This window comes from Cetorhinus maximus, chromosome 4 (genome assembly GCF_964194155.1).
Source record: "Cetorhinus maximus chromosome 4, sCetMax3.hap1.1, whole genome shotgun sequence".
Lineage (NCBI taxonomy): Eukaryota > Metazoa > Chordata > Chondrichthyes > Lamniformes > Cetorhinidae > Cetorhinus > Cetorhinus maximus.
The window spans coordinates 137,452,061-137,524,149 of record NC_135882.1 but is presented as its reverse complement, the minus strand read 5'-3'; the positions used below and the strand labels follow the sequence as shown (position 1 = coordinate 137,524,149).

Here is a 72,089-nt window from a genome sequence, read left to right as displayed (position 1 = left end):
TCACTTGGAGGGTGGTGATGGCACAGTGGTATTGTCACTAGTAATCTAGAGACCCAGGGTAATGCTCTGGGGACCTGGATTCAAACCCTGCCATGGCAGATGGTGGAATTTGAATTTAATAAAAATCTGGAATAATAAGTCTAATAATGACTCATGAAACCATTGCTGGTTGTTGTAAAAACCCATCTGGTTCACTAATGTCCTTTGGGGAAGGAAATCTGCTGTCCTTACCTGGTCAGGCCTACATGTGATTTCAGACCCACAGCAATGTGGTTGACTCTTAAATGCCCTCTGAACAAGGGCAATTAGGGATGGGCACTAAATGCTGGCCTAGCCAGCGATGCCCACATCCCATGAATGAATTTTTAAAAAGTGATAGAAGTGATTTTAAAACAGTCTGATTACATGAATTTGACATTCAGACCAGGGTCTTACCTCAAAATGACAAAGGCCCATTGAGGATAGAAATGGTAAAACATAAGTGTTAGCTTGTGCGGGTAGAAACAGGACAATGTCAAAGTTCCCTAGACAAATGTGGTTAGCCTTTGCTGATATCTTAATGAGGAGATGACTGTTGGTGCCAGAGTATAGTTTCTTACTTTAGGTACCCAGACTCTGCACTGGACACATCACGAGGCATTACTGCCAGAAGGAGTGCCAATAATGAGGCTGAACCCCATTCCCCTAAGATTCCTTTGTGGAGAGGAGATCAAGGATCTGCCCAGTACACCTCCTGCTGAAAGGAGGCATAGACCCCAGAATTTCAGACAACAGTTGATCAGTTTCCTTGCAGAAGCAACTCCATAGTTCCTTTAAGAGCCACAGGGCTCGGTCCTTGTGCATCCACCCAAGTAGGCAGAAAGGACTTAAGTTTAACTTTTCTTCTTTCATCAGATGTGAGCAGCGTTGGCAAGGCCAGCATTTGTTGCCCATCCCTAATTGCCCTTGAACTGAGTGGCTTGCTAAGACCATTTTCAGAGGGCAGTTAAGAGTCAAGCACAGTACTGTGGGTCTGGAGTCACATGTAGGCCAGCCAATTTCCTTCCCTAATGGGTATTAGTGAACCAGGTAATTTCATGGTCACCATTACTGAGACTAGCTTTATATCCCAGACTTGTTGAATTTAAATTCCTCCAGCTGCTGTGGTGGGATTTGAACCCATGTCCCCAGAACATTAGGCTGGGCCTCTGGATTACTAGTCTAATGACATTACAACCACACCACCATCTACACCCAAAACAGCTCATCTAAACAACAGTACTTCCAATAATGCAGCACTCCCTCACTACTATACTTAACTGGCTGTCAGGTTCATGTGCTCAAGTCCAAGTCATGACCTTCTGACCCTGAGCCGAGTACACAACCACTGAGCTAGTTTAACTCAAAGCAACGTCTGTCATAGAAGTCACAAGCGGGTGCATTTCACAAAGGCCCCAAAGACCTACGTGGGCAGAGGGGCAGGATTCGCAGTGGGGTGCTGGTGGTGAGGTGGTGGCATCAATGTTTGGGGCATCACACCTGAGCCTGATCTTGCCCTCCTTGAAAGCACACATGCACATTTTAATCAATTGCCGCTCCCTAGCTCGGGGCACCAGTTGCCGTGCCAGCAGCCTTGCTGAATTTGCAGTTAAAGAGCATCAAATGTAAAAATTGACACACCCTGTTAAGTCACTGGCAAAAGCTCCTTTCTTTGATCTCTGTGTCACGCCTGCAGACTCTGTGTATCACTAGCAGCCAGTGGATTTAACTGGATTAATTGCCTGTAACCAGTAGTACTTTAAAAGAAAATGCGGCTTTTACCTTGTAAAATGTGTTTACTCTGGAGTTGTTTCAGATAAAGTTATTGTCAACCCACCTGGATTCTCCTGAAGTGCCCAAGATTTGATTAATCTCCCAGATAAAGCTGTGAACAACCCTGGTGAAAAGTTGCAGGAATAAAATGAAATCTAAGACGGGGCAAAATCAATGCCAACAACAGCACAAAAGCAAAATATTATAGATGCTGGTAGTCTGAAATAACAACAGAAAATGCTGGAAATACTCTGTAGATCAGACAGCATCAGTGGAGAGAGAAACAGAAGTCGAGGGTGGAATTTTACAGCCCCGTCATAGTGAGGGTGGGGCCAGATAATCCTGTGAGCCATTCACAACTCCATTGACTTCAGCAGGACCAGAAGATCCTGCTGGCGGGCGGGGCCAAAAAATTCCACCCTATGTTTCAAGTTGATGACCATTCATCAGAACGGGATAAAGTTAGAGATGCAATGGGTTTTATGCAAGTACCAAGGTGGGGAATGGGGTGAGGGGGGTGGGGGGGGTGCAGGGCAGGGCGGCGGCAGTGGGGATGCAATGGATTGAGTGGGGGTAGGGCGGTGGTGAATAAAGAGAAAGGGAAGGTCTGTGATATAAGGCAGGAGAGATTAAATGATAATTGGGATGATGATGCAAGGTAAAAGGAAGCACCCTCCATGTCAGTTCTTCCAATATGCCTGCCTTTTTCCTCAACCAAAGATTCTGCTTCACTCTGATTGACCAGATCCTATATCCATTCTATTTCTTTCACTTCTCTTCACACCCTACCCCCTACCTTCCAGAGCCACAACAGGGTTCCCTTTGCCCTCACTTTTCACCCCACCAGCCTCGGATCAACTTCTGCCATTTCCGCCATGTCTGGTGTGGTGCCACCACCAAACACATCTCCAAATCTCCCCTTTCAGCATTCCTCCGCGACACTGTGGTCCATTTTTCAATCACCCACCCAATGTTACCTTCATGTCGCAACACAGGTAATGCAGCATCTGTCTTTTTACCTCTTCCTCACCTGCTAGGGTTCCAAACGCTCCTTCCATGATTTATTTGTAACAAAAACAGAAATACCTGGAAAAACTCAGCCGGTCTGGCAGCATCGGCGGAGAAGAACAAAGTTGACGTTGAAGGGTCATGAGGACTCGAAACGTCAACTTTGTTCTTCTCCGCCGATGCTGCCAGACCTGCTGAGTTTTTCCAGGTATTTCTGTTTTTGTTTTGGATTTCCAGCATCCGCAGTTTTTTGTTTTTATTTTTTTGTTTTTATCTCTATGATTTATTTGTACTTCTTTAGATTTGTTATACTGTATTAGCTCCTCACAATGTGGTCTCCTACTTTGGCTTTGCGCAACACTTGCTTTTAGTGAGCAAGCATGATCCCAAGCTTCCGGTTGCTTGTTGTTTTAATTCTCTGCCCCGTTCCCACTCTGACATCTCTGTTCTTGGCCTTAATGTTCCAATGAAGCTCCTTATCTTTAGTTAAGCATTTTACATTCTTCTAGACTCAACATTGAGTTCAATAATTTCAGATCATAAGCTCTGCTCCCATTTTTCGGATAGTAATGATTCTGCTTTTCCCACGTACACATTCTGTCAACCCATCTTTTGTTTCTTTACTTGTCCCTTTTATCATTGCACCGTCCTCCCTTCTGTCATTTAATCTCTCCTGCTTTCCACCCTATCACAACCTTCCCTTTTGTTCTTTTCTCACATCCCCCCCTTTTCCTGTACTTGCTTAAATATGTTACATCTCTAACTATTCCCAGTTCTGGATAGTCACAGACCTGAGATGTTAGCCCTGCTTCTCTCTCTACAGATACTACCTGATCTGCTGAGTATTCCCATTATTTTGCCTTCCTAATTACTTACTGTACCTGCATGTTAACTTTATGTGATTCATGTATGCAGAAACCCAGACCTGTCTGTACTGCAGCATTCTGCAGTTTCTCTCCATTTAAATAGTACTCCATAGGACCATGGAACCATAGAAAAGTTACAGCACAGAAGGAGGCCATTCAGCCCATCTTGTCCATGCCAGCCTGAGGACACCCAGGTGCCCTTTCTAATCCCACCTTCCTACACCCAGCCCATAGCCCTGCAGCTTACAACACTTTAGGTGCAGATCCAAGTACTTTTTAAAAGAGTTTAAAGTTTCTGCCTCTACCACCAACTTGGGCAGTGAATTCCCAACACTCTACCCTCTGGGTAAAAAAGTTCTTCCTCATGTCCCCCCTACACCTTCTGCCACTTATCTTGAATCTATGTCCCCTGGTTCTAGAATTCTCCATCAAGGGAAACAATTTTATTCTGTCCACTCTATCTATTCCCCTCATACTTTTGTACACCTCAGTCAAGTCACCTCTCAACCTCCTTTGTTCCAAGGAAAATAACCCCAACCTATCCAATCTCTCCTCATAGCTACACTTTTCTAACCCTGGCAACATCCTTGTAAACCTCCTCTGCATTCTCTCCAGAGCTATTACGTCCTTCCTGTAATGTGGCGACCAGAACTGCACACAATACTCCAGTTGTGGGCTCACCAGTGTGTTATACAATTCCAACATTATATCCTTACTTTTATATTCTATACCTCTGCCAATGAAGGAGAGCATTCCATATGCCTTCTTTACAGCCTTGTCTACTTGAACTGCTGCCTTCAGGGACCTGTGTACTTGTACGCCAAGATCTCTTACTTCATCTACCCCTTTTAGTATATTCCCATTTATTGTGTAATCCTTGTAACTGTTTGACCTCCCTAAATGTATGACCTCACACTTCTCTATGTTAAAATCCATCTGCCACTTTACCGCCCACTCCACCAACCCATCTATATTGTTTTGGAGATTATGGCTATCCTCTACACTATCCACTACTCGGCCAATCTTTGTGTCATCTGCAAATTTCCCAATTGTGACCCCAACGTTCATGTCCAAATCGTTAATATATAACACAAACAGCAAGGGTCCCAACACCAAGCCCTGTGGAACACCACTTAAGACAACTTTCCATTCACAAGGGCATCCATCGACCATTACCCATTGTTTCCTGTTACAAAGCCAACCTTTTATCCAGTTCGCCACATTACCCTGAATCCCATGGGCTTTTACTTTCCTGACCAATCTGCCATGTGGGACCTTGTCAAATGCTCTGCTTTTCTATCCTCCCCAACAGAATGGACAACATCACATTTTCCTACATTATATACCATCAGCCATTTCTTTCCTCCTCACTTAATCTTTCAATATCCCTTTGTAGATTCTTTGTATCCTCGTCACAACTTGCTTTCCTACCTATCTTTGTATTGTCAGCAAACTTGGCTACAATCCCATCATCAAAACCATTCATAAAGATTGTAGTGGCATCCCACTTGTTACAGTTTGCCAACCCAAAAATGACCCATTTATCCCGATTCTCTGTTCTCTGTTTCCTGTTAGTTAGCCAATACTCTACCATGCTAATATCTTACCCCCAACACTATGAGCTCTCATCCAATGTAGTAACCTTTTATATGGCACCTTATCAAATGCTTTTTGGAAATCCAAATTTATTACACCTACTCATTCCCCCTTTAAAAACTTGCTTGTCACATCCTCAAAGAACTATAATAAGTTTGTCAAACACAATTTCCCTTTCATAAAAGCATGCTTGATTGTATTATGATTTTCTAAATGTCCTGCTACTACTTCCTTAATAATGGATTCCAGCATTTTCCCGCTGACAGATGCTAGGCTAACTGCCCTGTAGTTTTCCACTTTCTGTCTCCCTCCTGTCTTGAGTAGAGGTGTCACACCTGTGATTGTTCCAATTGGCTGGGACATTGCCAGAATCTAGGGAATTTTGGAAGATTACAACCAATGCATCTACTATCTCTGCAGCCACTTCTTTTAAAATCCTAGGATGCAGGCCGTCTGGTGCAAGGGGCTTGTCAGCCTTTAATCCCATTAGTATTCCGAGTACTTTTTTTTAGTGGTAGTGATTAAGTTCTTCCCTCACCTTTTCCGCCTTGATTTTCTACTATACTTGGGATGCTTTTTCTGTCTTCTACCATGAAGACAGATACAAAACACTTACTCAAAGCCTCTGCTATTTCCTTGTTTCCCATTATTAATTCCCCAATCTCATCCTCTAAGGGGCCAGCATTATTTTAGCTACTCTCTTCCTTTCTATATACTTGCAGGAGCTCCTATTGTATTTCACTTTTGCTCCTGCTTTACCATTGATGTAATCCCTACATCGGTCCAACCCTGCACTTGAAGTTGTGTTAAGAGAGGCCAGAATTGGATAGCACCCAGTAATAGGTGCAGAATGATTGGTGCACTGAAATTGCATGCCTGAGTACCATCCTTACTCATCACCAGTGAGCTGAAGCTGCCATTGAACCCCAATACTGCTTAGCAGTCCAGACCCCTCAAATGTCATCCAGTTCAAACTCAAAGGCCCAAGAATTGGGGAGGAAGACAAACAGGACTGGCATGATCTTGTGCTAGTATAGCAACCTGCAGTATTGTTTATTCCTACTGTTCCTGGCTCCACATTAAGGTAATTTAGCTGTCGGTTCCTTCCAATGCCTTCAACGGTGCTATAGATCCTGAGAAACTAGCCAGAGTGCATAGCAACTTTATGAAAATGGGCACCAAGTATTCACTTCAATATAAATGAGTTCTGCCAGGACAGCCTAAAAAAGAGCCCTGGCAAATTTGGTAGCAGCCAGAACCATCAAGCTCTGATTAATTTGCCACCATTGTGCCCATTCCACAACTGTAAAACAGATGCAATGTTGTTGAATGCAGGTTGCAATGAGTTGACCTCATAAAGCAGCCCCCATCCATTTCAGGCCAAGTTTCCAATTGCCAGTTGAGAATCAAAGCAAAAAGTCTAGGCTTGAGTCATTGATTACATGAGGTATAGACACAGCCTGCCAGATCCTGCTGCTATGTAATGCTACTATAGGTATAATCAATGGAGTGGTGGTATTGTTGCTGGACTAGTAATCTAGAGACTAACCCAGGGACAACAGATTCAAATCCTGCCACAGCAGATGGTGGAATTTGAATTCCATGGAACCATTGTCGATTATTGTAAAAACTCATCTGGTTCACTAATGTCCTTTGGAGAAAGAAATTTGCCATCCTTATCTGATCTGGTCTGGCCTACATGTGACTCCAGACCCACAGCAATGTGGTTGACTCTTAAATGGCCTAGCCAACCCTGTCAGTTGTAACAAAGGAACGAAACCGGATGGACCACCCACCATCGACCTAGGCACTGGAAATGACAATGGCAATCTCAGCCCTGTCTACCCTGTAAAGTCCTCCTTACTAACATCTGGGGGCTAGAGCCAAAATTGGGAGTGCTGTCTCACATGCTAGTCAAGCAACAGCCTGACATAGTCATCCCCATGGATTCATACCTCACAGGAAATGTCCCAGGCATCACCATCTCTGGGTGTGTCCTGTCCTACTGGCAGGACAGACCCAGCAGAATTGGCAGCACAGTTGCATACAGTCGGGACGGAGTTGCCCTGGGAGTCCTCAACATCAACTCTGGACCCCATGAAGTCTCATGGCATCAGGTCAAACATGGGCAAGGGAATCTCCTGCTGATTACCACATACTGCCCTCCCTCAGCTGATGAATCAGTGCTCCTCCATGTTGAACACCACTTGGAGGAAACACTGAGGGTGACAAGGGCACAGAATGTTCTCTGAGTGGGGGACTTCAATGTCCATCACCAAGAGTGGCTCAGTAGCACCACTACTGACCGAGCTGGCCGAGTCCTAAATGACATGGCTGCTAGACTGGGTCTGTGGCAGGTGGTGAAGGAACCAACAAGAAAGAAAAACATACTTGACCTTATCCTCACCAACCTGCCTGCCGCAGATGCTTCTGTCCATGACAGTATCAATAGGAGTGACCACCACACAGTCGTTGTGGAGACAAAGTCCTGCCTCCACATTGAGGGTACCCTCCATCATGTTGTGTGGCACTACCACTGTGCTAAACGGGATAGATTTTGAACAGATCTAGAAACTCAAGACTGGGCATCCATGAGGCGCTGTGGGCCATCAGCAGCAGCAGAATTGTACTCAAACACAATCTGTAACCTCATTGCCCGGCATATTCCCCCACTCTACCATTACCATCAAGCCAGGGTATCAACCCTGGTTCAATGAAGAGTGCAGGGCCTGCCAGGAGCAGCACCAGACATACCTAAAAATGAGGTGTTAACCTGGTGAAGCTATAACACAGGACTACCTACGTGCCAAAGATCACAAGCAGCAAGCGATAGACAGGGCTAAGCGATCCCACAACCAATGAATCAGGCCTAAGCTCTGCAGACCTGCCACATCCAGTCGTGAATGGTGGTGGAAATTTAAACAAATATCCCAATCCTCAATGATGGAGGAACCCAGCACATCAGTGCATAAGATAAGGTTGAAGCATTTGTAACAATCTTCAGCCAGCAGTGCCGAGTGGATGATCCATCTTGGCCTCCTCCGGAGGTCCACAGCATCACAGGTGCCAGTCTTCAGCTAATTCGATTCACCCCACGTGATATCAAGAAACAGCTGAAGGCACTGGATACTGCAAAGGCTATGGGCCCTGACAATATTCCAGCAATAGTTCTGAAGACTTGTGCTCCAGAACTTGCCGAGCCTGGCCAAGCTGTTCCAGTACAGCTCCAACACTGGCAACTACCCGGCTGTGGAAAATTGCCCAGGTATGTCCTGTACACAAAAAACAGGACAAATCCAACCTGTCCAATTACCGCACCATCAGTCTACTCTCAATCATCAGTAAAGTAATGGAAGGGGTCATCAATAGTGCTGCATTTGCTTAACAATAACCTGCTCTCTGACACCCAGTTTGGGTTCCGCCAGGGCCACCCAGCTCCTGACGTCATTACAGCCTTGTTTCAAACATGGACAAAAGAGCTGAACTCCCGAGGTGAGGTGAGAGTAACTGCCCTTGACACCAAGGCAGCATTTGACTGAGTGTGGCAACAAGGAGCCCTAGCAAAACTGGGATTGGGAATCAGGGGGAAAACTCTCCACTGGTTGGAGTCATACCTTGCACAAAGGAAGATTGTTGTGGTTGTTGGAGGTCAGCCAACTCAGCTCCAGGACATCACTGCAGGAGTTCCTCAGGGTAGTGTCCTTGGCCCAACCATCTTCAGCTGCTTCATCAATGACCTTCCTTCCATCATAGGGTCAGATGATTGCACAATGTTCAGCACCATTCACGACCCCTCAGATACTGAAGCAGTCCATGTCCAAATGCAGCAAGACTTGGACAACATCAGTCTTGGGCTGACAAGCGGCAAGTAACATTCACGCCACACAGGTGCCAAGCAATGACCATCTCCATCCTAGCATCATCCCTTGATGATCAATGGCATTACCATCACTGAATCCCCCACTATCAACATTCTGGGGATTACCTTTGACCAGAAATTTAATTAGACTAGCCATATAAATATTGTGACTACAAGAGCAAGTCAGAGGCTAGGAATCCTGCAAAGAGTAACTTACCTCTTGACTCCCCAAAGCCTGTCCACCATGTACATGGCACAAGGCAGGAGCGAGGTGGAATACTTCCCACTTGCCTGGATGAGTACGGCTCCCACAACACTCAAGAAGCTGGACACCGTCCAGGACAAAGCAGCCCGCTTGATTGGCACCACATCCACAAACATTCACTCCCTCCACCACTGATGCACAGTAGCAGCAATGTGTACCATCTATAAGATGCAGGAATTCGCCAAGGCTCCTTCAACAGCATCTTCCAAACCCACAACCACTACCATCTAAAAGGACAAGGGCAGCAGATAGATGGGAACACCACCACCTGGAAATTCCCCTCCAAGTCACTCACCATCCTGACTTGGAAATATTTTGCCGTTCCTTCACTGTCACTGGGTCAAAATCCTGGAACGCCCTTCTTAACAGCACTGTGGGTGTACCTACATCACAGGGATTGCAGCAGTTCAAGAAGGCAGCTCACCACCACCTTCTCAAGGGCAACTAGGGATGGGCAATAAATGTTGGCCCAGCCATCAAAGCCCACAACCCATGAATGAATTAAAAAATGATGGTATCGACCCTAGAGTCTGCATCCACTGTGCCCACACATCTTCAGTCAAACCAATTGTCATTCTTAACAAAACTATCAATTCAATAGTCCTCAACCATTCTAACGTTGGCCCCCATTAAAAGAACTCTCAGTTTCTTATATTTTCCTTCAGCTAAGGGCCTGGAAAAATATACCCTACCCCACTTCATTTCTATTTTTTCTTATCCCCTTCCTTTTCTTTCCTCTTTCAAACTTTGTTTGTTCCTCATATTACATCAATGTCTGCATTCTCTGCTTCTTGCACACTTGCTTCTTATCCTCTCCCTCTACTCTTGCTTTCAACTTGCCAGGGATAATGGACTGGACATCAATAGTATTGCAGAGACATGGTGAAATGATTCCAATCAATGGGATAGATCTCTTGATAAAAATTGTCTAAAAGAAGCATATTGGGAGAAGGAAGAAGGTGTCAGCCCAGTATTGAGGTGCTAGTGAGAGAGGATACAAAAAAAGAAAAAGCCGACACAAAATCACTTTGGGAAGAATAGATAAATAGTGAGGGAGATAAACTATTCCACAGGGTTTGCTTTAGACTTCCAGGCCAGGATCTGATGGAGCTGTGGGATGAGAGAAGAAAGGTGACTGGTAAGGGACTAACGTTAGTAATTGGAGATTTTAACTAATGATAAATCGACAGAGACAATAATGTCTCTGCTGGTAAGACAAGAAAGAGATTTCCAGAGCTAATGGAAGATTGGTTTATGACTCAGTTTGTGAAAAGCAGCAAGGGGAGAAAACATCTTGAATTTGATTACGAGTAATGGAGACAATCGAATCCCCAAAACAAAGATGGGTGAATCTTTAAGGACCAGTGATCATAATGTGATCATATTTGGCATTGCAAAGATTGAAGAGGCTATGTAAACCCAAACAAAGTTAATGATCAACTTTATGTGCATGAAAATTCCAGTCAGGCTGGTCCTATCAGATTTGAAATGAATAGGGGAGTGGAAAAGCTATTGAGTTCCTTCAAGGAGGTGATTCTGAAAGCAATGGAGTGTAGCTATGTTAAGGTACCAAACTTAAAGGTATTCCTGTATGGTTGCAATATGCCAAGTGTGCTGCGCTTGAGATGCACAATTGACTTTGGGCCCAAAGCTTTTCACCAATGGGATTTGCTTGCTTGGATCCGAATTTATAGTGATTGATTTTCATGGCTAGTCAATGGCTCCATCATTGTTGCATCATACAATCTTCAGTAGAGTAGAAGGCAAAATAAGTGGACCTTGGTTCTTTTCATCTGACAGTTCCAATGCAGGAATGCCAAAATTTACAGAATGCATTCAATAGTGTTGAGTCAAGATTGCTGGAAGTTCTGCACCTCAGCCTTCTCATTTATCATCTTTACCTTATTGACCCCCTCTTTTCTCTCTATCTCCCTTTTTATCCTCTTTAATGTCCCTTTACCTTGCCCCCTTTCACCCTCACAGACTCCCTCTTTCTCTTTTTCTTCACTTTTCCGTTATCTTCCTTTCTCCCATCTCTCCCTTGTCCTCTCTGAGCTCCCTCTCTCTCTTTAGGTTTGTTCATTTGTCAAAGATATTCTCGTTGAAACAGCAAGTGATGATGACCTGATTCAGAGTAACTAGCTTGGATGAAATCCCAAGCCTGACAGCGTAAGTGCAGAAGCTGAATGAGTGCATACAGTTGGAATGATGAGATCAGCTTGGCTAATGACTACGATCAACTCCACCAATATTCAGCTCAGTAAATCTTCCTTGCCAGGTATCAGGAACACTCACTGTTTAGATGGTATTCAGATAAGATCACCAGAAATAGGCACAATGATAAATGTCAGGTTATTAGTAATCAGTCTAATTTTAAAATTGGCTTTTCCTTCACTAGTTGAGAAGTGTTAAATCCAGAAGTAGTATATCAATTGGCATCATGGCTAGAAACAGTCAATTTAACACACTGTTAAGGAAGAAAGAACTTTACAGCCAATAAAAAAAATTTTGATGTGTATTTACTGTTGTAATGCAAAAAATGCCACAGCCAGTTTGTGCACAGCAAGCTCCCACAAATGCATTAAGATAATGATCAGAAAATTAATTTTGTTAGTTGAGGACTGACACCAGGAAAAACTCTGCTGCTCATTTTCAGGAATATAATACAATTTTACATTCACCTGAGAGGGTAGACTGTCCCTCAGTTTAATAACACATTAAACACAGCCACTTCAACAATGTAGCTTTCCCTCAGCTCTGCACTAGAGTATCAGCATGGATTACATACTCAGGCTTCTGCAGGGGGATTTGAATCCACAACCTACTACCTCAAAGGCAAAAATCTTACCAATGAACCACAAACACCTAATCAACTGCTTCTCTAAGCAGTCTATCTGATCTCTCCCTTCCCAGTATAGTACTGAGGTTTATTGTGCTTTCCCTATTAGCACAGGTGAAATTTGTAAACTTGTTTTTATTTTGGCCTTGTTTTAACCTGAATTCTAAGAATTTTCATCATGTCATCCAGCATTTATACTCATAATTCCAGCTCTTTATGCTGACATCTACCTCATAGACCCCAATTTTTTTGTGAGCCTAAGATAAGGTAATTTGATTTCATAGTATAAGCACCTGCAATCCAGATTAAAGCAGTGCTAAAATAAAAACAGATTTGATTAAATCTGACACCTTATTGCTCTGTATGGACTCTGTTCCTTTAATAAAGCACCACTCAAGTCAGCAACCAGAGCTTTCACTTGTGCTGCTTTTGCAGATTCATTAAAGAAAACTTCAGTTCACTAGAAGCCTTCCTGGAGTCATGCTGACATTTAAAAACCCAATTAGATGAATTATTTGTTCATGCACTGCAATGAAAGCAGCATGAAGAAAGGGGCTTTATCAAAAAAAATGGGCCGGTTTGTAGAAGCGATCAAACTGTAAAGAGCCACATATGTCAATTTCTCTTGCAATTTAAGGCAGTGTTGTCCAATACGTTGGCTGCTAGCCCCATATGGCTAATTGGGAATCCAGATATGGCTAATTGCATTTCTGAATGGTAAATAAAAAATGAGTAATAAACACCGTTATTGGGCATGTGGTCTTAATAATCATTCGCATCATATATGGATCTGAGCTTTACCATTTTGTGCATTTCATTTTACTATTTTATCAACAAAAGCAGAGTGTGTAAGTGTTTTTTGATTTTGTGAGTTCTTTACTCCCTTAGTTACTGAAGGGTGGTAGATGATTGTTAAGTTAATGCACCTTTGTGAAGTATATTTACCTGTATAGTGTGTATATGTAAAGCATTTTCAACTAATGTTTGTGCATGTAGTTAAAATGGTGTCCTCATAGCCACACCTGTGGCTAGTCAGTGATTTATATTTTGAAATTTCTACTTTTCTCAGCACTTTACATAGAACTGTTAAGGTTTGTTGCTGAGATGTCATTTTCAACTTTAAGCTGCATTGCCTGGTGTACAACTGGTCAAGACGATTCCAGTTTAATTCCTGGCATATTGTGAGTTACTTGCTGAAGTCAGCACCTTTAGGAAGGGAAGAAGGAAAGAGTATTGTTACTTTTGTGACATAGGCAGTCAAATGGCACACAGCAAGGTCCAAGAAACAGAAATGAAATAAATGACCACGTCAAAGCTAAAAGCAAACTACTGCAGATGCTGGAAATCTGAAACAAAAACAAAAATTGCTGGAAAAACTCAGCAGGTCTGACAGCATCTGTGGAGAAGAAGACAGAGTTAATGTTTCGAGTCCATATGACTCTTCATCAGAACTAAAGAGAAATAGAAATGTGGTGAAATATAAGCTGTTTAATTAATTAATTATTTTAAAACTTATTTCCATCCATTGTTTTATCTCCACCTTTTAGCCTATTTCAATCCCTTCCCCCACCCCCACTAGGGCCATCAGTCACTTGCTCATCCTGCTTTCTACCCTTAATGTCACCATTAGCACATCCTTAAGCTAATATCACCACTGTCAACACCTCTTTGACCTTTTGTTTATGACATCTTTGGCAATCTCTCCTTTGCCTCCACCTATCATTGGCCCTCTATTCAGCTCCACCTGTCCCACCCCCACCCCACCCCCCCCCCCACCTTAAACAGCTTATATTTCACCACATTTCTATTTCTCTTTAGTTCTGATGAAGAGTCATACGGACTTGAAACGCTAACTCTGTCTTCCTCTCCACAGATGCTGTCAGACCTGCTGAGTTTTTCCAGCTATTTTTGTTTTTGTTGTAAATTACCAGGTCATCTGTTTTAGGTGGTGGTTGAGGGATAAGCGTTGGTCAAGACTCTGCGGAGAATGCCCCTAATCTTTCCCAAAGAGTTCACCTGAGGGGACAGACTAAGTTTAACACCTCAGCTTCAATGTCTCACCTGAAAGGTGACACCTCCAAATGCAGAGCACTGTGGTGACAGCCTAGATTATGCCTTTAAATTTTTGGAATAGGGACTTGAATCCATGAGCTTCTGACACAGAGGTGAGAGTGCTACCACTGAGCCAAGGCAGACAGCTTGGAACTTAAGAATACAGCCAGACAGATGCAGCCAGTCAGGAAAAAGGTGTTCTGCCTGGGAATTTCCTCCTGCTGTTACGTTGTGAAGTTCCATTCCAATGACTTCACGAAAACAGGAGTGCCACCCATCTTGAGAGGAAGCACTTACTTTTTCTAATGAAGCCCTAGGCCCTAGGCAACGAAGAAGATGTAGAAACAATCCAAAAATGGGGAGAAGTGCCAATATGTGTGTCAAACCCAGCTGCATTAAAAAAAATGAGAAATTAGCAGCGATGATTTCTTCTGCTGGTTCCTGTGTGCGAACAGCATTAGAAACATAAGGGAAGGTTCCCAGAGGATTTTCATTGTTATTTTTAATGAAGTTGTGAAGGCAGCATTCTTAAAAATAAATTACCAAACGTGAATGCTACAATTCTGGGAGTGGACACATCACATTTATATAGCTGCCTTTCACAACCTCAGCACATCCCAAACATCAGTATTTTTTGCTGCTTAGTCACTGTTGTAATGTCATGTTGTAACCAAACGCAACAACCAATTTATATGCAGCAACACCCCACAAACTGCAATATAAACTCCATATAAGCTGTTCTGGTGAATGTAGTTCGAATGATTAAATCTTGTGGCCAGGACACTGGAGAGCTTCCCTGCTATTCTTCAAAATAGTGCCCTGAGACCATTTTTTTTTTTTTTTTGCGCACCTGAGAAGGCAGATGAAGCTTTAGTTTAATGTCTCATCAGAAAACATGGTCGAAAAATTAGGAGAAAACACCTGAAGCATGGTCAACAAGATAGATTTTGAGGTTTTTAAAGTGGGAGAAGTAGACATGAGACATGGTGCGATTTAGGAAGTTCCAATTAGTTCCACGATGTATTTTTATCATAGGTAAAATTTAACAAAAATATAGCCGAAGATAAATATGGATTAATGTTCCTATATTCACTATTCATATTGTCCTGATGCAGGATTGCAGCAGAAGTAGCGATACCACCTCACATGGATTTTCAGTCTCCCAAAGTTAAATCTCCCAGGCACTCTTATGACTAGGATGCCCTGCCAAATGTGTACTCTGACAAAAACATGTGGAGTATCAAGCAGTTTCTAGAGCTCAGAGGATTGTGGGTATTGCAGCCACCATTATTGATTGTCAGGCAGCTGATAACAGGAGAGTTAGTGCAGGAAGTTTGGAGGCAGTGAAACCTCCAAAAATGCAGTCCAACCAGTGTTGAAACCCTAAGCAAAAGGCCTATAAAATATGCCGTGACCCAGATTTGCTGGATTCCAGTTGCTGTTAGTAGTTTCCAAAGGGTCTTGTCTAGGTCACAACCTCCATTTGTGACAATCATGGCCACCCCAATCAGATGTGGTAGAGCCTGAAACAAGCACTTCCTCAGCCTTGGTGAGATCTCACATAAGTTTTCAGGCCAATAGGTCCTGAGAAGTGAGTTGTATGAGACACTTGAAAGAAAATGACAGGATCCAGATCAGGAAACAGTGTTTTCACATCTTATATTGTCACAATGACTTCAGTCCTCGCTTAACTCTTCTCCCTTCACTGCTCAGTGCCTGTTCCCACATCAGTGAATATAAAAAAGAAACCTTTGCATTTATACAACACTTTTCACAACCCCAGTGCATTGCAAAACACTTTACAATCAATGTGTGCCCACTGAACAGTAACGTGTCAGCCAATTGATACACAGCATTGAAATGTATGACCTGTAATCTGTTTTAAGTTTTTTGAGGAATAAATATTGGAGAACTCTCTTTCTCTTCTTCAAGTAGTTCTATGGGATGTTTTATGTTCACCCAAGAGGGCAGACAGGGCTTTTTTTTATTCTTTCATAAGATGTGGGTGCTGCTGGCAAAGCCAGCATTTGTTGCCCATCCCTATTTGCCCTTGAACTGAGTGGCTTACTAGGCCATTTCAGAGAGCAGTTAAGAGTAAATCACATTGCTGTGGATCTGGTGTCACATGTAGGTCAGACCAGGTAAGGATGGCAGATTTCCTTCCCTAAAGGGGCATTGGCGAACCAGCTGGGTTTTCGCTCATGGGGCATGGATGTCACTGGTAAGGCATTTATTGGCCCATCTGAATTGCCCTGGAGAACTGAGTAGCTTGCTAGACCATGTTGGAGGTCACATGTAGGCCAGACCAGGTTTCCTTCCCTAAAAGGAATTAGTGAGCCTGATGGGCTTTTACAACAATTGGTATTGGTTTCATAGGCCAGAACCTTTGGGTCAGCAAGTGGGGACAGGCCCTGTTCACCAACATGTGTCCTGATGTCACCACACGCCATTCAGATCCTCACTTTGGCAGCTGCACCTACTCAACAGGGAGAAACTACTCCCCATGGTCATCATTAGTCTTTTAATTCAAATTTCACCATCTGCTGTGATGGGATTTGAAATTAGGTCCCCAGGAAATTACCCTGGGTTTCTGGATTACTAGTCTGGTGACAATGCCACTATGCCATGACCTCCCCTTGCCAAAATTGCTTGCCAAGCTTTCCTCACATTTACTTTTACTATTTACTATTAAACAGATTATCTGGTCATTATCACATTGCTGTTTGCGGGACTTTGCTATGTACCAATGAGCTGCCACCTTTCCTATATTGCGATGGTGACTACATTTCAAAAGTACTTAACTGACTGTAAAATGTTTTGAGACACCCTGAGGTTGTGAAAGGTGCAATATAAATGAGTGTTCTTTCTTTCAGGGCTCACTATCGAAGTTCACGCCAAGCCACTTCAATGGGATATTGGGTGGCTGTTGGTGTCCGTGGAACTTTACCCCAGCATGAGTTAGTGCCTTCAGGAGATGACAGAAGATAATTGGAGCATGGAAAAGAAACCACTGGTCTGGAATTTCCTCAGTGCTAATCCCACCACACTGTTGAGACTTTGCCAAAAAACACACAGGATTTGGCAAAATTAAGGCAGCAGAGGCTGAGGAAATTGCAGGCAATTAATTAATTAATTATAACAGTGAGGTTTGAAAGACAAAAAAAGTATAGAAACTATAAGAATCCTAATCAGGAAAGTATTTTCCTTGCTAACTAATACATAATGTATTAGTCACGTGATATTCAGGAAGCCAGACTGATGGGAGGTGTCACTCTGTTTCAATTTTCTCCAACACAGGTTGGGAAAACTGTACTGTGGCAGTATGTTCTTCTGTTTTAAACAGTGAGTTAGTTCAGTCAAACCTGATTCTACCTTCACCTGACATCCACACACAATACAACTGAGAAGTCCTGCAATGTCCCACAGTACAAGTGCCCATACCAACAGTGATTACCTGGGCTCAGATATGATTAAAGACGAGTTACGCAAGAAGGGCTGGCAGGGCCCATGAATTGTATCTCAACATGGATCAATGTCCTGAGAAAAGACAATTGGATGGCAGGTTAGGGGGGGGGAGGGAAAAGTCTTTTAAATCTGCATGATGGAAGGTAGGAGAGGTAAGAATGTGGATTACTTGTTACATATTAAGTGGTTAGAGATAACAGCAGGAAAGAGGTCAGAGGGTTTAAAACCATCAGTTCAGTGTTCAGGAGCAATTAAAAAAGCAACTAATGGAATAGTAATTGGAAGGTAACAGCAAAATACTGCAGATGCTGGAAATCTAGAATAAAAACAAAAATACCTGGAAAAACTCTGCAGAGAGGGATACAGTTAACGTTTGGAGTCTGAATGACTCTTCATCAGAACTAAGGAAAAATAGAAAAGAGGTGAAATATAAGCTGGTTTAAGGGGTGTGGGACAGGTAGAGCTGGATAGAGGGCCAGTGATAGGTGGAGATTGCCAAAAGATTTCATAGACAAAAGGACAAAGAGGTGTTGACGGTGGTGATATTAGCTAAGAAATGTGCTAATGAAGACATTAAGGGTAGAAAGCAGGACGAGCAAGGGACAGATAGCCCTAGTGGGGGATGGGGTGGGAGGAGAGAGTTCATGATCTAAAGTAAAGTAAAACTTTAGATCATGAACTCTCTCCTCCAACTCCACCCCCTTTCTGATCCCCCCTTTTCCAATAATTTATATATATTTTTCTTTTCCCACCTATTTCCATTATTTTAAATGTATTTCCATCCATTGTTTTATCTCTACCTTTTAGCCTATTTTGATCGCTCCCCCACCCCACCCCCACTAGGGCTATCTGTCCCTTGCTCATCCTGCTTTCTACCCTTAATGTCCCCATTAGCACATTTCTTAGCTAATATCACCACCGTCAACACCATAAGACCATAAGACATAGGATCAGAAATTAGGCCAATCGGCCCATCGAGTCTGCTCCGCCATTCAATCATGGCTGATAAGTTTCTCAACCCCATTCTCCCGCCTTCTCCCCGTAACCTTTGATCCCCTTACCAATCAAGAACCTATTTATCTCAGTCTTAAATACACTCAATGACCTGGCCACCATAGCCTTCTGTGGCAATGAATTCCATAGATTCACCACTCTCTGGCTAAAGAAGTTTCTCCTCATCTCTGTTCTAAAAGGTCTTTCCTTTACTCTGAGGCTGTGCCCTCGGGTCCTAGTCTCTCCTACTAATGGAAACATCTTCCCCATGTCCACTCTATCCAGGCCTTTCAGTATTCTGTAAGTTTCAATCAGATCCCCCCTCATCCTTCTAAACTCCATCGAGTATAGACCCAGAGTCCTCAAACGTTCCTCATATGTTAAGCCTTTCAACACCTCTTCGTCCTTTTGTCTATGACATCTTTTGGCAATCTCCACCTATCACTGGCCCTCTATCCAGCTCTACTTGTTCCACCCCCCCTTAAACCAGCTTATTTTTCACCTCTTTTCTATTTTTCCTTAGTTCTGTTGAAGAGTCATATGGACTCGAAACGTTAACTGTGTTCCTCTCCGCAGATGCTGTCAGACCTGCTGAGTTTTTCCAGGTATTTTTGTTTTTGTTTTAGTAATTGGAAGGCATTTTTCAGGTGTAAATCAGGCATAATGCTGACCAACTGAGTAACAAAAGGCCGATGCCCAATCTGCACCTATGTTCAGTGCACTGCTAAATTCATCAGGGCCACTTCTTAGGAATTTCTGGAAGTTGCTTAGAACAGGCATAAGGTACACTGTATATGTTAATCAGAAAATTTAACACTGTCAGGAGTATTTGCACCATCACTGGATGTAGCAGATTTAAAGCAGTTTGTGATTATCCCTTGGGACAATCCATTCTAATTCAGAGGTTCTGAAATTCCACAGGTTTTCCACCTTAATTTCAGCAGGAGATTTTCAGAATGACCAAGCTGTTATTTTCTAGGAGCCTCCTGGTTGCCACGTAAGTGGCAGAGCTCCATCTGCCCCATAAACGGCAAATGATAGGACTGGAATAGGCCCCAGGGAGTGAACTCCCTAAGCCGAGAGATTCCGATTCTGGTCCTAGATGGGCGCCTATCTAGTAATGGCGTTCAGTACATCAAGATGGGTCTGACAGCATCTGTGGAGAAGAAAACAGAGTTAACGTTTCGAGTCCGTATGAGTCATGCAGACTTGAAACATTAACTCTGTCTTCTTCTCCACAGATGCTGTCAGATTTGCTGAGTTTTTCCAGCTATTTTTGTTTTTGTTTCAGATTTCCAACATCCACAGTATTTTGCTTTTACATCAAGATGGGTGGTTTCTAGGCCTCACCAGTGAGTTCCAGACCTGGTGACTGGCATAGAACTATGGTTGCCAACTCTGGTTGGGCATATTCCAGGAGGTTTCTTCACTTAACTTTCCACCTTTAACTGCCCCACCCCAAACTCCTGGCATTGGTCGCATGACACATCCAGCCTAACAACGTAAGGCCTTGCCGTGGGAGTTGAAAAGCAAACAGATTCTTGGTTACCACACTGGATGATTCTTGACTATCAATTAAACAGCCTTCTTTCCAGCTCCAACCTTTTCTAATGTCAGTTTAATTTTTGTCCCTAGTCACTCGCAGCTTTGTTCGGGAGATTAATCTTTAATTTCTGGAGACTCCAGGACAATCATTGAAGGTGGTAATCTGACATGGACCCTGAAAAATATTTGAAAGGTCAGGTGCCTAGGCAATCAATTCAACCCCTCAACGAACATCCAGGCACCATGGCAGTTGGATGCCAAAGAAGTGTCACTAATGGTAATTGAGCCAATTTGCCTCATGAACATTAGGTGTCTTCCCACTAACCCCACAATCTCCAGGAGGAGTTAATGTTGGAGAGCACTGTTAAGGGATATGATCTTAACACATACTCTCAGAACAAAACCTGTGGGGAATTCAGGGCTGGGATATTTTTCATATTTGTATTCACATTCAGTGTTTTAAAAGTGAATAGTCATTTTCATTTGTATTTGTAAGAAAGCAAAACTCTGTAGCAGAGCCAGAGACAAAGGGAACCTCTTTTCATGGTAGAACTGACGAAACGGAACAAACCACATTTGAAGTTGAGTCTTGATTTTACATACTGTTTTTTGGCATCATGCTAATATGATTCTGTGTTGTATTTTGACTCAGAGTAGGCGTAAATAATGAAAGCAATGTTTATTCTGTGCTTTGGGGTTTATTTCCTTTTAAAAGAAGCACTGATAAAACACCTTTACAAGTATGTAAGTGATTTCATTTTATTTTCATACGTTCATTCTTGAGATGTGTGTGTTGCTGGTAAGCTCGGAATTTATTGCCCATCTGTTGTTTCCTTTGAGAAGCTGGTAGTGTGTCTTCTTCAAATAGTGGTTTCCTAAAACAGAGTGACTTAGTTTAGCTACTGCAGAAGGCAGTTAAGAATCAACCATGCTGGTGAAGGACTTGAGTGCAAGATAAGACCAGGAATCATTCCACAGGTACTAGTTGTCCAGTAACCTATTATTAATCTTCATGCCTATTGCTGATGTATCTTGGGACATTCTTTACAATAAAGTGCTGTATAAATGTAAGCTGTTGGTCTTTGTTGTTATTATTGTTTGTTGCTGTTAGCCCTGATAATGCAAATCAGCACTCTGATTGGAGATGAAGCATCGCAGCTGAACCCGATACTGTCCTTAGCCAATGTCCACATACAGTGCAAGCCTTGTTAGTTCACAATCAGGCGCAAAACACTTTGACTGATGTTCTGCTCCTTAACCCATCTCAACTGCTCACTCAGCATGGATCAAGTAATGAAGAGAACACAGCCTTACACACTACCTTAACTAGATATGGTAATGGAATGAACAGTAGAAGTGAGATCTCACAGGCTTTTATCCATTCCCTATGACCTAGTCAGAACAATGGGATTTGGTTAACACAGTGACTCACTACTTGGCTGCTGTTGTCCTGTCTGTATATGGTGGAATGGAAAATATGCAAAAATGTGGTCATAAATTTCTTGTTTGGTAACTTAGGAGTTTTATAGGTAGTATTTGGGAGATTTTGTACATTCTGTCCATACCCTCTATTTAAATCCCTTTCTTTTCATCTCACGTTGACTGTCCTTCCAACTACAAATATCTGTGGAGAAAAGAAAATAAAGATTTGCTCTTATGAACTACCTTTTATATCTGTTGTACGCACCATTATGGTTCACAACTGATAAATTACTTAGATAAAAACAAAAAACTCCGGATGCTGGAAATCCAAAACAAAGACAGAATTACTTGGAAAAACTCAGCAGGTCTGGCAGCATCAGCGGAGAAGAAAGAAGTTGACGTTTCGAGTCCTCATGACCCTTCAACGTCAACTTTGCTCTTCTCCGCCGATGCTGCCAGACCTGCTGAGATTTTCCAGGTAATTCTGATAAATTACTTAAGTCATGGCAGTCACTGTACTTTTGTAGGCAAACAGAGCAAGATTCCACAAAAGAGTGACCAGTTAGTCTGTTTTGGTGGTGTTGCTTGACAGACAAATGTTGGCCCTTCTTCCGGTAATACCACAGGATATTTTATAGCCATCTGAATGTGCAATCAGGGCCTCAGTTGACATCTGATCTGAAAAGCAACACCTGGAACAATACAGCACTCACTTAGTAATGAATTTAATTGTCAGCCCAAATTATGTGTTAAAACCCTAGAATGGGCCTTGAACCCAGGGCTTCTGAGTGGAGCACTGAACTGCACCATAATAACTAATGCCTATCCAGCCATCAGGGCTGATCCTAGTCTTGTCTTCACTCACCTTTCTCACATTCACTTTTCCTAAGAAATTAAAGCTTGACTGCTTTTTATTATTTCGGGTGCAATAATTGTATCTCTGCCAAACCAATTCAGCTGAGATCAGCAATTTTACGTCTACCTCAGGGAAATCTCAACACAGACGGGACAAAGACCTAAAACCTTCCCAGCCTTTGTGAATATAGAAACACTGGAACAGGAGTCGACTATTGAGCCTCTTGAGTCTGTTCCAAAATTCGATTAGATCATGGATGACCTGTACCGCAATCCCGGTTATCCACTTTGGTTCTATCCATTGACTTACCGAATAAAATTATACCAATCTCAGTCTTCAAAATTTTAATTGACCCAGCATCTATGGCCTTTTGGAAGTGCAGTTTCCAGATTTCCACTACCCTTTGTGTGAAAAAAACACTTCCTGATTTCAATCCAGAATGGTCCAGGACTAGTTTTAAGTATGTGTGCCCTTGTTCTGGATTTCCCCCAACCAGGGGAAATGTGACTCAGTGGCATTTCCAGTACATTTACCACACTGGCACAACAAGTGGAAAGCTGAAGGTGAGCAAATGTGTAGAAAATAGCCCGTTGGACAATGCCTGGTGCTATAGTGAAACAGCACCGTCAGGAGGCTTGGGCAAAAATGTGGCACTGTCCAACAAGGTATGACTGCAGGAGGGCATTTGACCCAAAGTGCTGTATGGCAGGGGACTGCCTAACCAACCTCGCTCTCCTGCTTATTTTGCCCATAGTCCTGCAAACGTTTTGAAAGTTGGCACTGAAACTACTTCCACCATCCTTTCAGTGAGTGCATTCCAGATCATGACAGTTGTTGTGTGCTCACGTCCTGAGATTGGGGCCCCTTAATCTTAATCAAAAGTGGGGCCAACTGAACGCTATGTATGAAGCAGGGTGTTGAGATTCTGTACAGTAGTGGGAAACTTCCCTTCCAGTCTGCAATTTCGTCAGGCAGTAAATGACGTTGTCTCTTATCGCAAGACTCCTAGTCATCATTTCCCGAGGTTGTTCTGTCTGCTGACAACTCCACTTACGGGCATCTCTGTAACCCGTTGTTACACAACCCAGGGAGGACGTACTTCGTAAGAGATTAGCAACAAAACGAAACAAATGCTTTCGAAAACGGGGGTTTGCGAATGTCAGAATGCTTTACGTCTATTCTTAATGATGTCCTCCCCAGGAAGTGGGGTGAGAGCAAGTCGTCTCTGTGTCACTTGAAGCATAGCAAAAAAATAAAGTCCTTGGGACCGCACACACTGATCCATTCTCTATGGAAGCATCGCCCTCCTAAACTGACAGCAAGAAGCGTAACTGTAGTGTACCCAGTAACCCCCACCTTCCTCCCCCCGTCTCTTCCCGACTGAAATCAGCTAACTCAAGCGCAGAATGGGAATCAAAAGTTGAACTTCTCTGTTTTGTTAGTGCCATATCAGGTGGGTCATCTGCCAAACAAGACATCGAGAGAGTTTGCTTTACCTCTAACCTTGCCAATTGTCTTTAGAGACTGTTTGGTTCCTTGCTTTCCACAGGCAACCCCCTCCCCTCCTCTCCCCCCACTGCCCAATTGCCAATTATTCCTTTATAAAGTGAAAATCAGCAGGCTGACCAGCTCAGTCCAAGCATCACAGCTTTGCCTGGTCCCATTTTCCCCCCAAAACTATACTTTATTCATTAAATATATGAAAGAACATTACAAAACATTTCAAAATGGCCATCACAAAAAGTGCAATAATGTTCCAAATTTTCCACATAGATCATGTGACACCCTGAGGTGCTTCAATACAATCAAGGAACATTACAGACATTTCAAAATGGTCATAACAGACAGTCAGACAGTGCAATGGTATTTAAGTTGTCTACATAGATCATGTTGCACTGATCTCATCTTTGTTTGACATTCACACCTAACATTCCACCAGGTAATACTGGATTGTGATGGGGGCAGGTACACAATGATGCTGAGACCACATCTACACAACCTTGCTTCAGCCCTGATTAGATCAGATAATTCAATGCACATCCTGGATCAAATTAGGGTTGCCAACTATGGTTAAATGTATTTCTGGAGGTTTCATCACATGACTTGCCCCCTCACTCCAGTCATTAGTCAGCAAACACATTCATCTTTGTGATGCACTGCCTTCCTACACCAGTTGGAAAGCAAAAAGACTCATTACCCAATTGGATGATGCTTGGTTCTCACCCAGACAGTCCCCCCCACCTCTCCAATTTCAATAATTTTATATCTAGTAAAGGGAAATATTCAGAGAAAATGACAAAATAAAATAATCTGTTTAAATGTTCCGATGATTTTTCTCCAGGGTTGCACATAGCAGTGTCCTGGAGATTGATCTTCAAGTCCTGGAGTCTCCTGGCCAACCCTGGAGGATTGGCAACCCTAGATCAAATGTTCCCTAGTTTATATAGATCTCCTATTCACCTCTTAAAGTCACCAAACCAGCAAGGATGGCTGTTTGTACCTTTCTAATGAAACAGAGTTTAGGTCTGAAAACAAGAGGCAGTGGAATTTCTGCGCATGAATTTTGTTCTGAATCTATGCGACACAAGTACTTTGATTTTAGAAACAAGGGCACGTTCCAATGAAATTTATATTATCGAGAAAAAAAGTCTGTCAAACAATGCCAGCAGTTATGTGAACTGCATTGAACCACACGGGGGTTTTCTCTTTAACAACAGCATGCCTTTGATTATAAACAGGCGACACTTGCGCTGTAGCTGACAATTCACAACTTTTCTTTTAGTTTTTAGAATCTTGTTAGTAACTTGGCAATGCAAAGAAGACAAATGAGGCTGGTGGAAATGAAGAGCTTTTTTTTTAAAAAAAATAAAACTATCCCTTCCAAACACTGATTTAAAAGTTTTGAAAATAAAACTTCTCCCAAAATTATTGGATCGAATCCACATTAGTATAAATAGTCTTCCCCAAATCTCCGTTGGCTCTTCTGCTGTCCCTAAAGCATTAGCAGATATGTTAGGCTAGTAATATGATACAGGCTCGCTGGTTTAATGCAGACTGCTGTACATGTACTGGGAGATTAAATAAAAGGACTTGTGTCATTGGCATACAAATCTAAATACAGCCAGAAGGTTAGTGAGCCAGGCCAGTGGGAATGATAGGGCCAGGCCATAGGGGTAGGTCAGATTGAGAGCATAGGGGCATAGCAGCGCAAGCAGGATTGGAGCAGCTAAGTGTGAGCAGGATAGCAGCAAGCAAGAGTGAATATGATGGGGCAAGCCAAAGTGAGCCAAAAGGGTGCACACCAGTGAGTGTAGGATAGGTCAGGGCATGCAGAATGGGGACAGGCCAGGATGATCAGGATGGGAGGAGGCAAGAGTGAGTAGGATGGGGGAAAGCCAGAATGAGCAATATGTTCTATAAATCAAAGTTCTTTATTCAGGTACTCATTTTATTTGTGTCTGTCACATGTCTGCAGAACTGTAGTGTCTACTCTTCAAAAGTCATTACCTTTGATATGTCCAGAGGGTTTCAAAGGCACTACAATAATTCACTTTCTTTTTATCTTGTCACCATAATACACAGAATTATTTGATGGGAGATGCTGTGACTTTTTACTACACAGAATTTTGTCATCCATTCACGATATACAAATTTCTGACTCAAGCTGAATTGTCTAGTTCAAAACAGAGTGAGCAGCAAACCATTCATATGCAATATAAGCAATAAAACATTCAGTCCCCACTGCTATTATTTCATCCTAATTTGTTCAAGGTTTCCTGTTTTTTTTAACAGGCTCTGACTTCCTAACAAGGAAACACCTCTCACACAGAAAGTCTATAACTTTCCTCTCCAGTTCCCCCACCCTGTGTTTAAAAAAAAGTTCCCTTCCGTTTCTCAAGTAACAGTTGACTGGAAAGGGAAGAAGCACTGAATTCTAATCTGAATAACATGAAGAGTGGAAAAAAATCCCAGTTGGAATGCCCATGATTCCTCCATTTGTGAATTTGCTGAATGTGCAAATGAGCCAATAAAGCAGGAATTTCCTCAGTTTGTTCCTGGCCATTGTTGAGTTAGTCCATCTCAGCTGGGCCAGTGATGGGGGCCATGTTGGTCTCAGTGTCAAGAAAGACAATGGTTAACTGGGGATCCCCCCTTATGATCACTGCCTAGTGACCCTGTTAGAAAGTGCATAGCTGAGAGTCTTCATAGCCAAATAATGACACTCATCAGTGCAGCACAAACTTGGCACAAGCCTCACTCTAAGATTTGAGTGTGTAATGTTGAAGAAGAGCAGTCGAGCCCTTAGACTGTTCTAGCCAATATTGTTCCATCAACCAAAGAACAGATTATTTGGTTATTCATTTCATTTCTATTCTATTTGTGAACCCTTGTGTACAAATTGGCTGCTGAAATTCCTACACTACAACAGTGGCTACACTTCAAAAGTACTTCATTGGCTCTAATTAATTTTATGGCTTCCTGCGGTCCAGGAAAGGCAATATAGAAATGCAAGTTTTTTTTTTCTTGGACAGAATGGTACTGATTCTAGGAGGCTGAGTGACTTACATGTATAAGTCTCCCATATCTACATAATTAGCTGGTGATGTCCTATGTGTCAGTTAATTCCAAGAATGAGCAACAGCTGTTGCCATGCATGTCCAATTCCCTTCTGCTGTTACATTTTCTACAGGATGCAAAGGATTCTGATGCTGGCTAATAAAGAAAGCTGAAGTATGGTGCCAAAAATGAACATAAATAAAGGATCTTTCTCATCGTGGATGTTTCACCTGAGCATGTATTGCTACAGATTATTCATTGGAAAATATTTGCTTACTATTTTTATATATAGAAAACTGGTTCAACCAGTCAACAGACTTGCATTATTCTAAAAAAGGAAGACTTGTGTTTATATAGTGCCTTTCATGACCTCAGGACACCCCAAAGTGCTTTACATCCAATTAAATGCCTCACACCTACTCTGCCATTCAATAAGTTAAATTAATCTTTGACCTCAACTCTATACATTCCTGCCTGATTTCCAATGCCCTTAATTCCCTTAGGTTCAAAAATCTAGTGATCTCAAGCTTGAATATACTTAACTGAGTGTCCACAGCCCTTTGGGGTAGGTAGAGAACTCTAAAAATTCACAATCCTCTGAGAGAAGAAATTTCTCCTCATCTCAGTCCTAAATAGCTAGCCCCATATGCTGAGTTAATGCCCCATATCCTGAGTTAATGTTCTAGCCAGGGGAAACAAGCTCTCAGCGTCTACCATGTCAAGCCCTCTCGGAATTATATGTTTCGATGAGATCACCTCTCATTCTTCTAAACTCAAAAGAATGTCTCTCTACTCAATGTCTGCTCACCAAAATGCCCTCTCATCCCAGGAATCAATCTATGAACCTTCATTGTGCCCCCTCTAAGGCATGTTTGCCCTTAGGTTCAGAGATTAAAACTGTACACAGTGCTTCAGGAGTGTTCTCACCAAAGCCCTGTAAAATTGCAGCCAGACTTTATGGCCAGGATTTTGCCCTGCTGCTTCTTGGAAGGTATGTCTTTGAGAGAAGAAGACAAGAGGAAAACTGAAATCAAAGAACCAGTTTTCTAGGATTTCTAGGATTGCAAACAGTCATTAAGGTACATGGTTTATTAATGCTCCAAAAGCAGCATTTTTTTGACTGCTTCTGGGACTTTATATGTAAAATTACAATACTCAAGCAAATGAATCATAGGAGAATTTATTTTATGCAATGAGCTGTTAAGGTCTGAAATGTAGATTTAGTTGTAGCTTTCAAAAGGAATATAAACATGAAAAGGAAGAATTTGGAAGATTACAGGCAAAGAGCAGGACAATGGAACTAATTAGATAACTCTTTCAAAGAGCCAACATAAGTCATGGGAACAGCTCCAAATTCAACTCTAAGTCATGCGCCATCCTGATATGAACCTATATCACAGTCCCTTCATTGTCACTGGGTCAAAAATCTGGAAATTCCTCGACTAACAGCAATGTAGGAGGACCCTCACCACAACAACTGCAATGGGTTGAGATGAAATTCCAATACCAGCTTCCTAAGGGTAATTCGGGATAGCAATAAATGCCAGGTTTACCAGCATTGCCCAGAGAGGCAAGATGGACCGAATGGCCTTCTTCCTTGCTGTAAGGTTCGATAATTCATGCAACACATCCTTCCCTGTAGAAATTTTTGGAGCTTGTTGTGGGAATTCACAAGTGCTCCGTTGACATTATTGGAAAAAGTGAGCAAATGAAAAGATTGAGCTGAAAGTGTAAAACTCCCTGTGCCGTTGAGTTCAACAAACTGTATATGGGAAAGTGCGGAGTCTTCGAATGGTATGCTCTTTCAGTTCTGTTACTTCAGCATTTTGTAATCTGACATAAGAGTTTGAGAGTCTGAAAATTTATCACATTTCCTCAATGTATGAACAAGTGGAGAGAGAAACCTCTTTTCTCCACGTACTGGTGATGTCAGATGAGACACATACAAGAGTCAGTGCCTCTTTTTTTGGATCCTAGCCAAATTCTGACAAGCTATTGGTTGCATTAGTCTAATAAAGGCTGGAGCAAAAAAAAGACAGGCTGCAGAGACTTTAATCTGACCTTTAGTGCCAACAGCCTGTTCTCATAATGTTTTGTGTGAGGGGGAGGAGGGAAAGAAATAAAGGGCTTTGCACAACCATAAGAGACGCATCTTGCTTTACAACTTTAAAGACAATTTGCAGTAGATTTGTTTGAATTTAATTTTACAATTCATTTTACGTTACAATTTGGTTCGTAGATTACCTGAAAAATCGTGGGGGCTTGCAATAATAATAAAAAATGCAACATTAAAAAAAAAACAATGAATGTACTTGGTTAAAGAGAGAGAGAAAAAAAAAGGTTTTGCTGGAAACAGGAAGCAGTGGGCTGGAGCTTGTCAGAGCGTGCGTCAGCTTCACAGCGAGTCTTTTTTTTCCGCTGGGCGGCGAGAGAAAGGAGAGCGAGCCCGGGAGGGAGGGGATGGGAGGACTGAGTCACTTCACTGGGAGCCAGTCACTGGCGAAGCTCAAGCTGTAGCTCCGTCCCCTCCAGTCCGCTCGGAGCCACAGGAGCAGCAGCAGCTCGCGCTCGCCGCTCCCTGTCATCCGCTCTTCGGCAGCGGCAGCAAGTCCGCTAACCTCCTCCTCCCCACCCCCCCCTCTCTCTCACCCTCTCACCCCCCCCCCCCCCCCCCCAACGCCCCCGGGGGCAGCGTCTCGAGCAACCAGCAGCTGGAGCCGCCGCTCCTCAGCAGCTCCAGTGTCTCCCCATTCCTGTGAAGGTTCAGGGACCACCAACTCTCTCAATAGCTCACTCCCCCCAGTTACCCTGATCTATCTAACATGAGAACATAAAATTTTACCTTTTTTGTTTTTTTTTTAATTTAAAAAGAGACATCCGACTCTCAACCTATCTTATTTTAAATTATTTTTTTCAAAAAGTCTCCGTCCTCAATTTTCCTTCAAATTAATGGTGGTTATCAAACCTTGAGAATTCTCAAGAGGTAAGTTTTTTTTTTCTCTTCTCTCCTTATGTTATAAGATTTCATAGAATTTCTGGTATGCAGTCTGCCTGGCGGAGTTAGATAGTCAACTTGGATGGTATGTATGTAGCACTACTTGTCAGATAGGGTGTTACAGTGTTGCTTTAATGTGAAGTAGCTGTGGAATGAATGCATATTTATATATTTTAAATGTCTGTATATCTGCATAAAATATATATTTATTTGTGTCTGGTCAAGACTGAATGCAATTTTGTTCTTGTTCCAAAAAGTGCTTATTCAGTAGGTTCAGACTGTTCCTGCGAGTTGCTAGACAGAAAAAATATGTTGCCTTAGTAACCTGGAGTAGTAGGATGTCTGAGTTTATGCTGAGTTGAAGTACTGCATCGTGTAGCAGAGTCAAATACACATATACCCGCACTCACTATGAGCAGATTCATTTTACACACTGAGCAGATTTCATTTTACACAGGCACACTGAGCAGATTTCATTTTCCTTTTATTGAAAAGATTTGTTACTTTAACTGAATACTTTCTGTAATACAGTATACATTTCCATTTTAAAATTTGTGCTCCTTAATACAAAATATAATTTTAACTCGCTGTATCTTTTGAAGGAACAAACTGAAAGAAGGGCTTAGACCGTACTGTCAGTATTGGTGCAAACGTAGTAAACCTCCGGAGTGCATGTAGCTCTCGTAAATTCCAGATATGCCATAATGAGTCGTCTTATCTATTAAGATAATTTCCAGCAAACAGTCGTGATCTTCTAGTCTTCAATGAAGTGCTGCTGCACTCTGATCATTTTTTAAGTAATATCTTCTGATGTTTCTGATTGTAAGTTTTTTTTTGTTTTATCTGCCTGTGTAATGTAGAGGTATTTGAAAGGTTGACTTCAAAGGAGCTTAATTAAGCTGCCTCAGTCAACAGTGATGGGAGATAATGATCGGTCTTGAAGAGGCTAAGATCCATGCTGTGTCTGCTCTTATAACTGAATCAGTTCCACTGTGCAAATTAACAAATCACTGTGAATTTTTCTCTGTTGTGTTCTCTGTAGCAGGTTGGCTGGTCTGTTCCTCAGGAATGCTGTGCATATTTTCTAAACATGGTTTTTCCATCTCCTTAATCCACATCCTTTTTCCATTCTGTCTCAAATCCATTTTACCGCCTACATTTCTTCTGTTGAGATGAACTTGTCTTTTTGTGGGGGAGAGAGGTTTAATTGTGAAGCATAATTTTCAGCAAGAATCTGCTTCAACAATTTTTTAAAGTCACATTTTAATTTACTTGTGAGAAGTTTATTTTTTTCCCCCTCAGTTTGGTGATTGAATTGACCAAAAGGTATAAAGTAACAACAGCAGTTGCTTTTATATAGTGCCCCTAACTTAAGCAACAAGAAAAACAAGTCCTAAGACACCTTGCTGTGGTGAAGAGGATTCAGACATCAAATCAGGAATTGGGAGAAATGTGGAGGGTGAATGGAGGCCTGGTTGCTGAGATGGATTTTGAGGATGGATGGCAAGGATATTTAGGAAGTATATTCCAGAATATGGGAGTAACATTTTGTAGGCTGCAATACTGATAGGGGAGAGTGGGTCAAACTCACAGTCAGCCAGAGTGGGACCAGCAGAGACTGAGCTGGATGTGGCCTAGTGTATTTTTTTTTAAGTTTGGGAGTTTCTTGCACACTGCAATTTTAAAGCTGGGACTAATCCTTTCATTGTGAAAATAACATCAACAGTCTTAAATGTGCAAGGTCCTAGCCAAAAAGTTAGTAAATCTTTGCCTGGATTAAATGAAATTGCTGAAAGTTCATGTTTTTTGTGGTTTGAGATTCTGGGGAATGTACATTTTAAAGGCTTCCAAGAATTTCAATTCTTCAAAATCTCCTTTCAGGGCATCTCTCTAGATCAGAAATATTTTAGCTGTGAGTTTGGACTCAAATGTTTTTCTGTTGCATTCAGTAAAGACATGCAATCAACGGATGCTGCTTTCCATGTTTTTCTTTACAAGGGTCACATGTACATACAGTTAAAGACCTGTTGAAGGCCTAAAGGAGGTTCCCTTTGGCAGCAATTTTGAGGCCCATGAAAATTTGGGCCTGGGGATGTCACTGGAATTATGCTACAACTTTTCTTTCAGGACTTCAGCCCATCATTACCCACCAAAATCTAATGCTCTGGAATTCCTTCACTAAACATTTCTGCCTCTTCTCTCTCTCTCTCTCTCCTTTTAAGACCCTCCTCTTCATCTAAACATTTAGCCACCCTTCCTCATAATCCCCTTCTTTGACTCAGCATCCTTTTTAAAATTTCATTCCTTATGCCCCTGTGAAGCATCTGAAGTTTTCCCATTTTCAAGTTACTGAAGTTTTCGGCCTTTTCTGTTGTGACATGCCGTCAGTGGCATCTCGCCAGTGTGGGAGACTGATGGGCTTTTATCAAGACTGACTTCAAAAGTAGCCCGTTCTAAATATAGTAAAATAAGTGAGCTGGGAAAGTATTTGCCTTTAAATTTAGGGTGGTGTGGAGCTCAGGACAGCTTGTAAGATGTGTTTGTGGCACCTTGTGAGGAACAGCTGTAATTACAGTTTGGCCTGACTAAATAATTAATCAGCAGTAGAGCATGATAGTTATTAATCCCAGGAGTACTGTTCAATCTGTTTCAGTAGAAATACTGTGCATTCTTCAACCATCCTCCCACCCCTATTCTTTTCTCTCCACCCAGCCCCTTCTTCACTTCTTCAATCACCCCTCCTATGTTCTACCCTATGCATTTAACAATTTTCTTTTGCAAATTGCTTTTATATATTCTAAATTTGGCAATTTTTTCCCTCCTGTTTGGCGCGCACAGCTGGAGGGAGTAGGTTAGAAAGGAACTGAAGTCTCGTGCTGGTTGGTTCAGAGCCAGCTGCCTTAACAAGAGAGTCATTTTGTTGTGCAGTAGAAATGAAAATGTGCAGTTTTTTTGGCAGAGATGGAGGGGAAGAATTCTGCTGACCGTAACAATAGGAGGTGCAACATAAAGTTTCCTTTAATTGGCTTTCACATTCTCTTCTGTTGCTAAGTGTGTCAGTTTTCTGAAAGGAATAGTGGCCTGCAAGATGAGCTATTGGCTATTTATTGAGGATCTTCACGCATTTTCATTTTTAGAAGGTTGTTGTATGACATTGTAGCTTAATGATATGTTACTTGTTACCATTTTACACATTAGCTACCTCTTTGTGACTTAGTACAGGGAGGAAATGAAAACATACAGGGCATTGTGGTGCACTGATTATGTTACAGAACTAGTAATCCAGAGAAAGTGATTTCAAATTCTATAATTCAATATATTTTTTTTAATTTAAAATAAAAAAAATCTGGGATCAGTAAAAGTGACCATGAAAGGTTGTCTTGTAAAACTTAACTGGTTCGCTAATGTTCTTTTAGGGAAAGGAGATTAGTGTCCTTGCCCGGTTTGGCCTACATGTGACTCCTATCCCATAATGTGAACGACTCTTAACTACTCTCAGACATGGGTAGTAAATGACAGCCTTCCCAGTGACACCAACATCCTGAGAAGGAGTGAAAATGATTTGCCAGTGTGGATGGCTCATTGTATGTGAGGTGCTTGGATATCTTTCTGAGACCCAGTAAAGCATTACGTAAAGCAAGTATTCCTGGTCAAGGGAGTGCTTCCTTTCCTTGAGTTGGACCACAAAGCTGTAAGTTGCGTTTGGTGGGACTGTTGCCCCCCCCTGAAAAGCCAATATTCAGCTAAAGAGCTCCACGAGGGTTGAAGAAAACCAGAAATGTGTTTTTTCATTCTTGATTCGTTCTTGGGATGTGGCAAGGCCAGGATTTGTTGTCCATCCCTATTTGCCCTTTGAACTGTGGCTTTTTTGGCCTTTCAGAGGGCAGCCAAGAGTCAGCCACATTATTGTGGGTCTGGAGTCACATGTAAGCCAGACCAGATAAAGATGGCAGATTTCCTTCTCTAGAGGACATTAGTGAATCAGATGGGTTTTTACAACAATCAATGATAGTTTCATAGTCACCATTACTTATTGAATTTGAATTCCTGGTAGGATTTAAACCTATAGCCTGGGCCTCTGGATTACTAGCGCAGTGACATTACCACTGCCAGCATCTCCTCCCCCCCCCCCCCACCAAATCTAAAGTAAAAGCAGATGTGTAATTTTCTGCATGCACAGTTACCATTTTACTTTACTGCATTTTTATATTCACTGGTGTACTAAACTCAACACCAGTAGCATCATGTAAAGCTTTTCTGCATTACTTTAAATTCTCCCCATCCCCAACCTCAAATCAAAGAATCTAGTCTCACACCAGACCACTTTGGACAGCAAAGGGTTGCAACCAGAGTGGACTTGCTCTGGTTTATGACTGGCCATTTTCTATCTAATTGCACAAAGTCCATAGGAGTGTGCAATAATTGCTTAGTTTGTGCCTCAAATCTCCCAGGAATTGCTCTTGGGTTAACAAGCAGGTCCTGACTTCATTCCTTCTCCCCCAAGTACAAGGGTGCTGAGACAGACTTGTACAAGACCTATCCTACTCCACTGTTGACCTAGTTGTGACGAACAGACTCAATACAGACCACATCTAAGTCTTTCCTGCCCTGCGTAGCTCAGCAATGCATAGAACCAATGCATAGAACCATTCAGAGAATTCTAATATTTTTTTAATTGTGATGAGGCACTTGAATTGTGCATCATTTGTAGTTTTATTAAAACCACAGTAAATTTCCCAACCACTTCAGGTTTATGGTTCTGTAAATGGGTTTACAGTAATAGAACGTATTTCCCTTGGCATGCTGTGTCTGCAGGCTGCTGTGTGCTTTCCATTGTTTTTTTTAATGAAAAATGCATGCTAGGTGCTTTAAAGGCAGGTGATTTATGAAGCTATTTGAAGGTGGTAAACTATAAAATTAATCATCGGGCATATGGATTTTTTTCTTCAAGTGTTTCTTTTTCTATCATTTTTTTAAAACCAGGCTGGCATTTGTTTTTAAATGTTATAATGCAGGTGCATGATGTATAAACTGCCTTTTCTTTTGATCGACTGGAGAATTTACAATTGGAGACCCAACAGTGAATGCATCGACAGCTGGGAATGAGCTTCCCTGTGCAAATAGAAACAGGTTTATCTACTTGTACAGCCACACCTCCACAAAGTGTTTTACCTTTTGCTGCTGACAGAACCTTCAGTTTCAAAAGAGCAGAGTTATAGGGAGTTCTGGGCGCCCATTCGTCTACCTCCTTTTTTTTCTTCACTCTTGTTCAACTCTGATTCCCAACCTGCCAATTGGGGAAAAATGAAACCCATTTTCTTGTGGGATGCTATTGCAGTTCTCAGTTTTAATTGCCTGACTGTGATGCTGTAACCTTGTCGCATTAACCCAGCTTTGTGTGATTAGCAGACCTTGTGGATTTCCAGTGTGGATGCCAGCTCACAAGTCTGTATAGTGCCCTGATGGCAAGAGTCAGGTTGTATGTGTACATGCACATTCGACATCTGGGGAGCATGCTTTTGTGTAATAAAGAAGTTTCTACCCTGCTACTTACACATGACTCATGAAATGAGGACTGCTTTGGATAACAACAACTTGTGTTTTATCTAGTGCTTTTGACATAGTAAAACATCAGCTATTTGTACTGATTTCTCCTCCTTTGGTTTGGTGTCACTTTTTGGTTGGCTGCACTCCTGTGAAGCACCTTGGAATGTTTTATTTTAAAGGTGCTACATAAATGCAAGCTATTTTACCTTGTTACTCCCTCTTCCTTCCCACACCATCACCAGCCCTCCCTCCTGGAAAATATGCATATTGTCTGAAGGCATTATTAGGGTCTGGTGTAATGTTGTATTCTGCTGTTACAGTCGGCCATCCACCAGCTTGCTTGAAATGGGGTAAACGGGAGAAAAAGGAGGGAAAAACGTTCATCTGTGCACATAGATGTCAGTACTGTGAGGGTACAAAGCATTTCATCTGCAGAGGGATGGAGACCTAGAGGTTGAAAAGAAGCTTAAAAAGGCAGAAGTCAAAACATCCCTTGTTCCAGCCTGCTGATTTCAAGCAATGGCAAAGGAGGCCACTGAGGAAACTGCCAAGGCAACTGAAGCAAATAGGAGGGGAGGAGGAAAGGTTGATGAAAAAGTAAGTCAAATGACTTTGCTTAAAACTATGCTGTTCAGTTGAGGTGTGAAGGAGCATACTGCTTTTAACTTGGAGCCTGATTTAACATATAAACTTTCAATTTTTTGCTCTGGGGTTCATTTTAGGTACTTTACTGAAACAGATGTAATTTTATTAGAGACATTACTGCAAGTCAAGGAATTAATGCAAATCAATGTCGAGGCTAAACAGGAGGGAGCTTCCTAGAGGCGAAAGGTGTCTCCTTGGTATTTGATGGAAGCACATAGAATTTCACCCGAGGAGGAGTGAGGAAATGTATTGTGACAATAATGAAAGATGGCTTTCTACTTTTTGTTAATTTTGATAATCCTGTCGAAAGACCAGTTTTTTTTTAGGCAATGTGCAAGTGACAGCAGAGAATTATTCTAAACCAGAGCTCTTACTAAAGTGCATTGACCATAATGTTACAAGGTGTGATTGGATCTGAATTGGTTGGAAGGGGTTCTCATTTTGCTCTACCACAGACACAAGGCAAGCTTTCTAGAGTTGAGGCAGCCTCTTCACTCGATCATTTCTAATGCACTTGGCGTTTTGTCGGGTTCCACATGGCTTGGAATGTGTTCCAAGGCTGCATTGTATCTTTGAGTTCAGATGACTTAAAGCACTGTATCAATGTCATCCAGAACCTTAAAGTGTATTACTGCACTGTATCACACTGTTGAAGGCAGGAGGCTTTCTTTTTTTCATTTTCCTTTGCTTTGGTTGAGTGTCCTTTGTTCGTTTTCTGCCCTAAATTTCTTTCTTTTCAGGCTACTAGGGTATGGTCCATGTGCATTCAGATGATGTGTTGAGGCTGTTTGGCGTGTGTGATTAAATAATTGGTTTCTTGGGATACTTTCAGGGGTATTGGGTACCTATAGTTCCTGGTTCATGTGGCAGCTTTCTTTTTGAGCCTAATCAATATTGCTGGGCCTCGTAGAGGCACAACTTTGCAGGAAAGTCCACAAGAATGTGCAGAGGTTATTTGAATGGGACGGATCCTAACTTTTTGTTTCCTTGAACTCTTTCCCACCCTTTTTCCGCACCCCCCTTCTCTCCTTCCCCAGGGTTACTGAATCCAACTCCTCCACTGCCAACTCTGTCTGAGAGTAGGTAACTCTGAATAGACCAAGGACATTTTAGTCTCTATGGCTCAATTGTATGGTTCTTTGAGTCTCACCAGCTCTATTATTTCAAAGCCGATTTGACTTCCCTGACTAAAAATGACTTAGCATCTTATTGCCAAGTTATGTATTGTCAGTGCAGTCTTCCCTCTTGCAAAACTAACCATCAGTTTGGCCCAGATGGTTGAAGCACCCTTCAAAGACTTGAGACTTACGCTTTGCTGATGGTTCAGTGCAGTACTGAGGGTGCACTGCATTGGCAGTCTTTCGGGTGGAACTTTAAACTGAGGCCCTGTAGTTTTCTTTGAATTCTTGCCTCGACCACCACCCAAATTCACAGATTTAGCTGGCTATTCATTGCTTTTGCTGCTTGTGGGATCTTTCTGTGCAAAGTGTAGTTGCCATGTTTATTTACATAATGGTGGCTATGCTTTAGAAAGTTAATTGGCTGTGAAGCGCTGCGGGATGTCTTGAGGATGTGATGTGGTTCTACATACTTTCTCCTTGTTAAAGTGAGCAAGGAATTGATCCCAGCTGACTGTGCCCCTTTAAGCTGCACTGACTTCCACTCTTTCTTCTCCCTTGCCATGCTACTACCCCCTTCATACAAAGGGAATATTAAACCCATCTGGGTGAAATACTTGTAATGCACTGTTCCAAGCTGAGTGGGAGTCATAGAGCCAGCAGAAAATTCCTGTGGGTTCTATCTGTTCCACTGTTTATTTTTACTAAAACAGACAGTTTAAATGGAATGAATGAGGGAGAGCTGGAGCCAAGGAACAGAATGTTCTTTGGCAGTGGAGACGGTACAAAGCTATTTTTTTTCATCCTCTATGTGAATGTGAAAACTAGGTTGCAGATGTTGTAATTTCTCCCACTGCACCACCAGGGGGCAGTGTCTATGGAACATTTATTCTGCCCTTGTTACTGCAGCTCTTCAGAACTTGAGTTGATAGGTTCCCAATTTTGAAAAACCATTCAATTTATGTTTTTTAAAAAATCAATTTTCTGGTATATGTATATATGGAACATTTTTGTATAGGTCTGACAGTAAGTTACCTATTTTTCCACAAGCCATAGGATGTGAACCAAGAGGCTCCATCTGTTTTGGATTAAAGCCAGGAAGGAAAGGACTGACTGCCAACATTACCAGAGGGAATTGCCCTGTCCCAGTTGTCACTTAGTGTCAGATAAAACGTAAAATGTTAGTATTTCTTCGGGGGTGGGGTGGGGGGGGGGGTGGGGAAGGGAAAGTGATACTTTGGAAAGATTTCCGTTGATAGTTCACTTTCTTTTTGGATGCTGTCTTGCCTGCTTGCTTTTGGCACGAGCTCTTTATGGAATAGAAGAGATGGTTTGAAGTTCTTAATTGTAATGAGGATGCTAGTCTGCAGCATGATTGCGGATAGTGAGTCCACAGTGAGATATCGGTTAATACAATTCAAACTGCGTAAAATCTAACCTGGCCAATTACCCCCCTCCAGCACTAGCTTCAATCTTTAGCATAGCAATGGAAAAAGTAATAGTGTTATCAAGCAACATCTGGTCACCAAAACCCTGATCAAAGAACTCAGTTTTGGTTCCACCTAAGCCACTTGTTCAAAACTGCATTGTAGCCTTAATCCCAACATGGATGCAAGAGTTGGAGGCCAGAAGAGAGGTGAGAGTCTCTGCCCTCGCCATGAAGTCTGAATTCAACAAAGTACTAAGGAACCCAAGCAAAACTGAGGTCAGTGAGAATCAAGCAAAACCACTCAAGTGGCTGGAATCGTAATTGCTGACACACGGGATATGGTTGTGACCAAATGTCAATCATTGCAGCTCCAGGATATCACTGCCAGAGATCTTCAGGGCAGCATCATTGGCCCAACCATTTTCTGCTGCTCAGTGATTTTCTAAGATCATAAGATTGAGAGGCTTTTCACTGTTGATGTTAGCGTTCAGCTACATTTGCGACTACTCAGATAACAAAGCAGCCCATGCCAGTTTACAGCCTGATCTGGGAAGCATCCAAATTTGGGTAGCCTTTGCACATCATATTAGTCAAGCAGTGACCATCTGTAGAAAGGAAAGCTGCAATCGCGTCCACCTGATCTGCAATGACATTGCCATCAGAAAATCCCCCACCAACATCCGGAGATGCATCATTGGCCAGAAGCTTAACTTGACTGTCCATATTAACACCATGGTTATACAAATGGAAGAAGTTGGTTATTTGGTGATGAGTGAAGTTCCTACTGGTACCTCAGTAAGGCTTTTGACATGGTCTCGCATAGGAGACTGGTCAAGAAGGTAAGAGCCCATGGGATCCAGGGCAGTTTGGCAAATTGGATCCAAAATTGGCTTAGTGGCAGGAGGCAGAGGGGAAAGGTCGAAGGTTGTTTTTGTGACTGGAAGCCTGTGTTCAGTCATACTGCACGGTTCAATGCTGGGTCTTTTGCTGTTTGCAGTGTATATTAATGATCTAGACATCAATGTGGGAGATATGATCAGTAAGTTCTCAGATGACATGAAAATTGGTGATGTGGTAAATAGCGAGGAGGAAAGTCTTGGATTACAGGACAATATAAATGAGCTGGTCAGGTGGGCAGAACAGTGGCAAATGGAATTTAATCCTGAAAAGTGTGAGGTGATGCATTTTGGGAGGATTAACAAGGCAAGGGAGTACACGATGAATGGTCGGACCCTAGGAAGTGCAGAGAACCAGCGGGACCTTGGTGTGCATGTCCATAGATCCTTGAAGGCAGCAGGACGGGTAGATAAGGTGTTAAGAAGGCATATGGGATACTTGCCTTTATTAGTCGAGGCATTGAATACAAGAGCAAGGAGGTTATGATGGAGCTGTATAAAATGTTAGGTAGGCCACATCTGGAGTACTGTGTGCAGTTACACTATAGGAAGAATGTGATTGCACTGGAGAGAGTGCAGAGGAGATTCACCAGGATGTTGCTTGGGCTGGAGCGTTTCAGCTATGAAGAAAGTCTAGATAGGCTGGGGTTGTTTTCCTTAGAGCAGTGGAGGGTGGGGGTATCTGGAACTCACTGCCAGAAAGGGTGTTAGAGGTGGGAAACCCTCGCAGCATTTAAGTATTTAGATGAACACTTGAAATGACATAGTATACAAGGCTACAGGCCAAGTGCTGGAAAATGGGATTGGAGTAGATAGGGGCTTGATGACTGATGTGGACACGATGGGCCGAAGGGCCTCTTTCCATGCTGTAAAACTATACCCCCCACCTTGAAATTCAGCACTGTCTACATGGCTGAAGTCAGGAATATGATCAAATGCTCATCATTTGCAGGCACAACAACATTCGAAGCTTAACACGATGGAGGTTGGTGAGGTCTGCTGTATTGCTGCCTCAATATTGAACTCTATCCTCCACCACAATCACTCTCTGTGGCTGCAGTAGGTACAATGTGAATCAACCTTGGCACAGTGATATCACTGCTTCTGAGTCAGAAGGTTGTAGGTTCAGATCCCACTTTAGGGACTTGAGCACCAAATCTATGCTGACACTCTGCAGTACAGAGGGAGTGTAGGTTTATGTATGAAGAATTAAACAGACGCCCTGCCTGTCATTTTTGGTGGGCATAAATGTTTCCATGTCACCATTTGAAGAAAAGTAGGGGACTTTGCCCCAGCGTTGGATTTATCCGTCAACATTGCCTTTAAAGAGATTATCTCATTGCATTTGTGAATCTTGCTCAAGTCGGCTGTTTGTTTCCTACATTACAATTGGGACCACACTTTACTTAATTTATCTGTAAAGTATGTTGGGACATCATGAGGTCATGAAAGGTGCTATCTAAATATAAACCTTTTTTAATATCACACTAGTTCATCAGTTCTGTTTTATGGTACACAGTGTAATAAATTTACATTAAAACATAAATATTAGCTTTAGGTCAGCTCAACATCTCACTGCCCACCACTTCTTGACCCATTAAAAATAGATCAGTAGTGTTGACTTGATGCAGCATTGTTACTAAACCGCTTTAATCTTTGATGTGGTTCAATAACCTTTAACTTGCTCCGAATTCAATCATGCCAGTCTTAAGAAATTAAAATGTTCTTAATATCCAGCTAATCCTGTAAACGTGTCATTCTGAAATAATTGCAAAGAATGGAGTCTTTGCCATCCATAAATATCTCATTTAAAAGTATGGTTCTGTACCGTTTTCCTTGCGCATTTGTTGTACACGTTCAAACCTCTTCCTTCGAAATGACATGAGACTGAAGTAACATTGCAGGTAAACACAGAGCAGTTTTAATAGATGTTCACTTGTCAGCTTGTAAACTTTTTCTGTTTTTTTTTCCCTATTATATTTACTCAACCTTATTCTGTATAGTGCAGTCACTGAGAGAATGTGCAAAACCTTTTAGCCTCCACTTGAATGGTAGGTGAAGCTGGTGGGAGAAACATACTTTGATAACTGAAGCTTGGGTTATGTCTTGTCGACTTGTAACTTATTATAGTGCTCAAAATAAATCCATGTCACTTGTGGTGGAAGATGAGAGTGTGATGTGAGAATATTTAAGAATGTTGCAAGAACCAAGTCTAGTCAGAGCTGTGCTGTGGTCTATTTAGCACCCAAGATTTGCACGTTTCAGGGTTTTGAAATTGCACATCATTCTTTTGAATGGGGGAGGGAGAGTGTGGTAAAACTGAAACAGTTGAAACCCTGATCATGTATACACATCTGCTTTGTAGCCATTGGATCCTGTGGGGGAGAGAGAATAAGATTTGCAGCAGGTTTTGAGTTGCGAGAGGATGCTGATCTCTTACATCTGTCCTTGAATGTTTTTTTAAATTTGGCTGGTCTGTCAGTTACAGAAGGATTTAATTCATTCATCTCCACCTTTGCTGTTTTAGATTGTGATGTGGCAGTTGCATTGAGGCATTTACGGTGAGGCAGATCACACTGCTCGGTCTAGTCCTGGCTTTATGACTCTGGAATCTGGCCAACTGTTTGAGTACAGTTAACTCCCCAGTACTATGGAAAAACACCAAAGCTGCCCTTTCAGAGAATGCTAACCGCATGCTCAAACCTGTGATGACGAATCACTGACTAAATGTTGTATTTTCCCGGTTGTCCCAGCCATTGTGTTGCCAGGCAACAACAACGTCTGCATCATAGCACTTACTGGAACTGTTTTAGATATTTGTCTAGGATTGGTAAGCAGAACATCTGATGTAGCCACTCAAACACTGACTCCAGATGTCCAGACTCCAGATTCTCGCCACCAAAGACAAATGAGTTACACCAGTTAAAAAAGGACTTGCCTTTTTATAGCACTTTTCACTATGTCAGGATATGTCATAGCACTTTTGAAGTGTAGTCACTGTTGTTATATAGATCAATTTGTGCACATCACAATTATTTAGCAACGTTGGTTGAGGAATAAGTTTTGCCCTAGACACTTGCTCCTATTAGGATAATTACATGGGATCTTTTACATCTGAGTGGGAAGATGGGGCCTCAGTTTAATGTCTCATCCGAAAGACAGTGCAGCAGTCCCTCTATACTCCAGTGAAGTATCACCCTGGATTATGTAGTCAAGTCTCTGGAGTGGGACTTGAACCCACAACCTTCTGACTTCAAGGTGAGAATGCTATCACTAAGCCAAGGCCAGTCCTTCACTATATTACAGTAAATGCAGTGAAATATATGAAATATTTCACATGTCCGGTCGAACAGTACAAAATCCCTTCCCAACTTGGGTTGCATCTTGAGTGAATTTTTGAACAATTGTCTCTGGGATGAAATATCAATAATTTCAGACCTGCTGCTGATTGTAAGGATCTAAGGTAATGAGTTAAGATTAAAACATGCAAATAACATATTGGCCTTAGTGTAGTTTTAACTTGCACTGGTATCAATACGCTAAATATGCCATGGGACAATGCCAGTCTCAGAAGAGTAATTTGCACAATCTTGAGTAGAACAACACAGGAGCCACAGCTGTGGAGGAGTTCCTGTGCGCCAGTGTAACTCTAGAGCTGTATTCCGCAAGGGTTTATGCTCCTCGGTTTTACCCGGGATAATTTCAGGATGCGTAAGCCACTGGTGTTTAATGCATCCCCAAGATATCCTTTAGGAATTTGAATTGCTGCCTGCTCTATAAAGAGGGGAAAATTCACTTGCCTGAGTCTCATCTGCACAAATACCTGTTCATTACTCATTTGGTATAGATGACATTGAGCTTAATGTGTGCAGTGTTTGTGATGTGCTGGTGGATCATCATCACTTGACATTCTCATTCAGTGAACCACTTTAAGCAGTCTATTAAAAATCCAAGATTAACTTTCAAAGGACTATCATGTGTTTCATGCTGAATGTCACAACTTTTATCGTGTTCTTCTCCAAACACTCCCACAGCCCTTTCCTTGTATTTTTGCTCTCTCCCTTATGACACAGTAGGCTTGTACCTAATTTTATTTCAGGAGAAGTTCGTCACATACACATGGCATGAATCACTGTGAAATCTTGCAGTAATAGATCAGATGAGCCTTCCATAGAAAGTCACTTCCACCCACGTGCAGGCTGTAAAGGTTGCAGAATCATTCTAGTAAAGGGAGTGCAAGTCATCTGGTTACATTATTGAGAGCATACTGTACTGAGTCATGTGTGGGAAGTTCTTGGGCCTGCTCTGACACCAATGAGTAAGCTGTGTTTACGAGTGTTTGTTGTGTTGTATCAAATTACTCAGTACATATCCAGGGTCCTGCAAAGCCAGTCGTTTAGTTCAATGACAAAACTCTGCACTGCTTAACCTTCATCGTTAAAGGGTCAAAACCAGCACTCCCTACCTAACAGTGCTGTCATTACCACCTTCACATGGACTGCAGTTCAAGAAGGCAGTTCACCACCACTTTCTCAGGCAATTGGAGATGGGTGATAAATGCCAGTCTTGCTAGCAATGCCTAGAGAATGAATTCTTAAAAAATGTAATTTTATGAGGTGTCATAAAATTAGGTGTTAACTGAGGGATAAATGTTGGCCACAATACCCATGCTCCTCTTCAAATAGAGCCTTTGGATCTTTTACATCCACCTGAGAGGACAGACGTTTCATCCAAAAGAATACATCACCAACAGTGCAGCACTCCCTCATTACTACACTGAAATGTCAACATGGATTATATACACCAGTCCCAGGAGAGGTACTTGAACCCATAAACTTCTGGTTCAAAAATTTGCAATTGCATTTAGCCCAACTCAGCTTGTGTCTTCAAAGAAGACTTTCAGCAGATTCACCTTAGGGTGAAATACCAGTAATTACAGCTCTGTCTTTGATCATAATTGAATTCAGTAAATCTGATCATTTAAAGGCTGGCATCAGGAAGAAAAGATAACCAAAAACTTTTAGAACCAAACTTGTTAGCTAACTTATGTTTAGGGGATGAGGAAAGCTACACCCCTACCCAGTCTGGCTTACCCGTTACACTAGTCCATGTTACATGGTTAACTATAAATAATTTACTCTTAGGGCAACTAGGGATGGAGATTAAATGCAGTCTTACCCACTCATCCATATTCCTAGAACAAATATAACAAAAAAATCACTTGGTTCAGGTTTGCCTCTCAACAGAGCAACAAAACCACTTGAAACTAAGAGGAATCTTCCTGTCTACACATGACAATTGGCTGTTCAAATGCAGGGAGCAGTGACGGTCTGGACTGATTTTGCTGAGCACCCATAAACTGACTGGAGCAAAACCTAAGCTGATTTTCTCTTCACCCCAGCCCAGGAGTGATGAGAACAATTATTGCATGACCCATTTGCTGCTGTCTTCCCCACAATGTGATCAACTAACCAAACCAGAATTTGACCCTGGAACCTTCTGATCCATTTGACTTAGTCTGACATTGGGCAATTCCATTGCCCAGTAGGCTATTAGCAGAGAAATCCAGATTGCAGTTCAGTGATTATAGTTTTGTCCCAATTCCCAAAAAGCAACCTCTTAGATGTTTTTTTTTTATTAATGATGGAGAATGCTAATGAGCAAGTCAGAGAGCCCGTATTGTAATTAAGGTGTATGCTGACGAGGAAATATAAAATACGGTTCATTTATACGAACATACGAAATAGGAGCAGAAGGACTGCAACGGTTCAAGAAGGCAGCTCATCACCAACTTCTCAAGGACAACTAGAGGTGGGCAATAAATGCTGGCCTAGTCAGCAATGCCTACATCCCATAAATGAATAGGAAAAGAAGTAGGCCATTCATTCCCTCAAACCTCCTCCACCAATCTATAAGATCATGGCTGATCTGTTTATGTTTCAAAATTCCACATTCCCATACCTTTGATAGCCTTTGATTCCCATGCCTAACAAGAATCTATGACCCTGTCTCCGCCGCCTTCGGAGGCAGAGAGTTCCAAAGTCGCACAACCCTCTGAGAGATAAAAATTCTCCTCATCTCTGTCCTAAAAGGGCAACCCCTAATTTTAAAACAGTGCCTCCTAGTTTTGGACTCACCCACAAGGGGAAACATCCTTTCCACATCCACTTTGTCAATACTGTTCAGGATCTTGTATACTTCAATCAAGTCACCTCTCACTCTTCTAAACTCCATTGGAAACAAGTTCAGTCTGTCTAACCTTTTCTCATAAGACAACCTGCTCATTCCAGGTATCAATCTAATAAACCTACTCTGCACTGCCCCCAATGCGGGTTGTGATGCACAACCTGAGATTTTGCTCAGGTTTTGGTGACAACCTGTAGGGCTGCAATGTGTTAGCTGCCGCTTAGTGGTTGAATGCTCACCTCTGGTCAGTAAATCGTAATCTAACCTGGCTTTTTGGTGCAGTGCTATGGGAGTGCTACACCGATAGATATGCAGTGTTTTGAATGCTGTTAAACCGAGGCTCTATTTACACATTCAGGTAGACATAACCCAGACCTCCCTGTCACTTGCCATTTCAACACTCCACCCTGCTCTCTTGCCCACATGTCTGTCCTTGGCTTGCTGCATTGTTCCAGTGAAGCTCAACGCAAGCTGGAGGAACAGCACCTCATCTTCATACTAGGCACTTTACAGCCTTCCGGACTGAATATTGAGTTCAACAATTTTAGATCTTGAACTCTCTCCTCCGTCCCCACCCCCTTCCCGTTTCTTCCCCCTCCTTTTTGTTTTTTCCAATAATTTATATAGATTTTTGCTTTTCCCACCTATTTCCATTATTTTTAAATGTATTTCACCATTGTTTATTTCTACCTTTTAGTATTCCCTCACCTCCACTAGAGCTATCTGTACCTTATCTGTCCTGTCTTATACTCTTAATTAGCACATTCCTTTAGATAATATCACCACCTTCAACACCTCTTTGTTCTTTTGTCTGTGACAGCTTTTGGTTATCTCCTCCTATCACTGGCTGCTTGTCCCAACAAAACCCCCCCTCCCCCTTAAACCAGCTTATATTTCACCCCTTTCCTAATTTTAGTTAGTTCTGTTGAAGGGTCATGAGGACTCGAAACGTCAACTGTACTCTTCTCCGCCGATGCTGCCAGCCCTGCTGAGTTTTTCCAGGTGTTTCTGTTTCTGTTTTTGTCATAAATTATCTCAATGTAGTTCTTGAACAATTGTCCTGGCCAATGTTTTATTCCTCATTTGGTATCACTAATACAGATAATCTGGTCATTTACCTCGCTGCTCTTTGTTAGACCTTGATGTGCACAAATTACCTGCTGCAATTCCTTGTTTTACAACAGTAACTACACTACAAAAGTACTTCTATGACTCTAAAGCACCTAGGGTCGTGAAAGGTGTTATAAAAATGCAAGCTTGCTACTTCTTTGCCAATAAATGTACTTCCTGATAGAGTAAATCACAGTTCTCATCCATTAGTTGATCTCAGCTGTGGTCAGATAACTTGAATTGGGCTCAACACCCCTTAACTGGAAAAAACTGAGAGTGAGGAGCAGGTTAATCCAATCTTCTCTCTAAACCAAAACTAAAACCACACACTATATTTGTACTTCACTGCTGTACTGACCTGAGGTTTGCTATTAGGTGATGAATTGAACCTGGTGCCTTCTAGCATTGTGTGGTTCAGTACCTGTGTTCCCCCAACACTGTATTTTTACACTGACCCATTAGGTAAACATAGTGGACTAATTGTGACACCTGACAGAAAATCTGCTTTTGGGAATTTTCTTTGTTTCGTGCAAATGAAGACAAGTTCTTGCCAGAAAAATTAGGCATTTAGAAATTCACTACAGAAACAATGTTACTGCTGGCTTTTGCACCCATTATTAACCTTCCAAGATAAATCTGCAGGCTGTGAAACTTGCTGTTTTCATTCCACATACAATCTGTCCTAGCGTGGAGTACCCTGCCCACCTCATGGCTCTGCTTGCCTTGTGTTCTCTTTTTTTCATTAGTTCTTAGGATGTGACCGCTGTTGCAAAGTATCTATTTATTGCCCATCCTTTTTCCCTCCGAGGGTGATGGTGGGCCTTCTTGCATTGTAGTGATTTGATTAGGGCTGTTAAGAGTTGATATGGTACCGGAGCCACATGTTGGCCAGACCTGGTGGTGAAAGCACGTTTGCTTTTCAAAAGAACAGTAATGAACAAATAAACAATACAACAGCCTTGTAGTCACTTGTACTGATGTCAGCTTTTTATATCCAGGTATTTTATAGAATTGAAGTTCTCAAACTACTATGGTGGAATTTGAACTGATGTTCTTTGGTTGAGTCCAGAACTTGAATACTAATCCAGTAACCTAACCACTACACTACCATCCCCACTATTGAATGAAGAAGCCCACTCAACAGAGAGCATGCAATGAGCACTTGCCTCTGGTGCTTAGTTTCATTCATCTTCCCTCCCTTTTCCATTTTTCTTGATTTTTGGTATGCACCAATGTAGTTTCAACTGATCATTTTCTGTGATTTTTTTTATTTTAAATTTTTGTGAAAGTAAAGGCGTTCCTCAAAGATTTGGTTGTCAAGATGGAAGTAAATATTTAATTCAGAACATGAGGGTTGCAATGTTATTGAAAGACTTCATAATGCATTGGAGTACCAGATAACTCCAGCTTGGCGATGATCATTCTTAAATTTTAATTCAAATCTTGGCAAAGCATTCAAAGAGAACAGCTGTAAGGTGTATGGCATGAGGTAGACAAACTCCTCATTGTTTTTTTTCTCTTGTGCTGATTTCAAGCAGAACTGTGACCAAACCACATTTTGCCATGAGTGGAGTTCTGAAACGAAAGTTTGAAGAAGTGGAGGATGACCCCTGTTACTCATCGTCTCCGTCATCATCCTCTTCCTCCTCTTCATCATCTTCCTCCGCCGCTTCATCTTGCTCTTTGTCCTCCAGCTGGGACTCTGATGATGACAGCTCTTGTGGTGAAACATGGGCAACCAGAAGTAATACAGCTTTCCCTTCAATACCATTTACCCGTAAGTACTTAACGTAACACACATCCTATTCACAGTTAAGCAGCTTGATTCAGATTGCAAGGCATTGGTGTCCTCACCATAAGTACATCCTCAGGGTAACACATAAGGGGCAGAATTTAATTCTGAAACCCTGTCAGCAGGCAAGTAAGTGCCTGATTGGATTTAAATTAAGCCGGGCTCTGGGAATGGCCACAGTGGGGTTGCCAGTGAACAGGTGCTCATTAGATCCAATTAAAAGTCTTCAACTTTTACCTAGTTCTTTTCCTAGAACTATGAAACTTCCAAAGCTGTTATGCTTCCCAATTATTATCTTTCTTCTTCAATTGACCTTGGTAATACACAATCTCTACTTCTAAATTTTGTTCAACTTTCCTCCTATCCTTTTTATTATCAGTGACATAAGGCATTATAGATCAAACATGGAAGTGTCCAATGTAGCATATAAATACGTAAATCTAAATAGTATAAACAGCACAGAAACAGACCATTCAGCCTAAAGAGTTCATGGTAGTGTTTGCTTTCCCATTGAGTCTTCTCCCGCCTTTCTCCATCTAACCCTGTCGATATATCCTCCTTTTCCTTACTGTCTCATGTTTATTGAGCCTTTCTTTAAATGCATCTGAGCGTTGCCTCAATTTTTCTTGTGGTAATGGGTTCCACATTCTAACCGCTCCCTGGGTTAAGAAGTTCCTCTTAAATTCCATGTTGCATTTATTAGTGACTTATATTAATGGCCCCTAGTTTTGGTCTTCCATACAAATCTGTTTTGTGGTGAACTTTCTCCACTGCCCAATGAGCCAACTGACAAAGAAGATTTAATTATTGATTCTCAATCAGACAAAAATTGGAGGGGAAAGAACTCCACACTCAGTATGCAAGCACAGAGTCTTCAAGCAGATGTTACCCATGAAAACTAGGAGCATCTCTAATAGCTTGTACTGAAAAATGGAAATGCACATAGATGCTCTCATGTCTCTGGGTCATTCTCTCTCTTACTCACTCGTGCTGTCCCCTCCTTTTAAGACCCTCATTGAAAGCTATCTCTTTGACCAAGCCAATATCATCAGTTTTAGTTTAGTGTCAACACTTAACTGGTTATACTTCTAGGCAGTGATTTTGGATGTTCCCCTATGTTAAAGGTGCTATATTAATGCAGTTGTTAGCGAATTCCAGCAACTACAGGGCTGTTGCCCTGCTTTCTGCAAGAGGGGTTTATGTTAAGGTTATAAGTAGAAGCTTGCCTTAAAAGACTTGGTTGAGAAAGAAGAACTTTTTTCACAATAACAAAGGCATTTGATTGCTCTTTTTCCTCTCCTGCCCCATGACACACACACACTAAGTACTGAGGGGAAGGCATAAATCATTCACTTATCACAAACCAGACACCAACTTGAGAGTTTGCCCATGTATCCTGTTACATTGGTACCTGATAGGTCTGTGAATTGGGCAGACTTCTGCCACACAAGGAGACCTGCCAGCCCAACAGAGGTCAGAAACTCACATGTACTTAGGCAGAATGGGTAAATTCAATACATGGAATGACTACGATCAGTAGAGACTAGGAAAATCCATGCCTCGTTAACCAATTTCAATAAGGTCAACAGTAATGGTGCTGAGCCGTATTGGATTGAGGGCAGGGCTGGTCTGTGGTGCCTTAATGATTGAAGTATTTAGACTCGCATGTGGATATATATAGCCACTTGGATGAAGAAACAGCTATAGTAGGGTGAAGTACTCTTAGTAGCAGCAGGTTGTCTACCTCTGGTGCTGTACGCCAGTGAGAACTGGGTAGAATTGGAGGAATGTAATCAATGGTTTAAAGATCACCAGGTACTATGTTGTGCTACTGCTGCATTTTAAAAAAAAACTCATGCTAAAATCATTTGTAATAACAAGCCTTCATCATAATAATCTGCTTAAAATAGGACTGAAATTAGTCTTCAGTGGACAGCATGACAACTGAGTTCCTTGAAACCAGCAAACTGTAAGGAAATCTAATTACAGTTGGGCATTTTCTCAGTATTACGTCATGTGCTGAGGCTCCCAGTGTCTAGAGTAGCTGTTTCCTTTCTTTGCCTGTTTTTTTAAAAAGAAAATGTTGAAACAAAGTTTTCTAATTTTTTTGCACTTTTTCTTGTTGGTTTAAATAGAAAATATACGTTTGTTCATTTTCCTTACCCGGATGAATTTGCCATAATTTCTCCCTCTTCTGGAGCACCACACGATGGGCAGTTTATGAAAGCACGTGCACACTCGTACAAACCCCATAGAGAAGGTCACAATGAAGCTGAAAGTGTAGTATTAAGACACAACCACAGGGCCATAGCCCACTCTTTCCTAAAATCAAGCTCATTGGCAAGCTCAATAGCTAAGGCCACTGAAAAAATTTGCACTTCCTTGGGGGATGTTAGCATTAGCCATGGCTCAGTGATGGCACCCTCTCTTCATCAGAATGTCATGGGTTCAAGGCCCATTCCGGAGATTTCAGGACATAATTCAGGCTGACGCTTCAGTGCAGTACTGAGGGAATGTTGCATTGCCAGAGTTATTGTCTTTCTCACGAAGCGTTAGCCTGGGTCCTCTCTGTCTATTTGAGTTAAATTTAAAAGATCATTTGGCACAATTCAAAGAAGAGCAGATTTTCCCTGCATTTCTGCCTAACAATTATCTCTCAAACAACAAGCAAAACAAAGATCTGATCATTTATTATAAAGCTTTTTATCATGTGCCGATTGGCTGCTGCAAGTCCTTGTGTTGCACAAGTGACTGCATTTCAAAAGCATTGAGATGTCCTGAGGTTGCTAAAGGCACTGTTTCAAGGCTGTTTTTTTCCATACATAAAATAAACCTAATGACAGCATCCTTGTAATGGAATCCATTAGTAGCTAAATGCTTATTAATGTTCTCTCTTTCCTCCTTGATTTTGCAGCTGTGCCCATCCTGAAGAGATCTAAACGCATGAGAAAGAACAACGTCCAATTTGACCGCGTTGTCGTGTTCTATTTCGCACGATGTCAGGGATTCACTAGTGTTCCAAGCCAGGGTGGCTGCACCCTGGGGATGGCCAACAAGCACAGCTCATGCAGGCAGTACACACTCGCAGAGTTTGCCAAAGAGCAGGAGCTTGTGCGCTGGGAGAAAATCAAGGAACTTTTGAAAGAACAGAAGCTGGATTCTTTAAGGCTGCAGGTATGACACCTGGGAATGGTAGTCTAGCAGTTAGTTGTGTTACTAGATTAGTAATCCAGAGTTGATTTTCAATTCCTGGATGAGGGAGTTGACGTATGGGGAGATATTGAGTAGAATGGGCATATAGTCTCCTGAGTTTAGAAGAATGAAAGATGATCTCATTAAAACACAAGATTCTGATGGGGCTTGATAGGGTAGATACTGAGAGGCTGCTTCCCAGGCTGGAGAGTCTAGAACTAGAGGTCATAGTCTCAGAATTTCTTGGTGATTTAGGACTGAGATGAGGAGAAATTTCTTCAGTTAAGTGTTGCAAATTTTTGGAATTCTTCACCCCAGGGAGTTGTGGATGCTCAGTTGTTGAGTGTATTTCGTACCTGTGCTGACTCTTTGATAGAGCTATCCAATTAATCCAACTCCCCTACTCTTTCCTTTTCAATTCCTTTTTGAAAATTACTATCGCAGCTGCATCTACCACCCTTCTAGGCAGTGCATTCCAGATCATGACAGTATTCCCCTCAAACCCTACAAATATTTCCAAGTACATCCAATTCCTAACATTTTCTTGTTGTTGGATCACTTGTCCTGGTCATTCTTTTGCAATTTTTCTCCCCACTGAGATCAGCCAAGTGAACACAAACAGGACCTGATACAGGCATTTGTCTGGTGTGGCTAAGTATTACATTACCTAGATGGAGCAGAGGACAATACAAGGTTCACGGGGGAAATGAGATTGCTTTGGTATTCGTCTTGCAAGACGCGATGAGCCGAGTGGCCGCCTCTTGTGCTGTCAGCTTAAATGCCCAGAGATATTGAGTGTTGCTGAAGGAGAATTGTTAATCAGTGGTTTTAATTTGGAAAAAAATTAACACGTCTCTTTCCTTCACCCCAAATAGTTGACGAAGAACGGTACTGCTGACTCTGAACAGGCTGACAGGCTCACCGTGGACGACATCTCAGATGACGACATTGATGTTGGCGAGGTGGAGCTGGACAGCAACTTCTTTCCCCAGCCATATCCTGCTAAGAAAAGGCACGTGCTGCTGAAAGCAGCTGGAGTGAAGAAAATCGACAGGGAGGAAAAACGGGAGCTGAATGCGATCAGAGTGTCGCGTGAGGACTGCGGCTGTGACTGTAAGGGATTCTGTGAACCAGAGACTTGCAGTTGTAATCTGGCAGGAATTAAATGCCAAGTAAGTGAGCAGCTGATTAAATGCTTAATTTTATACAGAGACATCTGTACGCTTACCAGTGTGGCAAGTGACTTTTTGGTTTTCTACATTACAATTTGACTTTTAATCATGTTTTTTTAAATAAAACCTGCAAACCATTGGCTTTGTAACATCGATTCAGTCTCTCAGCCTGCCCTTCTGGTGTCTGCATATAAAAAGCAGCTGAAGTATGAACACCAACCCCAATTTAATTGGGTTGGTGGGGGGGCTGCATCACCATTATGCACCCATGGTAATTCCCACTGAGTTAAGTCCATCAATATTTCACCTTCAAGAAAGAGACCTGTATTGATTTTCCCTCTTCTTTCCCAGCAGGCAGACTGTTGAATCAGCAGACTTGGTAGCACACCCAAGTCTTGTAGCCATACAGCAGCAAGGCCTGAACACGCATTGCTGCTGCTATTTTAATTCTGTGGTAGTTATGAGGAATCATTGCTTGTAAAAAAGAGCACTGGTTTCATAGTAATCCTCCAAATCTATATTAAAAGAGAAAAACCTGTATGGCAGGGTAGAGAGCAGTTTGGCTTCCAACCATTAAAATGTAGGCTAAGTAATTAAGTAGCCTGAGGGGCTGAGGCCTACAATGCATTTTCTTGATTCCAGATTTGTCTATACGCATGGCCTGTCTTGTCAACAGCTAACATATTTTATTGAGCAGTACACTAATCCCTGTGTGTTCCAGATGCAAAATGTTTAATTATATAGAGATAGAAATGTAGAAGGTCAACAGCTCTAGTGTTTAGTAAGCACTATATGTTGGTTTAAAATAGCAGCTCTTTATTTTGATAGGCATTTTTTTTTAAAATAAAGCTTTTCATTATTAATAGCTCCTACAGTATTTTGGAACCCTTTTGATTTATTGCCACTGTGTGGCCAATGTAGGATGACCTATTGGTTTGGATAGAAGTAAACTAACAATTGAAACCCTGTAAAAGACTTGTCTCTGTGTAATGCCCCATCAAGATTCTGAATGGTCTCCAAACCTTTGTGCAATGATTTGAAGATTGACTGGTTATGGTACACTGAAAAGTCCCACAAACTGCAATGAGGAACAGAATTAAGATACAGGATCTAAGTGAATAGTTGAAGATGCTGGAGGGCCTGAATAGCTACTACTGTTCCTATGAGATGAATAACATGCAAGTGTTTGAAGATTATTCTCCAGTAAACAGGCTGTCCTATTTGTCTTCAAGTTGAATGTGCATGGGCTCTTGTAGCAGCTGCCAGTGGGTCAATCGAGGTCCTTAAGCGAGCAATTACTTCCCGCTTAAGGTTTCCCTGTACAGGATTGCTCTGAATGGGGGTGGGATCCCTCCTTAATGTGTCCCCTGAACCCTTTGGTGGCTCCTCTGCACCTCCTCCCCACCCCACACCCAGGTTGCCCTTTTTCCCCAATGGCCTCACAAACCCCAGCCCCTCACCCTCCTTTCTGAGGCCTGGCAGCTAGGTATCCAGCTAGACCCCAATGCAGCTTTCTGAGCTGTGACTTCCTGCTTATAAGAGGTGAAAATCCCTCCTCCAGCCTATTAAATGGCTGCGGAGCAGCTGGTGTTCCTCTGTGGGCTCACCTAACTTCCCCACCTCCTAACCTTTGAGCCAGGAGGATGGGGATTGTTATGCTTGGTGTCATTCCCAGCACAAAGGAAGATGGTTGAGGTTATTGGAGGTCAATCATCTCAGTTTCAGGTCATCACTGCAGGAGTTCCTCAGGGTAGTGTCCTAGACTCAACCATCTTCAGCTGCTTCGCCTTCCGTCCATCATAAGGTCAGAAGTGGGGATGTTTGCTGATGATTGCACAATGTTCAGCACCATCGCAACTCCTCAAATACTGAAGCAGTCCATGTCCAAATGCAGCAAGACCTGGACAACATCCAGGTTTGGGCTGACGAGTGGCAAGTAACATTCGCGCCACACAAGTGTCAGGCAATGACCATCTCCAACAAGAGAGAATCCAACCATCGTCCCTTGATGTTCGATGGCATTACCATCACTGAATCCCCCACTATCAACATCCCGGGGGTTACCATTGACCAGAAACTGAACTAGACTGGCCGTATAGATACTGTGCCTACAAGAGCAGGTCAGAGGCTAGGAGTTGTGCGATGAGTAACTCACCTCCTGACTCCCCAATGCCTGTCCACCATCTACCAAGACACAAGTCAGGAGTGTGATGGAATACTCCCCACTTGCCTGGATGAGTGCAGCTCCCACAGCACTCAAGAAGCTTGATACCATCCAGGACAAAGCAGCCCGCTTGATTAGCATCACATCCACAAACATTCACTCCCTCTGCCACCGATGCACAGTAGCAGCAGTGTGTACCGTCTACAAGATGGCACTGCAGGAATTCACCAAGGCTCCTTCGACAGCACCTTCCAAACACATGACCACTATCATCTAGAAGGACAAGGGCAGCAGATAGATAGGAACACCACCACCTAGACATTCCCTCTCCAAGTCACCCCCCATCTTGACTTGGAAATATATCGCCACGTTTCATTTGCTGTCGCTGTGTCAAAATCCTAACAGCACTGTGGATGTACCTACACCACGTGGACTGCAGCGGTTTAAGAAGGAAGCTCACCACCACCTTCTCAAGGGCAACTAGGGATGGGCAATAAATGCTGGCCCAGCCAGCAAAGCCTACACCCCCTAAATAAATTAAAAAAAGAATCTGACACCTTGTATAATTCAGCCTACTGTTGGGGGAGGGGGTGGAAATGGCAAGAGAGAGAAATCTATCTCAGTAGGGTATCCATTAAAAACTTAATTTGGCATCTTTACTGAGACATGGGGAAATGAGACTGGAAGAAAGCCTATTTCTATATAATTAGATCACTGTAGTGATGGAGTTGGTGATTTAGGCTAGACAAGAGTATAAAAGGATAAAAAGCCAAGCGAGATGGATGGAGTTAAGATACTTAACCATAATTTAATTGATTTTCAGAACAAGCTCAAGGGCTGAATGGTCTACTCCTGTTCTATACTGTTAAATGTTCCTTAGTGCTTATCTTGTACATTTTTATATTGTACAGATGGATCGCATGTCTTTTCCCTGTGGTTGTACAAAGGACGGTTGTGGTAACACAAAGGGGAGGATAGAGTTCAACTCTGCCAGAGTGCAGACACACTTCATCCACACCATTATGAAGTTGGACTTGGAGAAAAGACAATCAAACGGTGAAAATAAAAATGGAGAGTCAGACATGTCACACCTGGAAAATTCCCAGCACTACGGTTACTCAGCAGACAAGGCTGCATTTCAGGACAGAAGTGCCTCCTTAACACCAGCCTTTCACTTCAGTGAGGAGTCAGATGATAGCGAGGATAACAGCTGTAGCAGTGACATGACTGACTCCAGTTCGTCAAATTACAGTGAGGAGGTAGATGAGGGAAGTAATGACCATTTCCTGGATAACGCACAGCAGTCTCATCAAACAGCAGACATTGACGATGATGGACTGGCCCGAATACTCCATTTTAATGATTCAGATAACGAGTGTGGTAACGATGCCGAGAATCAGGATGGCTTTCCTTACTTTAACCCATCAGATTTTTTTTGTGAGACTGGTGACCAGCACTATAGCATGGAAAGCTTCAAGTTCAACACTGAGTACTACACTAATCACTTGCCCAGCTTGGATGAGAATGCCAATCAGGAGGGCAGTTTCCCCCTGGGTGATGTAGCTCCAACACAGGGTAATGGCCATGTCTATGCCCCAGCTCACTGCTCAGAGCAGGCCACGAAAAGCTACACTGACCTCAGCCTGTCGACTGACTCCTTCGAATTTTTCCAGTCGTTCTCAGAGTTCAACTATGGATCTTTTCACAACCCACAAAAGGACTACGAAAACACGGACAATTGTCCAACGCTGCAGTTTCAGTTCCCTGGGTTTCCGAGTTTCTCCCAGACTGCCGACTCAGGCAGCTGTTTCCTGGAGTCTCTGATTGGTCTGGCTGAGCCAATCACAACAGACTCATTCCCAGAGCCCCCTACACCTTTCCCAGACAGTCAGCATCTTGAAGAAGCCATCAAAACATCCATTATGGAAACTGTGAAGGTTTGACTTCAGATTATTGAAGTGACTGGTTCCAAATTTCTTTTTCTTTTCAAAGATTATTGATATATATCTTTTATGAAATGACAGATGTATTGGGGGAGTGGTTTCAGAATTAATTGAAATTATGAGTCAAGGAATCATTCTGCAGTAATTAGCCTTCAATTGTATTAACCATGGATCCACTGAGGCTATAAATGGCAAAATGATTCTTCAGCTTGGAGAAGTGGGAGCGATACTCCTGACTATCAATTGGTAATGATTTGTATGAGAGAGCTATATATTGTTTAAACCAGAAAGATAATTGGACCCTGAATTTATTGTAATAGTGACGCATCCATGCCGAATATCGGTGGTACTTTAGTGAAGAGTGGGACAGAAATGATGATTTACTGATGACACTTAAAGTGGAAATGGAAGAAGTCTCAACATGTTTGGCTTCTTATCAATGGACATCTGGCAGCTAAAATTATTTGGACAATAACTTAACATCTTTGTGACCAATCCTATTCAAAGAATCACCTTTGTTTTCTTCAGCCCCAATCACCTATCTTGTACTATGTGATGCATTTTGTGTTTGTTTTTCCTCCACCCCTGTCTGAATCTTGAAAGCAACTACTCACGCTAGGCTACAGTTCAGTGTTGGTGCTGGACCTTCTTAACCTCATTTCAATGCCTGTGTTACATGAGCCTACACAACGAATGCCGGCAAGCTGTTTAAGCAGCCACGCCTAACGCTATGCTCTTATGCCACTGTGTCCACACGCCCTTAGTGAAGATCACGATAGGGAATGGGTACTCTGATCCACACAGATTGAAGCTCATGGGAGCACCCCAGTTTTTACTTTCAGCCTGACTCAGATCAACTAACTCAACCCAAATCAGCCATTGAACCTGGAACGCTCCTGGCATTTATGCTTCAGTATTGCCACGAAGACTACATTGTGCACTAAGCCATTTTGGTAGCCCCCATATTAGTACATTATGACATGTTAGAAATGAGCCTTGTTCACATCTGCTTTGGATCAAGTAATTATTGATAATTGGGAAAGAATTATTTTTCAAGCTGTGAAAGTTGCCCCTTTTATCTCAAAGTGAGAGTGATAATTGAGATTGTCTAGTGGAAGTGTGCATTGAGGTTGTCTCGAAAACACAATGTGATTTTATATTGCACCTTTAATGTGGTAAAACATCCCAAGACATTTCAAAGGAGGGTTATCAGACAAAACTTGACAGCCACATAAGGCTATGTACAGCAGGTGATCTATATCTTAGTGAAAGAAGTAAGCTTAAAGGACATCTTAAAAGCATGAGCGAGAGGTGTGTAGGTTTAAGGAGAGAATTCTGGAGTTTAGAACCTAAATGGCTGACAATGGCAAGGTAAAAGAAATTACCTCACCATGAAGAACCAGAACTGGAGGAGTGCAGAGTTCTCAGAAGGTTGTAGGGCTAGAGGAGTTTTTATAGATAGGGAAACATAAGGCAAATATGAACACAATGAGAATTTTAATCATCCAGGTTTTTGCACACCCTATGTGGCAGAGCAGGTTGTCTATACAATTTGGTCTGGATTCTGAAACTAAAGATTGTAATTTGATACTAAGCTTCAATTTTGGGATATCTACCAAGAGTAGATGTGCAGCATCTAATGCAATGGTATGTATCACTTGTGCTAGTGACAAGAGCATTGATGCTGTGCCAACCTTTAAATTTATTGTATTAGTTAACTTCCCCAATAAGAACATCTTTGATCTCTTCTTCTTAATATTGTCCGTTGGATGCTAACCCAGTGTCTCATTCACTGGATGACTAGAACTTGGGTATGTAATAAATGTACACATCACTGGTAAAAAGAACAATTATGGGATTCAATCCATGTAATCATTGTATGATTAAATGGGATTGAATCTCTGCATCCTTTGACAACAAGGGGCTGCAGTCCAATTAATATTTATTTACTGCAGACAGATTGTACAACTGGAATTTTAAACAAAAACTGGAAATGCACAAACAGATCCATCAGTGTATGAGTTTTAAACGGAACTGTTTGAGTTCCAGCAAAGTTTCTTCACTCAACATTGGCCTGACTTTTCAGTCTTGCACTGATTGACCTATTCTGCATTTCCAGCATTTTTCCTACTTTTTTTATATATATATATATATATATCCCTACAAGATAAAGATTCTTTGAATGGCTAATGCACAAATTGACTGACTTACTATGCAAAGTCTTAACTACAGCCGAGCCTAGCAAATTACAATTTGTAGGTGCAAAGTACATTGATAAAGCCAACTTGAGACAAGGTCTTAAATAACAGGAAGTTAATAAGTAACTTTGTAATACTGTACCTTAAGTATTACATGTGCAGTTTTTATTTATTTTGTACTGTATTTATTTATTTTTGTACATGCAGTACTGCAAGAAGCACTGTGGTTTAATAATGAAACAATGGAAGTGCAATACAGCCTTTCAGTAGCACTGGTCTTTCTGATCATTACACTGTTATGATAACTGTGTTTGCTCGAGCAGTATTGTCACTAGTCGTCTTGGTACCAATATGCTACAGAAAATCAAAATTTCAAAAAAACCAGCTGCATATTGCAGTTTTGACCATGCACTTTTTAATCCCACACCTTTTTTTAATTTGTCACCTTAGAGATGCTCCTATTTTCACCAGCATGAGACCTGTAATCACCTGTACTTTATCCTCATATGTTATCCACAGCCTAAAAAATGCAATTTCCACACAAGCAAAGTTCAGAGGGACAAAAGCTCTGAATATGTTGCCTGGGTGTTTTTCAACGCAAACTTTGCCTATCAAAGGATCACTAAAAATTCTAGTGACAGCACTGCTTCAGTCAAGTGAAACACTTTATCACAGATTCTTGGCTTTTCTCCAAGAACTCTGCAAAATGTTTTAAGATTTGAAAAGTACCTTTTAGTAAGAAACCATTTTTAAAAAATAATTAAATACGTGAATTACATTCAGACTTTGTGCTGTAGGCTGTATTTTTGGCATGAAGGTCGTAGCTCTGTAAAGGTGTTAGGGATTTGAAACATTTAATTATTTAAAATTCCACAAAGTAGCTAATTTTTTTTAAGCTTTACAGTTTATAATTTATTGAAATTCTATGAGGAAGTAGCATGCATGGTTCAGCCCAGTGTCTAATATGCAGAGGAACTATAAACATTTTGTAGCAGAGGGGACACGGTAGAATAATAGCAATAAGACCTGAAAGATGGGAGAATGAAAATTAAAAAGGAAAGAATAATAAAATTAAAACTATTATACCAATCTATTTTCCAAAGAGCGCTTGGTTTTTTTTGTAAACGTTTAGTGATCCATTTTTTTCTAACGTATAAACTTTTAGTCTGTTAAATACTTAGAAGTCTCGTCAATTTGAAAAGAAACTGCTACTGTCTACAGACTCTCTCCCCTCATGTTTTTGAAAGTGAAAAGAAAGGATACTGTCGGGTAAAGATGACAATTCGTTCAATCCCAGTTTGTACGAAATTTCCCACTATTTCAATGGGTTAACATGTTAAAAATAGTACAGTAAGGAGCTCGGTACGATGGGTTAATTGTTTCTACTTGACATTTCAGTTCAGTTGGAGGAGGGCTTTTTTGATGCAGGAGGTGAGTCTGTCGTCAAGTTAATATATTTTTTCTTCAACCCCCTGAAGTTTCTCTGCATAAACAATCTGGACCAAGCAATATGCAGTTGTACTGCCTTTAAAAATCATTAATTTATTTTTTTTGTTCCCTTTCAGTTGTTTGTGGCAAAAATTGAATTCCGTTCCTTCTCAAAGGCACTAGAAAATTGTAAATAAGTTAAATCTCACTCCATTGTATGATTCATTTTTTTGCCTGACTGTACATAAAAAATGAAAATTGGTATTTATTACAAAACTTAATGTTATGTATTGAATTGATTTGTCTGTACATCTCCCATTTGCCTTCAATATGTAAATAATATATATTAGACTTCAATAATTTTGCAGAATGGTACGATGATTTTTTAAAAAAACACATTTAGCTTAATCTGTAAAATATGTTGGTGGATTACATGCTATTCATTTCATCCAAGCCGTATGAAACCATTTTCATCATACTTTTAAATAATAAAATTATATATGCAAGAAATGCAAGTCTTTGCGATTCTTCCTTCAGTTTTCTTTTGTCTTTCCTCAAAATGCTGCTATGTGCCAGAGTGCATTTCCATACTTGCAAGCCATGTCCTGGTACCTCACCAAGTGGTTGTTTAGCAGCAGCATCAGTCCTCATGTGAATTCTTGGGGAATTTCATGGCCTACCAGACTGTGGGGAGAGGGAGTGAGGGAAGTTGTATCCTAATCTGATCCTTTCATTGTCGGTCTCCACAAACACCAGAATGTGTGCGCACTTTCCTGCAGAAGTTATTAGGTAACAGCAAGCAGCAGGAACCATGCTACTTTTCTTTTTACACTTGCTAGGCCACATTGTCCAGAATACTAGGAGAGTTTTGTACACTTATTTAAAAAATGCTTTAGGATCGGTTCTGACCATCTGAGGGGAAAGAGCAATTCTTTGGCTTATGGTTTACCACTTCTTCCTCTGAGCCAGAAGGTGCAGGGTTCAAACCAGCCCTGGAGATTGGAGGTCAGGACTTAATCTCTGAATTCCAGGTTCACATGCAGAAGAATATTTGCATTTGGTGGATGTGAGCGCCTACTCACGGGAGCTATGAGATACTCCAGTTGTATAGGACTAACCATCCTATTGACTGCTTTAAGGATGGTTACAGCCATTGTAGGAGGGTTCACATTGCAGGCTGTTAATCCTCTAATGGAAATGTGTGAAGATACGAAAATTTGGAGGTATGTGGGAGATACAAAGGAACAAGAAAGAAAATCAAACTTTCTGAAAGTTGATGAGAAAGATGAGGAATTGCTGATAAAAAGAGACTTAAGCTTTTTGATAGTAAAGAATACTAATATAAGGGGAAAACAACGATTTATACTGTATGTGAAGAGAGTGCCGATTGGTTGGCATTGCCCTGGAGAATTCACCACTGATAGGGACTAACAACTGCTTGAAATTTAAACCAGGCAGCTGGACCCTGTCAAGGCATTGCTCTGAAGAATGAGTCAGCGAAAGGCTGTCACTTATTTTGTTAGCGCAATGTATGTACATGTTCTTTCTGTCTGCAATGAACAGGGCCCTGTGTATTATATGTAGTACATGTAAATGCATCACATTGTGAGCTTGACTATCTTAAATTGGTTGTCAGTGTACTCCTTAGCACGTTGGACAACATTTGCTAAATCATCCTCAATCGTGGAATCACATCTAATGTTGGACACTTTTGAGTTTTGCAAGCTTGGGCTGGTTGGGTATGGCCTGTACTCTGCCTGTTGTGAACAATGGCTGGGATATGCTGTATGATATGATGTGGAAGTTCACTGGGGTAGGGGGGGGGGGGAAAAAATCAATGTTGTGGAAGGTAAACAGTAAGAAATTCTTCCATTAGTATAGAAATAACTTGCATTCATGTATTGTCATTCACACTCAGGATGTCCCAAAGTGCTTGACAGGCAATGAAGTCATTGAAGTACAGAACTTGAATATTGCTGAAAAAAAAAGACATTTCTCGTCGAAGCTTTTTGTCTTGCACTCATCAGGACAATTTGCAAGGTTTGTTTCCCCTGACATTGGTGTTTTCTTGCGAATAGTCATGATTTGTACAAGACAAAAACCTACGACCAAAACATCTTTCTTTCAGCCATACTTGAAGTATAGTCACTGTTATAGGAAACATGGCAGCCAATTTGTTCACTAAGCTTCCACGAACAGCATAATGAACAAACTGTTTTGATTGACAGATAAATATTGACCTTTTGATCTCAAATGAGAGCACAGTCGGTATCTTGATTTAACCTCTCATCTGAAAGATAGCATTTGGGACTGAAGCACTCCCTTTACTTAAGACTGGTTCTTCTCTAATTAAGATTTTTTTTGTGACTGATTATAGGAGATTCAGTTGATATCCTGAAGGAGCAACAAGAACTGACAAATCATTAAATTTCAGGAGACCAGTGATCAGGAAGTTGATTAATACTGTGCATGTTCTATTGCATTGGGGGGGGGGGGAAAGAAAAAAGTACGTATTTTTGAGAAAGTTGGTTAAAACCATGGCAACTACAAGGACATTGGCCATAACAGCTAGATTATGGAATTGATTTTTGAGAACAAATTGAAGGTTACTACAACAATATAAACCATGAAAAAGTGCAAGGAGCAGCAGCAACTGCAGTATGTGGCCTTTTTCTACTTCACAAAAGCCTTTGACTCTTGACCACAGAGGCTTTGGAGTGACCTCCACTAATGCCATTAGATATATTTGTCCCAATCCTCCACCTACCCCATGATGACATGTAAGTCAGGATCCTCACCAACAGAACCGCCACAAACCCTATTTCAGTGAAAAGAGGGCTTAACCAAGGCTGTGTCATTACATCAACTCTTCCATTTTCCTCGCACACCTCTAACAATTTACCTACAGGCATGGAGGTAATCTACAGAATAGACGTGAAACTGTTCAACCTATGCCACCTTCAGTCCAAAACCACTCCAACCTCAGTCAAAAGAGCTTCAGTATGCAGATGACACTTGTATGTGCACTCACTCAAAAACTGAGCTCCAGGTCATTATTGACTTATTCTCCAAAGCATATGAGAAAATGGGCCTTTCACTAAACACCAAAAAAACTGGTAGCCTTCCTGTCAGCTTCCCCAGCAAAACATCCCTCAAAGAAGATCAATGGCGAGATCCTACAAAACGTGGACCATTTTCTGTATCTTGGGAGCCTCCTTTAAATGAAACTTTCTGCTGCTAACCCATAACGTACCCTACCATTTAATTTAATTTCACAACTATGATGGGATTTAAACTCAACCTCAGGGTTGCTAGCCTAGCATCATAACAAACAGCTATTATACCCTGAAATAAAAGCAAAATACAAAAACATTTTATTTCATATTTTCCACCCTGTTTGAATAAATGAGAAACTGTTGGAGACTCACAGAAAAGCAGTTAGGGGGAAAAAATGCAACAATTTCAAGTTTTAACCTCTGTACCTTTTATGCAGCCTCTATTAAACTCAGACATTACAGGTATATGTTTAAATTCAAATTAGTTACAGCAAGTGTTAACCAAGAAAAAAAAATAGCATTTAACTGGACTTGTAACACGAAATAAAATGAATTACCTGGGAACAGATAAGGATTGTTCTGGGATTTTAAAATACCATGAGTGAGACAGAGTATTAGCAAGAGTCAGTTGTTAATTGCTAAGAGAGAGGCAGAAGGAATAATATTCAATCAGAGTGTTAAATACCAGGACAGAGCGAGGAAATAAAGCAGGAGACAATAAAAGAATAAATTACTGAGAGTGGGAGGGAATAAAGCAGGAGACAACAAGAGGATAAGTTACTACAAGATCAGAGGGAATTTCATCTGCCATTCTTCTACGTTTTATCGAAATCTTTCATAATTTCTCAGCTGCCTCTTCATGTTTCACATTGTCTGTAAATTTGACCACTTGGCAATGAGTTTAAAGCAAAGTAACTTCTGTGCTTTAAAAACTATAATGGTGCAAATACCAAGTTCTGGTACCTCATTCGCTTCTTCACCCTTCAACACAATTCCTTGAATGAGTATATGTTGTCTTCTGCTCTTCATCCAGTTTCTAATATAGTTCCTTGGATTTACTCTGAAATCCTACAGCTTTGAGTTTAGCGTAGCCTCTGGTGTGCAACGTTGTCAATTGTCTTGCATTGGGCAACTACCGTCCACTTTGGTTTTCACTTCCTCAAAGAAGTCTCAGGCTTTGGTCAAGTCAAGATCTGAATCCATGACAACTGCCATTTATTACACAGCTAGTGGTGAGATAACCCTCCTAAAATTGATTCAATTATTATCCATAAAAGGTTTAGGAATCTTCAGAGTGGTTATGGTGCCAAGCTAGAACCCCAAAGGTTATTGGTTCAAATCACACCTCAGCAAGTTTAAAAACTGGATTCAATAAAAATAGCAATGCACGGCTTGTACAAGCATGACCATGACAGAGCCAGATTGATGCAAAAACCCAAATGGTTCAGTAAAATCAATAGAGGAGGGAGCCTGCCACACCTACCCAGTCTGACTGCAACGCCACACTACATTGCTGATCCTGCCCTCTCAGACAGCCCAACCAACCACATGGTTGTAAAGAAGATTGAGGAGAGACAATATACATGCTAAATGGTATATTTTTAAAAGGGAGTGCAAAAAGAAATAAACTGTGTATCCTTATACACAAAACTGAAGGTGGTAGGACAAAGCAGTTAAAAAAGTAGATAAGAAGCAAATGTGAGGTGATAAAAAAAACTTTTTCACACAGTGAGTAGCTAGGGTTTGGAATGCACTGCCTGGAAGTGTGGTGGAGGTAGGTTCAGTTGAGGCATTCAAGAGGGTATTGGATGATTATTTAAATAGAAACAACGTGCAGGGTTACGGGGAAAAGGCAGGAGATTGGCACGAAGTTAAAATGCTCAGAGAGCCGGTGCAGACAAGATGGGCCAAATGGCCTCCTTCTGCACTGTAACAATTCTGAGATTCTGTTTTTTATAAATAGAAGCTTAAGAGTAGAAAAATCAGAAAATGATGCTGAACCTGCATAAAACACTAGTTCAGCCCCTCCTGGAGTATTGTGTCCAATTCTACACATCACACTTTAGGAAAGACATGAAGGCTTTGGAGACAGTAGAAAAGAGATTTATTAGAATGGTTCTATGGATGAGGGATTACAGTCACATGTCACAGTCACAGGAGAAGCTGAGCTTTTGGTCAGGATTTTCCATTTTGGGTCAGGACACCAGCGTCGAGGACAAATGCAGGTCTCAACCCTGCACTGTGTCGGGAGCAGTAACCCGACATTGATTTTGGCTGGATTGGCCAATTAACAGCCAGAGGGTATGTTCGCCATCCAACTAAGGACAGCAGGCAGGCTGCCGAGGCTGGAGGGCCAATAGGTGGCCCTCAATAAATGACTCATCAGCAGCTCCACCATCTGAGGCCAGGGCTGCTGATGCCTGCAATAGAGACACCCTCTGAAGTCCAGGTGAAAAAATTTAATTTAAAAAAGGCCACAGCTGCCTGATCACGATCATGGAGGGACATCCCCTTCACTGGACTGCCAGAGGTCATGGCTGTGGCCCGTCAGCTTTGAAGGGTTGAGGGGGGTGGGGGTTCCCTAGTAGGATGATCTCTCTCTCGCTCGCTCTCGCTCGCTCTCCCACCAGGAGGCTGTCTTGCTTAACTGGTCGTGTTTTGGCAGCTGTGTGGGGCTTACCTGCTGACTGGAAAACTCCAGTTGGAGCAGGGGAGCAGCCTTAATTGGTCCTTTAATTACCTCAATTTTCTACCTGCCACTTGTGGACAGATAGCCATTCACCCAAGCTGGCTTTCCCAAAAAATGTCTCAGGGTGGGATAACTCTGGCACAGTGGCAAGCTGGCTGGCGGGATGAAATTACATGCCCATCCACCACAGTTTATGCCCCATTAGCCTCCAAAAATCCTGCCCTTATCAAAATCACAAATGGCACCCTATGCGACTACAATAAAGATAAACTGCCTATCCTGGTCCTTCTCAACCGGTCTGCAGCCTTTTGGCAACACCATCCTCCTCTAACACCTCTCTACAGGTGTCCAGCTGAGTAGGACTGCACTAAACTGGCTCAATTCTTATCTACCCAGTCATAGCCAGGAATGGCTTCTGTTCCTGTTTCACAACATAGCCTCTGGTGTCCTCCGAGGATCCATCTTTTGCCAACTCCTATTTTTCTTCGGCGACATCATCCGAAAATGCATTAGTTTCCATATGTACGCTGACAGTACCCCTTCACCTCTCTTCTGTCTCTAAATCATGGACTCAGACATTTACAGCACAGAAGGAGGCCATTCAGCCCTTCATGCCTGTGTCAGTCAACAAAGATCTGACTACACTAATCCCATTTTCCAGCGCTTGGCCCATAGCCCTGGAGGCTATGGCAACACAAGTGAATCTTTAAATACTTCTCAAATGTTATGGGAGTTTCTGACTCAACCACCCTTTCAGGCAGTTCCAGACTCCCTCCACCTTCAGTGAAAAATTTCTCTTCAACTCCCCTCTTAACCTTCTACCTCTTACCATAAATCTATGCCCCCTGGTTATTGACCCCTCTACTAATGGAAAAAGTGCCTTCCTATCCACCCTATCTATGTCCCTCATAATCTTATACACCTCTATCAGGTTCCCCTCTCAACCTTTGCTGCTCCAAGGAAAACAACCCCAGCCTATCCAATCTTTCCTCATAGCTCAGGCCCTCCAGCTCAGGCAGCATCCTGGTACATCTCTGCACCTTCTCCAGTGCAATCATATCCCTAAGTTGTCTGACTGCTTGCCTGACATTCATTAGTGAAAGAACAGAAATTTCCTCCTTCTAAATGTTAGGAATGAAGCACTCTTCTGTCTTCACAAATTTTGATCCCTAGACACGGACTTCATTCCTCTGTGTCTGATGCTTAACCAACCAGTTTGCAACATTGGGATTGTTTTTGATCCCGAGGTGAGCTTCCAACACAAATCTGTGTTATTAATGAACTGCCTATTTTAACCTCCATAACATCACCATACTCTGCCCCTACCTCAGCTCACATGCTGCTGAAACTCTCATCTATGCCTTTGTTGCTTCTAGGCTCGACTATTGCAACACAGCCCTGACCAGCCTCCCACTGTAAACACAAAGTAATTCAAAATTCTGCTGCATGTATCCTAATTTGCAGCAAATGCTTTTCATGAGAACATAGGAATATAGGCCAGATAGTCCCCCGAGCCTATTCCGCTATTCAGTGAGTCAATAGCTGATTTGCAACCTAACTTCATAAACCTGTCTTTGCTCCATATCCCTCATACCTTTGGCTAACAAAAATCTACCAATCTCAATTTTAAAATGATCAACTAATCTAACATCAATTGCCATTCGCAGAAGACAATTCCAAACTTCTACTGCATCCTGTACAAAGAAGTGTTTCCTAATTTCACTCCTGAAAGGCCTGGATCTAATTTTTAGACAACCCCTCTCTCCCACCTCCAGTCCTAGACTCCCCATCTAGGAAAAATAGTTTATCTCAATTTACCCTATCTTTTCACCTTATAATGAATTCAGTTGAAGCAGTCCATGTCAAAATGCAGCAAGACCTGGACGATATCCACTCACCTGGATAAATGCATCTCCAATAATGCTCAAGAAGTTTGAACTCAACACTAAAGCAGTCGGCTTGATTGGCACCCCACCCATATGCATTCACTCCCTCCACCATCGATGTACAATGGCAGCAGTGTGTAACATCTACAAGATACACTGCAGGAACTCACCAAGACTCCTCATACAGCACATTCCAAATGACTGCTATCATCTAAAAGGACAAGGGCAACAGATACATGGGAACATGACCACCTGGAAGTTTGCCTCCAAGCCACACACGTTGGTCTTGCCTCTATAATCGAAACATAATATCCTGACTTTTATGTTCAATTCCTCTCATAATAAAGCATAGCATTCCATTAACCTTCTTGATTATGTGCTGTACCTGCACATTAACCTTTTGTGACTCATGCACTAGAGCAGCTTGATCCTTCTGCACCTCAGAATTTTGTATTCATTCCCTGTTTAAGTAATACTCTGCTCTTTTATTCTTCCTGCCAAAGTGAACAACTTCACATTCTCCCACATTATACTCCATCTGCCAGATTTTTGCCTACTCACTCAACCTATCTACATCCATCTGCAAACTCCTTACGTCTTCTCCCAACACACTTTCCTACCTATCTTTGTGTCATCTGCAAATTTAGCTACCATGCCTTTGCTCCCCTCATCTAAGCTATTGATGTAAATTGTAAAAAGTTGAGGCTACAGCACAGATCCCTACAGGACTCCATTCATTACCACTAAGAAAAAAACCCATTTATGCATGCTGTCTGTTTTCTGCCAACCAGCCAATCCTCTATCCATACTAATATGTTACCCTCTACACCTTGAGCTTTTATTTTCCACAATAATCTTTGATGAGGCACCTTATCAAATGCCTTCTGGAAATCCAAATACAGTACATCTACAGGCTCCCCTTTATCCACAGCACATGTTGATCCTTAATAGAATTGATGACAGAAGCAAAATATTTGTTCATTTCATTCACCATTCTTTATTATCTACTATTAATTGGTTAAAAATGATTTCTCTTTCAAAAAACCATGCTGACTCTTCGATTATCCTGAGTTTTTCTAGGTGCCCAGCTATAACCTCTTCAATCAATTCTAGCACCTTCCCCACAATAGATAAGTAGATAAGCTAACTGCCCAATAGTTTCCTGCTTTCTGCCTCCCTTCTTGAATATATTTTCTACTTTCCAGTCTGATTGAACCTTTCCAGAATTTAGGGAATTTTGGAAAATTAACACCAACACATCTACTACCTAATTAGCCACCTCTTTTAGGACTCTAGGATGAAGTCCATCTGGACCTGGAGACTTGTCAGTCCACAGCTCCATCAGTTTGCTCAGTACTGCTTTGCAAGTGATCGTAATTTCACCAAGTTCCTCTCTCCCATCCACCCCCTGATTTCCAGCTATTACTGGAATGTTTTTTCTATCCTCTATACTGATGACAGAAGCAAAATATTTGTTCATTTCATTCACCATTTCTTTATTATCTACTATTAACTCCCCATTCTCACTCCCTAGAGGACCAACACTCACTTTAATTACTCTTTTCCTTTTAAATGCCTGTGGAACCTCTTGCTATCCATTTTTACATTTCCAGCTTGCTTCCTCTCACTCTAATTTTTTTCTCCTGATTAATCTTTTAGTCATTTTCTGTTCTTTATATTCTGACCAATCATCAGACCTGCCACACATCTTTGCACAGTTTAATGCTTTTTCTTTAAATTTGATGCTACCCTAACTTCTCTAGTTAACCACAGGTGGTGGGTCCTCCCTTTAGAATTTTTCTTTATAGTAGGAGTATACTTATTCTGAGTATTCCGAAATATCCCCTTAATGTCTGCCATTGCTCCTCTATTGATCTATCACCTACCCTAGTATCCCAGTTCACTTCAGCTGGATCAGCTTTCATGCCCACACAATTGCCCTTTTTTAAGTTTAAAATACTAGTCTTAGGCCCACCTTCTCCCTTTCAAACTGGATGTAAAATTCAATCATATTGTGGTTACTGCTACCTATGGGTACCTTTATTCTGAGGTGACCAATTAACCCTGTCACATTACACAATACCAAGTCTAATATAATCTGCTCTCTGATTGGTTCCAGAACATGCTGCTCTAGGAAATGATCTTGAAAGCATTCTATGAACTTCTCAACCAGGCTACTACTGCCAATCTGATTTTTTCAGATTATATGTAGATTAAAGTCACCCAAGATTGTTACTGTCCCTTTATCACAAGCACACAATATTTCTTCTTGTATACTTTGTACTACATTGTGGTTACTGTTAGGTGGCCTGTAGACCACTCCCACTAGTGACTCCTATCCCCTACTATTCCTCATCTCCACCCAAACCACTTCCATATCCTGATTTCCAGAACCAAGGTCATCTCTACTTATTACATAAATGCCATCCTTGATTAACAGTGCTACCTCTCCATCTTTACCTAGCTTCCTATTCTTCTTGAATGTTATATGCTCAATATTCAGGACACAATCCTTGTCATCCTTCAGCTACATCTCCATAATGACTAAGAAATCATATTTATTTACTTCAATGTGCATTATCAGTTCATTTACTTTGTTATGAATGCTATGCACATTCATATACAGAGCCTTTAGTTTTGCCTTTTTGTTATCTTTGTAACACCTAGTCTTGATTGTTGGTGTATTCTTTGATATGCCACATCTTTCCACATTTGATCCCTTGCCCCCACTATTTAATTTTAAACCCTCTCTATTTCCCTAGTTATGCAGTTCACAAGAACACTGGTCCCAGCACAGTTCAGGTGCAGACCGTCCCAACGGTACAGTCCCCACCTTCCCCAGTACTGGTGTCAGTGCCACACAGACTAGAACCCACTTCTCCCCACACCAGTCTTTGGGCCACGTATTTCTCTCTAGTTTGATGTACCTTATGCCAATTTTCACATGGCTCAGGTAATAATCCAGAGATTATAACATTTGAGGTTCTGCTTTTTAATTTAGTGCCTAGCTCCTCATTCTCTCTATGCAGAACCTCATTCCTAGTTCTACCTGCGTCGCTGGTACCTATAGGGACCACGACAACTAAATCCTCCCCTTCCCATTGCAAGCTCCTCTCCAGCCCTGAGCAGATGTCGCAAACCCTGGCAAGGGGCAGGCAACACAGTCGTCTGGGCTCTCACTCTTTGCTGCAGAGAACAGTGTCAATCCCCCTCACTATACTGTCCCCTACATTCCTTTTTGCTCCCCGCCTTGAACAGCTTCCTGTACCACAGTGCCATGGCCAGATTGTTCACTCACCTTGCAGCCCCCACACTCATCCAACCAAGCTGAGAGAACCTCAAACCTATTGGACAATAGCACAGGCTCACACTCCTGGGTCCCCTTACCTGTCTCACTTGTAGTCACACCCTCTTGTCCCTGACCACTGACCAAATCAAAAGACCCTAAGTGGTGTGACTGCCCTGGTACAAAGCATCAGGTAACTTTCCCCCTCCCTGGTGTGTCGCTGAGTCTGCAGCTCAGCCTCCA

General features: G+C 41.8%; 1 protein-coding gene across 2 annotated transcripts; it reads left to right on the top strand.

Moving 5' to 3' along the window:
- The first annotated feature begins 29,555 nt into the window (after nucleotides 1-29,555).
- Nucleotides 29,556-61,439, top strand: csrnp1b (cysteine-serine-rich nuclear protein 1b). Of its 2 annotated transcripts, XM_078540904.1 has the most exons (6): nucleotides 29,556-30,097; nucleotides 35,977-36,253; nucleotides 48,579-48,817; nucleotides 51,747-52,006; nucleotides 52,900-53,196; nucleotides 56,272-61,439. In XM_078540904.1, exons 2-6 carry the CDS (start codon nucleotides 36,246-36,248, stop codon nucleotides 57,301-57,303), a joined length of 1,836 nt encoding a protein of 611 aa, XP_078397030.1. In that variant the 5' UTR covers nucleotides 29,556-30,097; nucleotides 35,977-36,245; the 3' UTR covers nucleotides 57,304-61,439. The 2 variants fall into 2 exon arrangements, with proteins under 2 accessions (XP_078397030.1, XP_078397031.1); XM_078540905.1 differs by lacking the exon at nucleotides 35,977-36,253.
- Nucleotides 61,440-72,089: the final 10,650 nt, after the last annotated feature.

Bases quoted from the DNA above. Each gene is read 5' to 3' on its own strand.
- csrnp1b (XM_078540904.1), top strand. The intron at 48,818-51,746 runs GTAAGTACTTAA...TTGATTTTGCAG, and splicing joins CCCTTCAATACCATTTACCC to CTGTGCCCATCCTGAAGAGA. The intron at 53,197-56,271 runs GTAAGTGAGCAG...TATATTGTACAG, and splicing joins TGGCAGGAATTAAATGCCAA to ATGGATCGCATGTCTTTTCC.